The 70,141-nt window shown below is 44.1% G+C and overlaps 4 protein-coding genes and 1 non-coding gene across 7 annotated transcripts; 3 read left to right on the top strand and 2 right to left on the bottom strand.

Annotated features, from left to right (window-relative positions):
- Positions 1–26,463: 26,463 nt before the first annotated feature.
- creld2 (CRELD disulfide isomerase 2) lies at positions 26,464–31,632 on the bottom strand. Its single transcript, XM_030113086.1, has 10 exons — positions 31,304–31,632; positions 31,097–31,179; positions 30,221–30,331; positions 29,976–30,067; positions 29,676–29,852; positions 29,454–29,552; positions 29,083–29,166; positions 28,738–28,833; positions 27,294–27,434; positions 26,464–26,806 (listed from the first exon to the last, which is right to left on the bottom strand). Exons 1-10 carry the CDS (start codon positions 31,433–31,435, stop codon positions 26,769–26,771), a joined length of 1,053 nt encoding a protein of 350 aa, XP_029968946.1. The 5' UTR covers positions 31,436–31,632; the 3' UTR covers positions 26,464–26,768.
- On the bottom strand, positions 28,305–43,972 carry zbed4 (zinc finger, BED-type containing 4). Of its 2 annotated transcripts, XR_003933292.1 has the most exons (3): positions 43,836–43,972; positions 36,640–40,694; positions 28,305–28,315 (listed from the first exon to the last, which is right to left on the bottom strand). XR_003933292.1 is itself a non-coding variant. In XM_030113084.1 (2 exons), the coding sequence occupies exon 2, from the start codon at positions 40,499–40,501 to the stop codon at positions 36,719–36,721; it is 3,783 nt and encodes a 1,260-aa protein (XP_029968944.1). In that variant the 5' UTR covers positions 40,502–40,694; positions 43,836–43,972; the 3' UTR covers positions 35,866–36,718. The 2 variants fall into 2 exon arrangements, 1 of the variants encoding a protein (XP_029968944.1); XM_030113084.1 differs by lacking the exon at positions 28,305–28,315 and having other exon boundaries at positions 35,866–40,694.
- On the top strand, positions 31,949–36,400 carry alg12 (ALG12 alpha-1,6-mannosyltransferase). Its single transcript, XM_030113085.1, has 9 exons — positions 31,949–32,109; positions 33,462–33,594; positions 33,698–33,871; positions 33,952–34,146; positions 34,238–34,341; positions 34,437–34,660; positions 34,758–34,927; positions 35,088–35,163; positions 35,247–36,400. Exons 1-9 carry the CDS (start codon positions 31,951–31,953, stop codon positions 35,473–35,475), a joined length of 1,464 nt encoding a protein of 487 aa, XP_029968945.1. The 5' UTR covers positions 31,949–31,950; the 3' UTR covers positions 35,476–36,400.
- Positions 43,973–45,093: 1,121 nt separating the features above from the next.
- On the top strand, positions 45,094–58,762 carry brd1a (bromodomain containing 1a). 2 transcript variants are annotated; one of them, XM_030113304.1, is made up of 13 exons: positions 45,094–45,534; positions 47,482–48,907; positions 49,327–49,483; positions 49,729–49,860; positions 49,951–50,079; positions 51,375–51,687; positions 51,819–52,139; positions 53,755–54,366; positions 54,770–54,911; positions 55,077–55,210; positions 55,873–55,982; positions 56,226–56,380; positions 57,004–58,762. In XM_030113304.1, the coding sequence occupies exons 2-13, from the start codon at positions 47,499–47,501 to the stop codon at positions 57,185–57,187; spliced, it is 3,798 nt and encodes a 1,265-aa protein (XP_029969164.1). In that variant the 5' UTR covers positions 45,094–45,534; positions 47,482–47,498; the 3' UTR covers positions 57,188–58,762. The 2 variants fall into 2 exon arrangements, with proteins under 2 accessions (XP_029969164.1, XP_029969163.1); XM_030113303.1 differs by lacking the exon at positions 45,094–45,534 and having other exon boundaries at positions 45,762–48,907.
- On the top strand, positions 51,176–51,248 carry trnak-cuu (transfer RNA lysine (anticodon CUU)). Its single transcript has one exon. It is a non-coding gene; the product is annotated as a tRNA-Lys (tRNA).
- Positions 58,763–70,141: the final 11,379 nt, after the last annotated feature.

The raw sequence follows: 70,141 nt of genomic DNA, 5'->3' as shown, positions 1-70,141 counted from the left end.
TTCATCTGGAGCCATGTCATCAACCGGAGAGGAGGACCTGGCCGCCCAGCTGGTGGGAACCTGCTGCCGTCACCGCGCGCCGTGAAAGAACTCATTGTTCTTTGTCAGGGGTACACGGCGTAAACATCAGGGTAGAGAGTGTTACAGGAGACACAGAAAGAAACAGGGAGGCCGAGATTTTTTACACGCGCACACACACGGGCAGTCGGATCCTGACGTCGAGAAGTGATTTTCTGAGGTGAAGCAGAAACGAGGCTGCCGAGCTCCAATCAGCTGCCTGCTTCTGTTGCCAAGCTCCCAAAACAACAACAGCAACAAGCGCAGCTCTCAGCGGGTGACCTGAGGTAACTCCTCCAGCGTAATATTCCCAAGTCGGTACAATTTGTCCATCGCGTCTAATTATGTGCGCTCGCAAAGAGACGGGGAGCCGGCGAGGATAGCAAGAACCGAATCTTCATCATTACTGTCGTTTTACAAGCTCCTAATGTGATCAAAGGAACCATTGACCTGGTGCTCATTTCACCAGTGGTTATCTGTTTTTTTTTTCTACCACAATGAGGGGAGTCGACTGATGTAACAGGAAGCCAGCTCTGGAAATATTAGTCCGAAAACAGTTGATTCTGTTGTTTCAGGTTGAGCTGGAACAACAAGAGTCGGCCTGTTGTTGTCAGGATGAAGAGCGAACGATTAGCAGCGATAACATGACATGAAGCGAAGTGTTGTGCCAGAGTGATAAACGTTTTCTTGTAAAAGCGATAGTTTGCGGCGACGGAGCAACAACGTTTGCATTGTTTGGATGACAGTAAATCATTTTAAGAACTTATTGCGCATGATTTTCTAAAGATGAAAAAAAGAAAAAACCCTTCCCCCATGAAAAAGCTTGAAATTGCTTTGAAACAACTTCCTGTTTCATGTTTATGACTGATCTAAGTGCATTAAAAATATAGTATATAAGCCTCTGAATGCCATGCTTGATATTCTTTTTCGCCTCATAATTTGCCTTATCATTCTTTAATATTCTTATTTTCTTAGCGTGGAGCTGCTGCCATGACTCATTACAAGCCAAAGCTTCAAATAGCTTCCCTGGGATAATCCTTCCACACATTAAGTGCCATTCAGTGGTTTGCATTCGAGTGTCAAGTCTATTCTATGTGGAATTTGCATGTTCTCCCTGTGCACACAGACCCTGTTTACACAACAGTCCTCACAGCCACTGAAAATGCTCCATACAGCTTTGAAGAAATGCTCAATACATTGTCAACGTTTCTGCCATTTCTGTGTAATTGGATATCGCTTTCAAGATGCTGGTAAGTAAATGCAGAAATTTCCACTTTCACTTGAGAAGCTGTCCTGTAAACAGGACCTCAGGGTTCTGGAATTTCCCCTCACGGGGCCAGAAAGGGGTGAATGAGTGTGTGTGTGGCTGCGCGTCTTGTCCTCTGATGACCTGGCCATTCGCCCTTAATTTAAAATGTCGGATAAGCCTTTGTATAACGTGCATCTTCTGCAGTTCTGTAATCTCTACTTAAGTGATGCGGAAATTTGTGTTTTGGTAAATTAAGGAATGAAGAGATTACCCCTGCTTAATTCTTTCCATCATCTTCAAAAAAAAAAAAAAAATCATGCTAAGCTCTAAAGTGCCCCTCAGGAAGAATTACATAGAAATGCTGAAAGGTTGGCCTCCACACAAGTATTCACACGAGACCAACTTATTCAATTCTATATAAAAAAAACACAATCACTACATTCACACTTACAGGCTCCAAAGAGTCACTGATTACATCAGTATATCGGAGAAAGTCAATTCAGGTGCAGGGAGAACATGCAAACTCCACACAGAGGAACTGAATGTCTGTCTTCTAAACCGCTTTATCTTTTTCAGTGGCTCCGAACAGTTTTCATGTAAACACAAACAGAAAAACATGATGAAAGTTTCAAGTTTTCTGTTCTCACTTGAAAACGTTTAAACGCGACCGGCGGGCAGCAGGAGTCCAGAGCCACTCCTGCCTGATAGTTACTCACATAAACAACGCACAATGACGCATCCTCAGTCCCATGAGCAATTCCAGAGACAAAAATTACCTCAAATGCAAACAACAAAGTAATTAAACCTGTTTTTTTGTTTGATTTATTTCTTTGTTTTTTTTAAAATTAAGGCCCATAAGAAAAGCCTGCTGAGAACAGACTGTTCAGGAACAGACTGCATGCATCACTATTAAATATGATTATTAAACTAAACAGTTGTTGTGCTTTGCTGTGGTGATATCTGTCGTTTCATGAATATGTTCTCCTTCCATGACTTTCCCCTCGAGCCGCCACAAGGTTGAGGATATTAATGAATGTTGCTTTAGACAGGAGTGTTTCCTTTCGGACGGCGGGTCAGACTCCAGCAACCCCCGAACTCCTGATAAACAGGGGATGAGAGTGAAGGAGTGTTTTCATGGATCAGTGCTGCAGGACTCCTGTCAGTCAGGTTCTGTTACCCAATAATACTTCACAACGCCTGCAGCTATTACAAATATCTCTGCTGGAGAGAGTCATAGATTTTGTAGTATCGTGTCTCATTTCATTTACGGCTCTTTCACACAACCTCATTGTATTTCTATTTTTATTTTTTTGACTCAATGCGACTTTTAATCTTTTCAAGCAAATTATCCAAAAAAAGACAAATTCCTACAATTTGAAGCGTTAAAGGTTTTCACAATTCATTTCCACGGCCGTTCTCCATTCATTAAGGCTCCTTCAGTTCACATCCTGCCGCTCCCACCTGCCCCGAAGCAACCCCAGAGTTTCCCGCCAGTCCAGTCACCTGATTCCCAACACCTGCCAACTCACCTGTTCCCGCCTACGCCATTAGCTCCTGCACTATTTATTCTCTGCTCTCAACCTGCTTTTGCTTTTATTTATTTTTTTTTTGCTTCTGCAAGGTGTGCGTGAGGCCGAACTGCTTAAACCTCAGTTCACACCCAAGTCAATCAAGTATGAGCTGCACTCGGTGAAAAGACGCCCCACCGTTTTATCCGCCTCTTGTAATTTACATCTTTAAACATTTAAATACAAGAAAAAAGCTTAAATCGAAAGTGTTGAAACCATGTGTCAGAAACACCTGTGGAGGGGGGGGGGGGGGGGGGAAACCTCAAAAAGCTTTTGGTTTTAGAAAAAGAGGTCCTGAAGCCGCTGTAAGTTGAGACGACATCCAGAGCGGCTCGCCAAAGGGTTATATTGCAGAAGTGAAAACAAATCCACTTCCCTCTCATTTCCACTGAGTAAATATCACTGGATGGTAGATGGACGCCGTTTATACAAGCGGTAGCATCAATAACAAGCCGTGAGAATGGGGGAAGGCATTCATCCGCCCATTCGGAGCTGTCACAGAATCGGCAGCTTCTGCCTGATGGCTGTGATTAAAGGGCACGTGTTGACCGCAGGTATGCAACAACCACTTCAGGCCCAACTTAGCTCCCCGTCACGCTACCAGGAATGCATGGGAGCCGCTGGGAGAGGGGAGAAAACTACCACTGTGCTTGAGAAGCTACTCCTTTATTTCCTTTATTTCCGGCCCTCCTCCTCCTCCTGGGCTTCCCGCTCAACCGCACGCTGTAAGGTACACCGTCGGGCTGCACTTTCACCGCTCGCCCCGGCCTGGGAGGACCCTGGGAACTGGTGGGAAAAGGAAAGGAGAGAAACATGGGCGTTGTTTTGTTTTGAAACCAGTATCAGAAACCAAAGGCAGAGCGTCTCTGATGACGCTCATGATAACTAAGTGCAGATTGTTTTATTGATTTTGAAATGACTCACCACGCTGAGGAATTCCTGAGGTGACTTTGATGTGATGATTTGTCTCATATGATTTGAATTCTGGTGTCTTCATGCTTGATTTTCCTCCATGTGTTTTCCTCATGTTTCCCCACATCAGGGTTTCAGGGAGTTTTACGTCAATATTCCTGCAAAATGTTGCAAAGACTTCCACAAGTCTGTTTTGTCCTGACACTGTTTGTGCTTCAACATGCTGGACTGACCTTTAGTCCAAAAGGTGAAATGCTATTATTAACTGCGCCCATCGTAGCCAAGATAACAAGCATAATGTCACTTAACAGTCAAATATAGTCAGTGTATGTGTCTGACAGCGCGCCACAGGCAGCCACATCATTTTCATTGATGTCCTTTGCCTGCAGCAGCTTCTAAATCAGCTTGATCGTGTCGATGAAACCCGTCCTCATCCAATATGGCGGCGAGAGGTGAATGACGTGGAACTGTGGCCGAGTAAGATTTGACCCTTGACCTGAGAGAAAGACTTTCCCCTTACTCCCTTGAAATGCATGCAAAGCAAGGTCCACCACATTGTAGAGATTTGTCCGAATGAGTGCTGACTGGTCCACTGAACTGAGAAACAACTGAATCATGTTCAGATGAGCAGGCCAGCAGCAGAGGAAGACCTTTTGGGTTTCTCAGCTGACTCTGACACGCGGATACTTACGATAAGAGCGTGGAAAAAGATCTTTAGAAAAGAAGGGGACAGAGGGGGGGAAAGAGGGATGGAAACAGTGTGGCAGCAGTGTGTGGAGCTGACCTAGTTAGTGAAGGCTCGTGTTTCCAGATGGCTCTGTCAGAGGTGTACTACTTGTCTCTGTGCTCATCCGCAGGTACAGACTGGTCACTGATACAACGCAGAGGAATGCAGTGAATAACCTCAAAGTCTCTGTGTGGAGAAAGATCCATGTCCCTTAATACATTTTACACTGACAAATTATTTCTAAAGCTGTATAAAAAACTGTATTCTTGAATTTGGGTCATTTTTATTGTTGACTAGTTCTCCTTTTAATTTCAGGATTGTTTGGGCTGGCTTATAAAGAGATCAGTTCTGACAACACTTCCCACCCACTAAGATCTGCAGCTTAGTCAAGGATTTCAACCTTCAAAATATTGAAACCAAGCAAATTAGATTTGCAGAGACATTTAAACGGAGAGTTCAGCATTTCCACTTCCACCTGCTGTGACCATTTAATGCTTTTATCATTTTAAGAACTTTCAACGGGGATTTCAAGGATTTCTGAATGAATGCTGGTGAATGAGGCCAAACGGGTCGTCTTGCTCCAAAACATTCATCCTCTAATCCTCCTTGTAGCTGGAAGCATCCTCAGCTTAACGTTTAATTCTATTTGAATACAAATGTAAACATGTGTATCGTCGAGCGCGTCCTCTTGTTTCATGTGAACCGAGTCGTGACACTTTCCCAAAGATCACAGCGAAACAAAGACACTCATCCCGTTTGAGGAGATTACCATCAATACTGCCGATATCTCTGTTCCGATCGATGCGACGCCACAATAGGCCGTCCCTCCGTGCTGTTGCTCGGAACTGGCTGTGTACACCTGAGTATCGGAGCTGCAGGCGTGACTCAGCGCCGCTGCACGTCAGCGGTCCGTCATGGAAGAGCTCAGGGACGGTGTGACCCTGATGCAACGCTGTCTCACGGACCAGGTCCCCGAGGTGCCGGATCAGAGGGGAACGCTGCCTTTTGCCTTCGCTTGGTCCATTCAGCCACTGACATCTTTATTTTCCTCTACTTTTCCTGCAAGAGACGCTCCTCATTGTGTGATCTTAACTGTGGTATCAGTGCAGAAAAATACCTGAAACTACTCAAGACTTCTATTCACTGAACGTAATTCGAGCAGATTTGCCCTCTGGTGATTTCATGAATGTGATCAATTGTTTGTTTCTTTTTTTTTTTTTTCACCCCCTCTCTCTTTCAAGTTTCTCACCGATTCTGGCGTTGGTTTACATAAGAGGCGAGCGCCAACATGAGAAGACCTCCACCTCGAGCACGTGGATCGGGAGCCAGCCAACAGGTTTGGGAGGATGTCATTTAAAAACAAAGGCGTTTCTCTTCTTTCCCAGGGTTTCAACCAAAAAAAAACCTCATCACACTGTACTTTTCCAATCCCTCTCTTCCTTTCCCCACCTCGCTCTCATCAAGCCTTTAAACCCTCCCCCTCCTTGTTTACCTGTAACTCTGTAGCCACAGTGATGGCTGCGGTTGTCACAGTGATCATGTTACAAGTAGGACAGCAAGTTCCGAGAAAGGGGAAACAAGGGATTCCCAATAATAAGCCGCTATTGTTCCCAAATGGCTCTCTGCTCCCACAACACACACACTCACACACACACACACACACACATTACATGAGACCACACAAATACACCAGAAAAAAAAAAAAAAAAAAAAAAAGAACACCAGATACGCACTCACACATGAAGGCACAAATATGTTCACACACGAGCGAGTACACTGAGAAACGGGCACGTTGTGCAGACAGCATGTGTCACACCATCGCAGTTCACAATTCGGTCCATCGTGTGCCTTCGGATCTCGTTAAAAAAAATAATAAATAAAAAGTTTGGGACACTTTCAGTTTTCCAAGGTCCCCCTTGAAAGCGCCGCCGGCGTTGAGCCGTGTCCAGTTTCCCTCTGACATAATCATTCTGAGCAGGTTTTATCGTCTTGTGTTCGAAATGGAAGAAATTACAGCATGAAGTCTTTTCACGATGTGTCCTGAAATGTGCATGAATACGGCATTCAGAAGCCCTGAACTACTGTACCTAATGTTAATGTGCGCACATAATCAGCCTCGGTCTCAGGGACAAGCTTTTAAACAAACACATGTACATGGCCACTGGTGCTTTTATTCTGAAATCTCCTTTATGTTGTGGATCTTCAGTCTCGTCGCAGAGGCGGCAGATATGTTAAGCTACACGAAATAATTGCTTATCCATGTTAACATAAACATTGCAGCCACTCTGAGTGCATCGCTGGCATAATCTGCATTCATGCAGCTGGAACCTCAAAAAATCACCAGTTGGCAAAGTCCCACTCGGAGTCGGGAGCAGATGTGATATTCCCTGGTGGCGCAGACGAACGGGCACACATCCCCCGTTTATACTTGACCTGAGCGAGTTGGAAAATCATTATGTTCGTCATTTCATTTTTTAATCCATGTTTTTCTCAGCATATCATTATTATTTATATGTATTATCTATTTTTACAATATTCGATAATTGATGATACTAAAATGCCGTTTTAGTTAATTTTATAATACGTGAAAGTGATCAATAAAGATGGCTGGAAGAAGCAGATGGTAGTTTGATGGTCATTTAAATCCTCGGCTCATGGGACTATGGAGGACTGCGTGTCGCATCAGGAGGGGATGTTGGCTTTCTGCTCTCTCCTGTAGCAGTTTTATCCCCCAAACCACTGGGAATATGAGCTCCCCCCGGGGATAGAGTGTCCTCACTGAGGGGCAAACGCTCTGACTAAGGCGTCTGACGTCGTGAGTGATGCACTATTCATCGGATGGTTCACATAATCTCGTCTGTTGGATTTAATTATTTTCCATCCAAATGACGAGTGTTTTGGAGAAACCATATCCAGCTTCCACAGGACTCTGAGCTGCGCTGTGGAAGTGATTAGCTCTTCAAATTGTGGAGTGATTCATGTAAACATCTGGTGTATTTACAAAGTTGTCAGAGGTTCAAGCTACTTGCAGCACATCTATTCATTGTCTCATGCAGGGGTTGGATTTCTACATTTTAGCATTAGTAGTGGAGAAAAAAAAAAAAAAATAGAAAAAGAGCCAAAGGAGGCCGGTTTTGAGAAATGCATCACGTTGCAAGGAGCAATTTTTCTGTGTCACATGAGGCGAGGAGGAGGCAGCGGCGCCGAGGCCGGAGCTCTGCTGAGCAGTGGCTTTTCACTCACACTGCTGCGTACAAGACACAACTGCTGCTCATGCTCCGCTGCAAACAAGCACAAACTCCCACGGGCTTTTCTATTCTTTTCCTTTTTTTTTTTTTTTTTTTTTTTTTTTTTCTCCTGCAACCTGGCCTACCACAGGGAAACTGACTGGATGGCAAAAAAAAAAAGCTTTAGTTTTACAGGAGGTGTTTGAGTGCAATGCAGTATAACCTGCAGCAGGGAGCTCAGATGTTGGCCAAACAGAAGTAGGTCACATCCAGCGTCATAACAGCAAAGTGGAAATATGGTTGAGCAGTGAGGCGACTGATTACGGCCTAGTTTCTGCCTCTTTCAGCGGCAACCTTGCTGCTATCAAAAGTTATATGGCTCACGGAAGAGGTTAGGCACATAATACATGGCGATAATTGTTTATCCAGTTCGGCTTTCAACCAACACTTCACTGAGATACGTATGCTTCACGGCTATGCTGAAGTATTTCAGGCACAATTGCATTCATAAATTCATAAATCAGGAGGTACGCCATGAAAAAGACAGAGGGTCAGTGAATCGATGCAGCCCGCCTGAACACTAGTGTGTGTTTGTTTTTTTCATGTTAGCCTTGTGTTGTTGTTTTTTTTTTGCAGGTCAAACAAGCGCACATAAACTCAAAATACATTTCTGTAAAAAAAAAAAAAAAAATCACCTTGCGCTCCCATTCTTTGCCAAAACACAAGAGGGAGAGAGAAAACAAAGGCAGCGTAGAGGAACAGAAAGTGCCAGAGTAACCGAGGAAAAATCTGGAAGGCAACCAGAGAAAGATCCTAATGTGGGTGTTTCCGTGTTCAGGTGGATGGCAAAGGTCCCGGGAGACTTTGTTACCCAACATGTGAGGATGCTGCCAAGGCTTTGGACACTTGCAGCCTTTTTAAGGCGCAGGAGGAAGCAAACAAGCCATTACCTTAACAGCGAAAAGAGTGTTTTGAGCGAGCGTGGAGAAGCTCATAGCAGAGGATTTTATCTGCTTCACTGTCAGAGCAACATGAAGTCAATGTCTGCGGGGGCATTTTCAGTCACTATGAATCCATCTGTAACACCCTATCAGAATCCGCTCTGGAAGCGGATCTGATTTTCCGTATACGTGCGCAGGGGATGTTTGCACGCTGCTTCATTCATGCACGACGCCGCGTCACCGGAGCAACTCGTCCACTCGGCGCGGCGGCATAAAAGGTTACGAGGTATCAGGTATTCCATCTGTTTTTGTGTCTGATCTATTTCCAGAGCTTTCCATTGTGCGGGAACAATGCACTTAAACGGGACTTGCGCAAATGTGTGCTGACTGAGATACCTGATACGGGTCAAATTTACATAAAATCAAAGTGCATTTAGAAATCGGCGGCAGGCAACCAACAACCCCCTCTCCATGATGTCAATACGACTCCGATTGGTCAATAATGACCTTATGTCATCGGGTGTATGTATTTATTACTGTTTTATGACACTTGGCTGCAATAAACCTGCAAAAAGTATCAGGGCTCAAACAAACACACCTGTCTCCAGTAAACACACCACCTGAAGCCTCAAGTTTCCAAATCTATCAAGCCACAAGTTTCGTTAGGGATCAGGATCTCTGCTGAGCTTTCATCATCCTGCAAATACGCTGCGGCACCAGAACTGATAAACACTTATTAACAATATTTCAGGATTTGAAAACTGGCTCCAGGTCAGACTGCAGACCAGGGAGCAGTGATTTCACCTCGTCTTCGTCTGAGTAATAATGACAGGATTGCTTTTTGGTTACACACCAAACACATTGAAAGCGATGCTAACATTGTAATTGGTTACTTTTACACGGGACTATTGTAATTCCTTGTTATTATGTTGTCCCGGTAACTTCCAAAAAAAGTGTCCCACTGTTGGAAATTGCTGAAGCAAGAGTGTTTTATCATATCATCGGTACACTTTGTTCACAGTGTGCTGTTTATTGAAATTCCTTGGAATCTGTGAAAGTAAAATGGAGGGCAGAGCTCTGAGCTATCAGGCTCGTCTATTATTGAACCAGCAAATAGTTTGACTTGGACCCAATCTTTACTTATCAGATCAGGCTAAAACATTTTTGTTCAATAAAACCTACGGTTCAGGCTGGCTCAGATCTTATATTTGAGCTGCAGAGTGCTGGAAGACTTTCTGACCTTTCTCTTTTAAAAAAAAACCAGATAATAAATAATAATTATCCAGATGATGTGACGCTTAATCCCAAAGCTGCTTCATCACTTTTATTTGCTTTGAGATCCGGCTACGTCACTCCCAGTCAACCGTCGGTAGCTTTTGGTATGCAAAGGTCCACCTGTCAGACCCGGAGTCACCGGGCACGCTGGTGACGCCACGGACAGGCAAATGTTGCGTGCGTGCATTTCTACGCCGCCCGAGATGATCGACGTTTTCCCCGTTTGCTTCTACTCCCTCGTTGCTCGCCAGCATCTGCATACATACGTGCACTTTTCAACCCGCGTGCTCCAGCTGCACGCGGTCAACTGCGTGGAAGCACAGTCAGCACACACTCGCTTTTCCAGCCGCTCTCACCATTTGATATTCCACACGAACTCCAGATAACGCCTTCACAGCAGCCAGATGATAAGACGTGATATGACAGCACGGATTACGCCTGTTACCGAGGCCCGGAGGACATCGGTGAGACATGGACGAAAAAGAAGAAGAAAATAAAAGAACTACACTGGTCAGCAACTTTATTCCAGAGCTTCCTCATACATGAAGCCCATAGATGCAGCAGTTCTGCAAGGAACTCTTTGCCAGCAGGCTCTTGGAGGTTCAGAGATAGGCCAGCGTACAAATGCAGGTCACAGGAAGCTTGAGGGGGAAAAGATATCTACTTCTGACCATATATGCAAAGACCTACATATATGCATATTAGCTTCATGGCAGAGTCATTGGTTGGCGTTCATGGTTTAATGTACTGGATCTAATGCACTGGCATGAATTAAACTCAGCGATATGAAATCCTCTTTCTATACTGAGAGGAGATGATGAAGGTTTTCAGCTCAGGTCAGGTTCAAGTTGTTCTTTTTTTTTTCCATTGTGACCAGGCTAAAAGGGTACACGCAGTTCAGTGATAAATGAAGGCAAAAGTTGTCACAGAGTTAACTTAATTCATGCTTCTTACAATCTGGGTTTTATTTGCTAAAACCTCAGCAAATAGTCTGTGAGGGAAAAACTCTTTGTCTGGGTTGTGACAATTTTCACTTGAAATATAACAAATTCTGTTCTATTGCTGCCGCTCTTCTCTGTCGTCTTTGATAAAGAAATGAAATCAGATATATCAACATTAATGGTCATTAATAGGCAAACTATATGTAAATAGCTCCCAGACAGCGTGACTAAGTGGCACTAAAAGCTGCCTCGTGTCAGTGAGGCTGGTGGTGAGTTTGAGGCCTCGGGTCAGATTTAAAGGACATCGATTGTCTGGTTACTGTTTGTTTGGGGGGAGCAACACACGATTAATGGCAATTCTATCGGGATATGCTCAGTGCAATTGAATACCAACAGAATACCCAGTGAAACCCGCAACATGACAAAGATAGTTGGCTCCATAGTGGTCCACATGTTTTCTCTGACGATAAGAAGGAATTAACAAACTAAAACAAGCCACCTTGCACATCCCTTAAGAAAAAAGTAAGCTTTCCAAATAACCCTGGAATGAATCAGTGGATGTTTTCAAGAAGTCATCCAGGAAGAATTCTGACTTTGTTCTCGTTTGATGCTCGGCATGTTGTTTTGGCCAGAGGCGCGGAGCTGCCGTCATATGACTGTGTGTGTTTGTGTGTCTGTGGACGTGAAAATACAGCAGGAGGGGAAACTGGCTCAGAACGGAAAACAAGACGATGTTTCTGCGTGATTGTGCTCCAGCGCGAGCATCCCGAAACGTTCGTGCGTGCTCAGACAAGCCCCTCCTCTTGCATTTTAGGGAGTCATGACCGGCCGGCGTTGCTCATGCTGGCTAAAAATAGCATTTTCGTTATCTGCTCAGTGAACTGCTCAGCACTGCTTAATTATTCAAGACCTGGAAAAGGCTGAGGATGAGGATCGCCCCCCCCCCCCCCCGCCTCCACCTCTCCACCCTCCATCCAGCTCCCTCCCGCCTTCACGTTGTGTTTTGTTTCCAGGACATGGACGAATGAAAGCCCCCCTGCGTCACTGCGGAGTGCGTGTCACTGTGTCAGTCACTCGCCACTGGATGATAAGAATATCTTCCAGGCTTTTCCCCCTCGTCGCAGTCCGCGTTCATGAATAACATCCGACGTCAGAGGAGGAGGAGGCGGTGTTCAGTCACATGGTCACAGGAACACGCTCACACACACACACACACACACACACACACACATACACACTTCCTCCCATCAGCCTCCCTAATGCTTATAATTGACTGCGACATACACTGTTAAATGCTCAGCACTTCACAAAGAATTAATTTAATCATATTCCTTATCCCATCCGGCTTCTAATGGATCTCTTCTTAGTGTTGGCAGGGTTTCCCGTCTCACTTAGATTTTGGAAATGGACGCCGGTTTTTGGGCTCCCATTGAGGATGGTGGTTTAGTTTCTCGGCAAGGATTCAAATCAGCCACAAGCGACGTCCAAATGAAATAAAGGGCTGGCAGGATGTTGGATTTTATTTAGTATCAGCAAGTGGAAAGACAGGGATTCATAATGATTTGATCCAAGATGTGTTGCTTGTGTAGTCAAACGCCTATTGTTTCTTTGAGGCGCCAAGCCGTGCCAGTTAGACAGAAAGTCAAGCGTATGACTTTTAATTAACTAGACAGAGTACAGGAATTACTTATTTTGATCACATTTACCTTAGATCTACACATTTTTTTTTGAAAGTTCAAGAAAACTTTTGCATTTTTACAACAATATTTTGAAAAAAATATGTCACAGATTGGCCAGTCGGTTCATCGATCAGATTATCTCCCTTCGCCTGTTGACGAGCAGACGAGAAGAAAACACAACTCCACCGGTCTGCTGAAATTGTTGGCGGAAAAGGGAAAAGTATAAACTATTGGCAGCTCTCGTCCTTGAAGCCGCAAATAGCCTCAGCTGCCACTGTTTCAATGGCGCGGTTGTATAAGGAAACGGCGTCACTCCTCGCATGGAGTCGGACAAGAAAGAGTGAAGGACCCTTGAATAACGGCGCTTGATGTCACCCGCCCTCCGTGAATTAAGCAGCCTCTTTGTCTGTGCTAAACAACAAGGTGAGAGGTCATTGTGAGAGGTGGGAACTGTGCGTGTCCATGCTGTATACACACACACACACACACACACACACACACACACCTGTATGTGATCTCCACCCACGCCTTTTGTTCCCTCGCTGTCTCCTCCTGTAACTCAAAGACTTCCTTCATCGCTCAGCACTTTCATTTTCGCTTTCTCCCCCCCCCCCCCTTGTCTTTCCCCTTACCTTCTTCACACCCAGTTTGACATCAGTCTTGATCATTTCGCCGTGTCGGGAATCAGGAAGGACAAAAGAGATGAAGAAAACGATACTTCTTTCAGAAAAGAATAAGCGCAATAAAATGAAGAGCCTATGTCTTGATAGAATAGATTTATTCGTGACAATATATCTGGTTTATAGAGCTTAGAAAGAAGTTATAGATGATTAAATGAACAAATTTACTCATTATGACACCTAAAAATACAAATACAAACATCTTGTCTCTTGTGTCGCCAATATTTGAAAGCATCTGTCGGCCAGGTCTTCAAAAAAACGACTTCTTGCTCCGACGGTGTGGCACGCCATTTCTCACCGCTATCTTCACATGTTAGGTCTGTTTTTGCCGGACCAGCTCACGTCTGTCAAGCATGAAATGCATTCATGAGTGCGTCTGAGTGTTTGCATTGAGTAACACTCGACTTAAAGGTTCAGCGTGCCCGATCCAAAAGGGGCAACTACAAGATGAAAACTGCCGTTTAAAATGGAGAATGAATTAGAGCAACCACTTTGACAAACCTGTTTTCAAGTGTAAATAATTCCACCATGTTTTAGTAGTTGCATTTTATTTCTGGCTCAGATTTGGAGGAATCATCATATTTCAAGGCCACACAGTATTTAAACAGGGGCTGCATGTGGCTGTGTGCTGCCAGATGCCAATGTCTGTTTTCTATCCGGGGTAGATAAATGTCTATTGAAAGAATAATGGCCTTTCCTGGAGGCTTGGAATCCAAAGATCAAATGCTCTCGAATGCATGTGAGGTTCACTTTTGCAGTGTTGATGATCACCAAATTTGCATGTCAGGTCTGCCTCCAGTTTTATAGGACGTGTATTTAGTCGTCTTAAGAGTCGAGTCTTTTAAGGAAATAAGTTAAGCCACGCGTGGAGTGCATGCATAGTTTCAGTGCATCATCGCCATAAAAGTGAACGCTGTCCTGGAGATAGGAGGAGCGCTGCTGCAGTGTGATGAACTGTTCACGTGTGTGTTTGTGTGTGTGAGACGGGGCTGCACTCGGTGATCCTGCCGCCGTCTGATGCTGCAAGTAATTATCCCATTAACAGGATCCATGCCGGTGCACATGACTTAGAAATGGCTGAAGATGGTTTTAGAGAATCAGAAGCACAAATGCTTTCTGCTCAGGACCAAATTAAAAATAAAAATAAAGACAGCTGCATCAGTCTGAAGCTGGCAGACACTTGTGCTGTGCATGGTGCCACTTACTGCGAGGTGTGTGAATGGAACTGGTGTTAACGGCCTCCAACTCTTTGATACATATTAATATAGACGCAGGACGCATTCTTCGTCCAGCATCAAGCTTCCCGGCCGGTCACACGGCGCCGGACACGTGCGGAAGGCACCACAACAGGTCAAGAGAATGGGCAGAAAGTCAGTCATCGAGTTCACCGCGACCATTCGCTGGCAACGTCCATATACAGCACGTTTGCCCTCAGTGGCGCACACAAACGCATGAACCCCCTTGAACCCCTCTGCCATATAAACAGGCAGGCATGTCAGGAATGCCCACGTGCGTTTACAGACATGTTTTGTGCCACCGGTGGCATTTGTTTGGTTAATCAGTCGGGGCAGGCAGCGGGGCCTTTTGTTATTGGCTGGGGCTCGGGGTGGGGCCTGATGGGTGAAAGAACCTATGAGCATCAGCAACATCCTGCTCCTTTCATCGGGGAATATGGGATGCATTCTTGTTACATGGAAGCATTGTCATCTAATATAATGCAAGCGGGAGCGGGGAGGAGAAGGAGAAGATGGTCTTCATATTTCACTGTCACAGCCTCTCTCCTCTGCCCGGGACTCTGCGGACCATCTGAAAGGAAAATAACACGTTGGGGAGGTCCCGCTTCATGTTAGACTCTTTACAGCTAAAAAGCCAGCAGAAAAGACAATGGCTGTTGTGAATAAACACACAATCTACAGTCAGTCTTTGTGAATTAAACCTCAATCTGCAAAGAGGTCTGTGCTTTGTGCTTGAAGTAATAATAGATAAGTAATAAAATCCTTGAACTCCTTGCATATATTCTTTTGATTTTGAAGGTAATTACTTGGCGATGGGCCTGAATAATGGCATCTACAAACAGAATTGACTCAGTATTGATTGATTGCCTGTTTCAGAGCAAAGTTCGAGATATGATTGCGAGACAGAATGGAAAAAAAATACATGATAAAAACACTGGCAGACATTGAGATGCCATGATTTTATTCTTTTTTTTTTTTTTTTTTTTTTTGCAATATTTGTATTTTATTCATCTTTGCACAAATCGCCTAACAAAGCCTCTCTGATCTATGTTTTTTTCCATTGATGTTTTCTTTTATACTGGATTAGCATAAATGTAATGGAAGTCAATGGAGGATAATGGCATGTCAGGCTCCTCTGTTCCCGCAGGTTGGCTCTTGAGGCTCCCCTGCCTTGCTCAGAAGCTCCCTTTTGATGACTGCGAGCAGCGTCGAGGGCATTTTAACCTCAGCGGGTCATCCACACATCGATGTCACATGAGAGCCATTAAGGTCAGATGTGAATCATTAAAGGTCAGACAAACTCATGTGAGATTCATCAGAATCGTTAGTGGCAAAACATCTGCATGTCAAGGAGCCCTTTGGGTTCTCTCTTCTTCTTTTTATTTTTTTATTTATTTATTTTTTACAAAAAAAAAAAAAAAAAAAACTTATTTATCGCATGGAAGAAGACCTGAAGAAACCCTGCAGTTATTTACAAGCAGGACACATTGAATTACACCTTTGATGAGATCTGTCATGGCTTGCATTGCGTTGACTCTTCCATCTAAATCTGATCTGTGTAGAGTTTTAGAAAGGAGCGATTGTCTGAATTCCAGTTTGAATCCACCTTTAAAATGCTTAAAGTGAGAGCTGAGCAGACGAGACTGGGGGAAGAGGACAACAAAGACCTTGTATTTCCCTCCCGAGCAATACTACTACAGCAAGACTATTGTGTTGATGTGGCAAGGTGGGAGAGGAGGAGGGGGCAAATGACACCTTACAGTGTTATTATACCCTTTGACAGTATGTTCACAGTTTGACCTACAGACAGGTGTTTGAGTCAAGGTGCATTAAAAAAGAAAGCCCAACATAGCGTTTAAACCAGTGTGTCTTCCAGGTCACGGTGGAGCTGGGGGAGCGTCGAGTCAAGTCACCCTCCCACCCACCCACCCACCCACTCGCACCCAGACAGAGTGCCCTGTGTCCGGCGGAGGAGCAAGGTGACGCCAGTGGGCCACACTGCCTCTGTTGTTTCCAGGAGAGAGGAGGAGTGGGGGGGGGGGGGGGGGGGGGAGTGGGGGGGGGGGGGGGGGAAGGAGGTGAGAAGAGGAATGAGGTGAGGAGGTGAGACTTGGTGAAATGCAAGAATACTGAGAAAAAAAAAAGAGGGGAAAAGAGAGAAATGTTTACAACATGTTTCTGGGAAAGACTTGAGTCGGAGACAGCGGGATAAAGACACCATGGCGTATACGTGGATACGTGGCAGGACTTACATCTGTTCCCAGTTACCCCACTTTAACCTCCTTTCCTCCCCAGCTTGTAAATGGTAGCATTCTGAGCAGCTATGTGGGGCAGAGGGGGGATTCTCTCAATTAACATTCAAATCTTGTTCCCTGGCAGTCTCAGCTTGTGTAACCGCATCCCTGTAAGGTTGAAAGTTTCAAAGCGTTACGTCTCTCGCCGCATTTGAAATGAGGAACGACACAGAGAGTTACAGATGTTTACCAAAATCAGATGATGGATTTTTGGGATTAAATCCAGGATTTAGTTTTCTTGTCCTGATTGATTACATGGGCACTCTTAATTTATCTCCACCCCCCATTGATTGGCTGATCATCCCATGTCACCAGAGTTGTGTTGAATATCATATTCTCTCTAATCCACTTCTCTATCGAAGCCATAAGTCATACTATACATTTCTTATCATGATAGCAAAGACATTGGGACATACTGACAGGTTTAAGTGTGGGAAGTCACAATTATGAAAATATAGATCACCTTATATAATTTTATATCTGATTATGTAACCTGCTGGCTGTTATAAGCTGAGATTTCTGTCTCCTGCATCTCCAACAAGCACAGTTCTCATGTTGGCCATGAAAAAGTATGAAAGCATGGCTGATCCTTGATTAGACATCAAAATGATCTATTTCTATTAATAAGATTGTAGTTTGATCTAAAGCTTGCATTTAATTAGCTGATTTCCATTAATACAAGAACAATATGTAATTGAAGCTGCACTGGCTGTGTTTAAACTGAGAAACCATTCGGTTTGATTGGCGCAAACTGTAATTTGACTCAAAAACTACTGGTGGTGTCACAATATAAGGGACTAATTTTTGGTTTACATGGAACTTGGATGTCCTGAAGTTCCTTGTCCGTCACCAATCCGCCACAGACATGGACTTTCTCCTTCCTCTGCATTGCTGTTGTCATAATCACGTTGGCCACTAGAGGGAGCCACAAGTCCTATGGTCCGTCCACAGACTTTACAGTAACGTATTAGCTTTAAGAAACATCAGCAGGAATTTAACTGTATAAAAATATATATAATAATAATAATAGTGTGCCTTTATCTGTTGTCATGTTGAAGACAACTCAGCAGAGGACGTTGCACGTTCACGTGGCAGATACTCCCCCCCCCCCCCCCCAGCCCCTCGCCAGTTTAAGTTTGAAGTTTTCAGTTTGAAACAGGCTTCCGTTACATAATTCCTGCTCTGGTAGTAGTCCATCTGGGAGTACTGTATTGGCACGTACAAACATGTGTGAGAGTGTGTCGGTGTGTGGGCGAGAGCAAGATGGAAAGAGTCAAGTGAGTGAGTGAGTGAGTGACTGAGTGAATGAGTGAGTGTGCAAGTGTGTGTACTCAAGTGTTGTTGGAGTGTGTGTTTCTGGCTTTCTGATTTCAATTTGTTCAGTCAAATGTATTTTATAATTCAGTTTTTGTAATTTTTGTTATTTCCACCTGATGATTTGAATGACTGTGGATCAGAGTCCTCGCTGCAGCCAATAGGCAAATGTTTCTCTGTTGCGGGAGTGTATTTGTATATCCGTGTGTGTGTGTGTGTGTGTGTGAGACTGTATGCGGGGGCAGGAGCAGGCTGGTGAGTGGGCTGTTCACTGCCTTCCATTCTCTCCACGAGCAGAGACACTTGCTACCAGAGCCATTCACAGCCATCACTAAAGAGCCCCAGAAACAGGATGTAGGCCAAACCGGAGCTGCTATTGCTTGGCCACGGGAACCTGACTGGGTTCCAGCATTATGCAAACCTGCCAGATCAAGCTGTGTAGTCATTTGGTCACACGCTTAATTTACATTTTCAGCGACGGAATGAAACACCGGAAGCTGTGCAACGTTCCCGTCTTCTTCTCTCCCCTTAGCTTCTCACAGCAGCAGCAGTGGTTTGGAGAAAGGGGAAATACCTGAAGGAAAAAAAAAAAAAAAAAGGTCTGCAGATCAAAAGCAGAGAGTGTTATGTCACCATTATTTAACCTGCACACGAACAACTTTGCATGCACGCATCCATCATTGGCCAGATTTACCCACATGTTCACTGGACATGTCACTATCAACGCAGTGACTCATAATCATGACCCTGCACCGCAGGACAATGTAATCGGGAGGCACGGTGTGTGTTTGTGTAACGTCAGTGAGGATCGATGTCTTCTGCCTGCCTGTCATAAAGTGAAAGACGCCGGCCCCGAGGGGAAGAAGCCCACGCAGGCACCAAACTCCCAACAGTAAAACAAGAGAGGCCGCCCGAAAGGGAAGCGGCTCGGCTGGATGATTCCTGTCTACAGCTGTGTCCAGCCTTTGAATTGCACATGTGTCCAGATGTTTCTGGCTATGAACTCGGTATGTGTGGGCAAGAGTGGGACAGCTGATGGATCGCCTCTTGCACCTCGGCTGCCCCCAAGTGGCCGGTGCAGAAGGGACAGGAGGAGAGTTGGATAAGCTCACAACTGGCATTGAAGGGGCAGTGGAATGATTTTGGACGGTACAATCAATTCATCAGAGTGCTTGAACAAGGCCTAGGGCGTTACGAAAATACTCTTGCAACAGTGTTCAAAAAATTTTGAATAATAAATAAAAGAATACGAATCCTATGCCTTCTCACATGATGATAAATTGATCTTAATTTGATATTCTTGTGTATCATCAGAGTTTATTTCAGGTCAGTTTGGCATCTATTATAGCTCAAAATGACACTTTTTAAATTGCGGTAATTTGTGCTGCTTTGTCACAAGTTAACAGAGGGATGGAGGAAGTAAGAGGCTTTAGGCGAGCGGGCGTAAGCGGCCAGCGAGTGGCATGTCACCGGTCCAGCGGCTCCACATGGCAGATATATGTCTGAAAGTGCTGAGCTGACAGAGAGGTGACAGGCAAGGCTTAGCTGACCCAGCAGTGCTGCAGCTCTCTCTCTCCCTCTCGCTCTGTCTGACTGCAGACTCATCAGCACAGACTCCAATACAGAATCCGCTCTTTTTCCTGGAAACCCAACTGCCCCGAGCCCCTCTCTGTAGTAAAGATGAAAAAAAAAAAAAGAAAGAAAAAGGAGTTTTGATTGCAGTTCATTTCCACCGTACCTTCAGAGGAAAGGAAGGCATCATTTCAAAGTTTCCCTTCACGAGAGCTGCAGCAACAAAAAGAAGGGTTTTGTTCTCCCCCTGAGGTTGTCGAGTTGAACGTGAATCACCCCTCGCGCTGACCGGGAGTAGCCCTGTCCGTTGCGTAACTGCCATCGGTGGGGTGGTCGGCGTAGCTGAGCTCCCGAGCCCTCCTGTGATCGCTGCTCTCTCTTTTCCGAGGTTCCCGTCCAGAAAGAGACGACGCCATATGAACTGATAACAGCCAGGAAATGAGTTTCATACCAAATGACACGGGAGCCCAGGTCTGCTTCGTATCTAACTGATTGTAACAGGGAGAAAATGGAACCGAAGCCTGTTGTTGCTGCTTGCGATACGCCGCCCTTTTGCTTTCATGTGGCCGACCGGCTTTGAAGGTTCATAAGAGGCTCATGTCCTCTCTTATTAGGTTGCAGTGAAACACATCCACTAAACTACCCAATAAAACGCGGATCAGATAGAGTCACGTTTCGACGGCTGGACAGAGATGTGAGAGTGTTTCGGTGACCCAGCCTTTACAGGCTGACGGTGTAACTGACCGGCCTTAGGGCCACACAGCAAACCGAGTGCATTCAGGACAATAAATGCCACAAACTTGACTTGAAAAGTGGAGTTATATCTATATATATATATGTGCATGTGTAGCTTTTTAGCAGCCCATTCATCAGCCAAGAGCCAGCCTTCAACTGCTGCCTCCAGAGCAGCATGCGAGTCTGTCACAGTCTGCTACGAGGAGACTCGGAGTTGCTTCACAGCTATCCTGTCTTTTTTCACGCTTCAAACTACACGTGCTCGTCTCAACCTACTTCCCATTAGGTCTAACTTTATCTTAATCCTGCAGCTAAAGACCACACGGTGATAATGTCGCAATACAGAATTAAGAAGGAACCAATGTGGTTCAAGGCTTCTATTTGCAAAAGTTACAAAATACCATGTTAGGAAAGAAAAAAAAACATCAACATTTCTTTATTTTGGCAAATGTGTTCTTTAAAAAATGCACAGTAAAAAAAAAAAAAAATGCTGAGTTTTTAATCAGGTCATCCTTTTACCTGGATTGCATGATTGCTGCATCCGGCCAACCGGCTTGAGCTAAAAATAGCTTTGCTTGAACGTAATGTTGCCTGGTTGGGAATCAAACCTGCAACCTTCCAGGCCCGCTGATCTGCCTCACCGCCCAGACTGTGCGCTGTCTGTCTGAGGCGGCGTGTGACCTCCTCGGTCCCCGACACATCGCCACCTTGTTCCTTCTCCTCCTGTTTACACCCTGCAGTGTCAACACCGCCTGGTCGCCATGGCAACGTACACACAGCTACGAGGGGAATTGAACGCCGGCCTCTGGCTCTGCTGAGGTTTTACAGCTGGTTGTAGAGAAAAAGGTTCGGAAAGTTCTTTGAAGTTTGTTCCAACGTGGAGGGAGAAAAATGCCTTTGATGTGGGAAACCTGCTCATGCTTTATGCTTCTTTTTTTTTTTCTTGCAGGTGTCAAAATAGGTGAACAATGCAAAATGCTGCCTATTCATAGCCAAAGTTTTAACACCTCATTGTGTTAAGTAGGGAATAACATCACCTGCATGCTGATTTATGCTCCTATTTTAAGGTTTTCAGGGTTAAAGTTCTACAGTGAAAAACATTTGTGAGATATTATGGAACTTATTATCAGATTCCATCTCTGGTTTAGCTTTATTTGAGCTTTTCCATAACCAGGTGCTGAACATCTGCCTGAGACTGACTGAGTTATACAATGGGATTACTTTATGAGAGCTTTTCTTTGGAGATATCCTGAGACAAAGCCAGACCGTTCCAAATCCGAACGTTTATTGTTTTGTTTTGAGTTTCGGCTTGTGGATGGATGGTGATAAAGTGTCATTCAGAGACGGGTTCAATCCCCAGTCAGTCCTACGTTTGTGAATGGACAGGCTGCCAATCCATCACAGAGCAAACGCAGAGAAGCGGATGATCGGACACACTGGTTGCACATAGAAACTGAGCTACTGACTTAATTAAGTGAATGCAAGTTGTGCTTGAAGGAAGAGGTTCGTCCACGTGTTCCCTCTTCTTTCACATGACAAAAAAACAAAGATGTTCAGAAGGAAGACTGCAGCATCTCTTTGGGAAAAAAAAAAAAAAAAATTCCTGATAGATCAAAGTGGCCCGTCTGTCTCTTCTCATTCTTGATGGGTGTGAGAGATCAGAGGCCAGGCATCGCAGTCGCACCGTCGTGCTGCACACATGCACCCGGGCCGAATCTCATCATGGTGTTAGACGGGTCCACGTACACACAAATGCCTGAGCGTGCAGACGCATACGCACAGGCGCCGGCTTTAAGATCAAACAACGGTGAGTAATATCGCTCCATCCTACCTGTCTGGGAAATCTCTGAGCAGCAGGGCTGACGGCGTGCCACTCGCCGTGTCCCACCGCCCTGTGAAATACACCTCCGAAAAACAATCCAGAAATGCATAACAATACTGTAACATACGTGTCTAATTCGTGATATCTCAATCACTGTTTTGAATGAAAGAATGCAGGAAAACTGTAGTGACAGAATCACGGACATCTAATTTGTACAGAAACAAGTCAACTTCTATTTTCTCCTCTTTTTGATGCCAGTGTTGCATTAAGGAATGTTTTCTCTCGATCTTTTCATTCCCGAAACAACAAACCACATACCATGCTGAATAATTGAAAATGTTTGGATTGGTTGTACCCTCCTTATTGAAGAGAATAGTCCCAGGTAGAATATCACTTTTGCAAGTAAGGGGCCTTATTGAATGTTGTGCTGATCTATTATTCCTCCGTGTCCGCAGGCTCCAGCTCGTGATGCTGGGAGGAAACGGAAAAACATCAAGGCCTAAATAATTCAGATTTACATTATGTTTCACCGCTTGTTACAGTAAAAGCAACTGTGCCTATACTCTCAACATCTACGACCATCATGAGTTAAATGCAGATTCTTACAGTGATGCTCGATTCCTGCTTGAACGTATTGACTTAAAACAGCTTGGTTATATTCTTTCGAGAGAAAAAAAGGAGCCTTGTGGAAATATTACTTGAAGATATTAACTATGTGAAATTAATGCTGAACTCTGCAGTACCAGTCAGCTGGAATCAGCTTCATGTTTCACAATGTGAACATTTGGTTGTACTGGTGCAACTCTAAGTAAACTGTTTTAATCAGCAGCTTGGTGGTTAAAATGCAGAAGTATTTTCCTTTAAGGTGCAATATGCACAATTTTTAGGCCTCAGAATTGTAAAATCATTGACATGGTCAGGCTCGTAAAACCACTCAGTTCCACTAGGTGGTGCATTGAGTCACTCTGTCTTCTTCTATTCCTAAACTGAAAGCAGAACGAAAAGTAGATTGGTTCAATAAATCACCAACTTCAGAAGAGGAAATAGATTGTGACACAATGTAATTGATCCCGAAGTTCTCAACAATTACTAAGTGAAACTACAAATAACAGTGACTCAGTACTGCCACCCAGAGCACAGAAGCCAAAAAGTGTTACCCCTTATTTATTCCATACCCCATGCTGTGTGTTACACACACTCTCATGTCACACTCGCTGTGTTTTTCAAGGATATATTCATTTAAGGAATCTGTTTGGGGGGTGAATGAAGATGTGACACACAGGTCATATAAGTAAACTGTGCTGCAGCTCTTGCGGATGAACCGTCACTCCAACATAAAAAGTGTGTATTGCTGTTTGCAACCTCACACACAGACTGGATATTACAAGAAGCCGCCGCTGTGATGAAATTCAGCCTCTTGGGTCGTTTGAGTTTCAGAGGTCACGCAGGCTTCAAGTCACAGTGTTATATCTCTCCAGCACACGGCACAAATTTCCAATTTCCCCTTCTTAACCTCAGGCAAGCAGCTCGGGCTGCAGCTCCAGCTGCGCCCCTGCCTTCCATCTCATGATTCCACTTCCCGCCAAAGTCTGCATTGTGTAAAACGTCCTGGAGCGGGCGGCGGTGCCGGGCCTTTGTTCCTCCTGCTGCAGATCTGTGCGCATCTTCTGCGCCGCCCTCTCAACGGGAAGATTACCAAGAAGAGAAGATTTAAATGTGAGCTTTCAGTCGGGTCTGGACGGCAGAGTTTCCAATTTGTCTGCCCTAATTGTTGGCAGTTGAGTGTCCAGCTGGGCGAAAGGAAGGCGAGCCCAACCGCATCAGAGAGGGCAGCGAGTTTAGGGAGTGCCTGACATCAGAGGCGGTGCAGACCACTGACGGACAACAAAAGCACATGGTGCCACATCTGGCTTCGAGTTCAGCGTGCAGTTTCCCTCAGCGTACCTCCGCTCTATGATTATCTCTGTCCCACTGCCTTACAATGGAACAATGAAGATTGTTGTCTAAGGATAGCTTCGGGAACCAGCAGCTCTGAGATGCAACCTCTGCGACTGAGGTGGAGGAGATTCACGGCCATATTTCGATGCCAGCAGAGTATCCTAGCCAGCTAATTATATAAAAAAAAAAAATAATAAAAATCTGGATGGAGAATAAATCTTTCAAGTCACTGTCATTTTCTTGTTCTGCAAAACTCCAATCTGTCTTCTCAGTGTCCTCACAGTCACCCCACCACAGCTGGGCCATGTGCTTCACAGCTGAAGTTTACTGGCAGAGGAAAACCACCACAAAGCGGAGCGAAAAGAGCAGGGTGCCCCTGCAACCGCGGGGCTTTCATGCACACGCAAGAATGGGCCTTGATGCGTGTTTCGGGGAATCTGACCGAAGATCCATCAAGCTGCACGAAAAGGGAGGACAGCTTCCGGAACAAACAATACTTCAGTTTCAACAGCAGGCGAACCCAGTATTTAGAAGGTCACAAGTTCAAAACACTGAAAATCCTACATAAGGTCACGAAGACCTACGTGCTTGAATATAACTAAAACTTCATTTTGTAAGTTCAGGCAAATTTCAGAGAAACCCTTAAGTCTAACCACTCCATTAACAACTCCCCCCCAAGATATTGATTTTCAATATATTTCCCCTGATATACTGTGTAATCATTGAAGTGTGAGACCTGCAGTTACACAACCTCAGTAGGTTCAGCACTCGAAACGTTCAGGTGACCCATCTAGCCTCATTCCAAACCGAACAATAGTAACACAAGACTGTATCTGCACCTTTGGGCGTGTCGTCGTTGTTTACCGGATAAAGAAATGCCCGTCGGCTGTATATTTACAGTCAGATTCCGCCTCATCTCTTTACTTTAGAAGAGGATCGCAGTTCAGTAAAACTAAGCAGGTTGCCCATAAATACATCTCCCCTTTCAATTGTGCCTCTTCCGTGAACGAAGTAAAAACCTCTTTCGCTTTTTCAAGCCACACTTTGTGCATCAAGCTGATAATATGGATGCCTTAAGTGAGCGTAGCACCAACTGAAATCACAAGATCTCTGCTGCTGCACTGCCTGAATCTGAAGCAAATAAGAAAAGCCCAGTGAGCCAGAAAAATCCAGGTGAATCTGGAGCGATTACTCATGCTCAGCCAGTCACTGAGGGCTGATCTGCCGCGACATTATCTCCAAACTGTCCCGCTTTGAGCCGCGCTGTCATAAATACGGTGGAAGCTGAGCGTCTGCTTTCCAAGGGATGAAGCATCGTACCAGATATAGTTCAAGCAAAGGCTGTATCCACCTTGATAGGTATCGTGGCGTTGACAGCAGAGGTACGCTGACTCATACATTAGTCAGTGTGCTGACTCATGTCGATGTGGGATCTCGTCCTGCCTGATCCGGAAAAAACATTTTTCTACCTTGAGCTAATAAGTCATAATATGAGCAAACCCAAAAGGCTCATTTGTCTTTTCCCAGACTGTCTTCATGATACATGCTGATGGCCTCTTAATGAAGTTTTATTTTGAGATTACGTTACGATCTGTACCTATAACAGTTCATCAGAAAAAAAAAAAAAAGAAAGCCTTAAGCCACCCACTCTGATAAATACTTTCCACACGGTGGGTGGAAAGCAGTGGGGGTGGGGGATGTTGAATATGGAGACTCGTGTGATTGCATCTCGGCTGCCTCGCTACCAGCTCAGACAGGTCTGGACTGGCTGTTCCTGCCACCTTAGCAGGCCCGTCGAGTCAAAACAGCTGACGACATCCCGCAGGAAGCCGGGGAGCCTTATTGCAAGGTGAGACGGGGGTTAGAAAAATTCTCTTTGATCCACATTGAGGCCAGAGGGAGGTCTTTCCAGAAAAAGCATCCATGCTCTGGAGTGCTGCAGAGTTTTGAAATAAGATTTCAGTGAGGATTAGGCTGTGCAGGAAAACTGAATATCCAGAAAACATGGATGCATGTAGGAAAGAAAATCAAGAAAATACAAAATGCATAAAAAAATATATATATATATATATTGACCTAAAATATGGAGATGGTGTGAGATACATTAACAGACATCCATAAAAGAGTCGGACTGAATGAGCAGAAACATAAGGGCCATGCAGCTGTTTGCTGATCAAAAGCTTTTCTTCAATGTACATTTATCTCGAGGCAATGGCGCCATCTGGTGGCCGTTTGCAATCACCGCATCCACAAAATTCAAGAAAAATATCTACAATTAAATTTAAACGTTTCCAGACAATTTATCAGAATTCAACTTTATTGAAACACATTTGGATTTTTAAAATGATCCCACAAACAAAGACAACAAGTGGTTTGAGCAGACCAGAGAAAAACAGCGTCCAGCGTACCGAGGCATAAAATGTCTCTCTTTGTCCTTTAATCCACGATTCACTGCAGAAAAGCAGCGTTCTGGTGACTTGTGTTCTTTCTAGGAGCAGCTGGTTCATTAAGTGCATGTAGTCAACAGTATTAAAAACAACGACGGGCTTCAGATGTGCAGAAATTGTCGACGGTTCAAAATGCGACGGCCCAAGTTCTGACGTCAAAGCTCGACGCGCGGCTCTGAGTTCTCAGCTTCATCTGACGGAAAAGGAAGGAAAAGCAGAAGTGAATAAACATGTATGATGTTTTCGATTAATTGATTACAGTGTCTAAAATTTAGATTTTTCTGTGAAATAGTGAACTACATTCCACTTAACTTTTTATCAGACAAAAAGTCACATCTTCACGTTCAATGCAAATGAATAAATGCCCATGATAAAACAACCGACATTTTTTGGGATACGTTTTGTGGTTTTGGGTGAGGATTTAAAAATTGAAACAAACAGATTTGGTTGCGTATGCTTTTACAATCCCCACAAATCACATTAACACTGAAGTTTCTAACCTGTATATTGACTGACTTGGCTAGAAATGGCAAAAAAACAAAAAATTGAAATAAATGTGACTTTTTTTTTTTAATTTACCTATTTTAATATATATTAATTAACCTAAAATAGCAGTTTCATGATCTTTTCTATTGGGGAAAAGTGCAGAAAATTGACGACAGAAGTCGCCTCATCCTCACCCTTCTGAGGCGTTTCGACACACTCGCCGTCCAGTTCCTCATAGCCGATGGAGCAGATGCAGGAAAAGCTGCCTTTCGTGTTGACACACTCCTGGTGCTCCTTCGTGCACGCCAGCTCTGGCTGGGAGCATTCATCAATGTCTGGAAAACATAAGATATCATAGCCGTTCACATTTACCTGAAGCAAACAGCTGATTTAGCTCACAAACACACATGACAGACAGAAAATCCTATTCCTCTGGGCCACATAGCTACAATTCCTCTTGGAAATAATACATTTAAGCATTTTAGTCAAAGTTTTAACTAATTTGTATTTGAAAATCTTTCGAATGAAGCTTTTTTGACTTCAGATCTTTGCATCTTGTTGTCATTATGACTGCACAGAAATATATATAATGCAAAGGTAGGTGTTGGTTGCCTTTTATTTTTATTTAACCATCCCTCAAACAACCAATAAAAAAAAAAAGGGGCTGAACAAGCTTGAACACACAGCAACACAATATAAATGGGCTCCATAAACTATTATGTAATTCAATCTCACACGCTGAAGATAAACTATGCGTTTTCCACTCCGGCCACTAGATGGCAGTAATTAATCAGCAACCAGACAAGCAGTTGATGGCTGAATCAGAAACATTCAAAGTAGGGATGCACGATATTGGATTTTTGCCGATATCCGATATGCCGATACCGATATTGATACCAATAATCACAAGGTTGTTTTTGTTTTTCCCCCACTGTAAAGAAAGCCAAGTCTTTCCTGTTCTGGAATTTACATGTCACTCTTATTGTGACAGTCTTATTTGTTAAAGAAACACACATAAACAAGATAAAAAACATTTGATTTTACCATAAATAAGAAATGTATTATTTTTTTCAAACTCAAGACATTCAGTGTTGAAATACAGAAAAATAATTTCTTTAGATCACATGAACTTTAAATGTACAATGCGTATTTAAACATAACCAAGTTGCATTTGACCGTAGAGCAACTGTAACAACCTGGTGACTGACACACAGCCCTGCAGTGCAAATAAATGAAGTGCCACATTTTATTTAAGGAGCTTTTTCAGATGGAAAACAATAATAATCCTAACTGAGCAGCCGACTTGCAGGGTGATTCCCTGAAATAATACTAACAAAGTGCTTTAACAAAAAGCAAGCAGTGCAAAAATTTAAACTGGCTAGCTCAGACCTAAAATGCCAGTCCATTTCAGTACAAGGAATGAGGATAAAGAACAAAACCATTTAAATTAAATTCTTTTTTTTTTGGCGCACTATGGATGTCACCACGCGTGCCCAATTACTACGTCACCTTATCGGCTGTGCCGATATGAAATTTTCATATCTGCACATACCGATAAACGTGTTTTTAAGCTTTTATCAGCCTAAACCGATATTGTGCCGATAATATCGTGCATCCCTAATTCAAAGCCCAACGTACCTGTGCAGGTGCCCTCGGTGTCTTGGTAGCCACTGGCACAGGACTGGCACTTATCAGGACCGGCTCCAGTGCAGCCGGAGCAAACTTTGTCGCAGTCTGTCATCGACACAAACACACACACACACACACACACACACACACACACACACACACACACACACACACACAACTTGTTATTTTAATTATTCTACCATTTCAGAGCCCAATTATTTTATGTATATATCTCATGTTCCCTGTAGTTAAAAAAAAACCCCAGAATATTATAAAGAAATGTTATTCCACTGCTAAAAGCCATGCGATTACGCATTACGGATACCATCCAGAAGAGACAGTTTGCCCTCTTACCCTTGCAGGAGTACGACCCCTCTGTGTTAAGGCAATACTGATCTTCTTTACACGTAGATGAACCTTTGGCACACTCGTCCACATCTGCAACACATGAGACAAACTGAAGAACACCCACTGCCTGCTTCACACAGATCACACTCTTTACACAAACTACATGGAAGGAATAATATACATCTTCTTAGAAACAAAATGGTCTTTTTTTTTTTTGAATGAAAATTTAATCAATCCACATATGTGCACTTTGCATCGCAATGATGGACAACATAATGTCAAGAAAGACTCTTTTCCCTGTTGGCCTCAGCTATTTGCCAATGAAAAGAGTTCGCTACTAATTCCTCATCACACTCCTGCAGAAGTCGATTCTTTACCAATGCAAGACTCTTGGTCATCCTCCTCCCAGCCTTCCTTGCACTCATCACAGTCCTGATTGGTTGCTCCAGTGCAAGTCTTGCAAGAGGCGTCACACTCTGCAAGGGAAGGTGAAACTCAGATTCAGAATCACTCTACTGTTACAAAAACCGGAAAACGTCCTTCACATTAGTACTTGAAGCCTGGTGAGAAGTGCCAGTGGTGCCGGCGCATTCTCTTACCCGTGCACAGGGAGAAGGTGTCGTTCCTCACTGCGTTGAAGTAACCGTCGATGCAGTCGAGGCAGAACTCTCCTTTGTAACCTTTGTCGCAGCTGCATTTGCCGTTTCCTCCTCGAGTCCCGTCACCGTCGCACGCTCCGTTCCCGTGACACGGCCTCTCGGAGCCCCCGAGGCAGGCTGAAGCGAATGGACGAAGACATTAAACCCGTCCGAATACAGGCCCACAGCCTCTTGAGGACAACGGCTGAAAGTGCTCTCAGCCCGAGATCACTTGAGAAGCAGGACGAAAGGTTTCCTCACCGTTGCAGTCGGGTCCAAAGGTTCCCTTCGGACAGCACACGCTGATAGTTTCAATGCAGAACCATTTATGCAAATCGGGATGTTTTGTTTTCCTGAAATGCAACAGACGGCCAAACAGTAAAAGAGTACAGAGTCAATCATTAATTATTTATTTTTCATTTACGAGTTGTGGTTAGAAAAAAGAAAAAAAAAACTAAATCTAAGAGCTACAGTCTGATCACCATCTTACAGTTAGTGAAACTTACCGCTTGAACCACCAGGTTTCAAAGTGCTCTTCATGTTCTTCTAACATCTGGTTGCATTCGAAGCTGCTGCTGTCACACAGCCCTTCTATGATCTCCATCAACCGGATCTCACTACGAAACATTCAGAGATTAAACCCAAAAAGGTTCATCACATCACTACTTTTAAAGTAAATCAGAAGTCTTTCCTGCATCAAATCATCTGACTTTTGATAGAACAACGAAACAAACTGAATTGTTGAAAGTTTTATAAGGGTGAATTTACGCAACGTAATCTAACATTTGTTTTGTCCTGCAGATTCCAGAAATTTTACCAACGTGAACATGAGTGTAAAAAGCCCTACGGATACTTAGACATTCTGCAGGGGTGTGTGAGATTTAAAAAGCATTTGTAACGTATGCCAATGTAACATCACAGTTAATATACTTTAATATTATGATTCAAAGAAATGGGCTGAAAGCAGTTGTTTTAATGCCATAAACCAGGAAGAGGAGAACTAACAAAAGTCCAATCAAATAGTTTTATGCTGGTTTATTCTTCTTTTTACAGAAAAAAACAGGTTTTTCAGGGACACAATTAGGTGAAGCACTGATTTGCACATTGTCAGACAATGAAAGAACTGGAAATGTAGGTTGTGTCGTGCTTGTGTAATTTCATGTCACCACAGCCAGAAATACAAACAAGTACATAAAGTGTGTGATAAAGAAGAATGCACGGAGATTATTCAAAATCTTATGAGGTCGTGAAAGCTTTTGAGTTATCTGCACAATTGATTTATACAGGTTTTATACAGAAAAGGCAAGAGCCAAAGTAAACACAGCTCTGATGATCAGGCCTGTGGCAGGGTCACTGTGACCTGACAGGACACTTTGCCTCACCTCGTCTCATATTTAGACAGTTTCCTCTCCTCCCAGGCTGTGTTTCCTCCTCCAAAGTTCTGCTTTGCTGTTCTCTCAAAGCCCTGAAAAGAAAATCGGTGTCTTAATTTGTACAAACAGGCAACACAATGCATATTCATTACGAGACACTGTGGAGTGATGCTAATGAAACTAAACATTAGAGAGTTTTCATGAACGCTTCCTGACCTTGTCGAAGTTCTCTGTAATCCTCTTGCAGGTGGAGCAGGCGCTTTTTAAATCCCTTTTTGCATCGGAGACTTGACACAGTAGCAGAAGAGCGAAAGAAAAGAAGAGCAGGTCTGAAGCGGTGGGCAGCATCTCAGCCAGTTACATTACACTCACATCAAGACGCGCCTCAGGTCAGCTTCCCACTAATAAAGCTCTGCAGAGGACGGGCGCATCTAAACCAGCCGTTCCTAACATGAAACCAAACGCGGGGCTATCTACGCTAAGCGCAACAAATTAGTATTTACATGCCGGGTGTGGGAATTAAAAAAAAACACTGCGGTTCTAGTTTTCCGCGTCAGCCTCTTCATCGAATTGTGGCCTGTGCTGATTGGCTACACGCACCCGTCAATCATCTACGCAACCAATGAGGAGCCGCCACGTGCGGGACAAAAAAAACCCATCCCCACGTGGAACCTTCACGAAGCGTTGTAGTTTATTCAAATTAAATTTGTTTGTAAAATTTGGATTATTTATTTACTTTAATATTAAATACGATCCTCAAAGGCGTGTGTTGCGTTGAAATATGTGAACATTAGCGATTTGAAAACTTGTCCGTGATTCACTTCCGGTGTTGACCGGAAGTGAATGTCATGCCCTGATCTGTCATGGCTGAAAAGAAGAGTGTTTTGGGGCTTCCTCTGCTCTTTCTGCTTATTTCTGCGGCTCTCCTGCACTTGCTCATCTGTCCCTTCACCAAAGTCGAAGAAAGCTTCAATTTACAAGCGACTCATGACATTTTGTATCACAGATTCAACTTTGACGAGGTAAGTTTGCTCACATCAAGTTTCATGTTGTTGAATCAACGCATTTCCTGTCAGAAACACATCAAATAACACGATTTCTGCCTCAAACACTATTTATTTCATAGCTTGTCTAGCTTCATGATGAGTTTAATATTCATATTTGTCATTACAAATAACTGTTTATAGCTGTGGTGTGTTCTGTTCACCTAAAGTCTCATGTTCATATTTTCAGGGACTGCCAAATCATAAAGCCTCACAAACACATAAAAAAAAATCTTTTGAGTGTAAATATCCCATTAAAATGTAAATCAGTGTATTTGGGGAATTTACTGTTTGATACTTGGAGCATTAAATGCTATATTTTAGCTATGGAGGATATGTTTAAAAATACAACTACCCAGTTTAACTGAGAATATGTTACAGCTTTTAAGTAACAGGAAAGATGTCCCTTTCCACCAAGGTAAAAAAAAAGTTGGATCAAATGGTCTGAGTATGTAAACTCGATTAGATCTGACTTCAATTTACTGTACTTGTTCTCTGTGCTCTTTTGTGCTAATGTTCATAACCAATATAATTAACCCTCAAAAAAGAATAAAATCAAAAGAATCAAAAGAAAATACCAGAAAGGTAAAAATAATCAAACTCAGGTTGGGTTTTTCCAACAAAGCTGTCCCATGTACTTGAATGATTTTTTTTTTCAAAGTAGAAGAGAATTTCTAATACATAAATAAATATACATTCTCAAATAGCATAAATAAGTAAACAGAAGTGTTCAGTCTTAATTTTATTCAAACTATTGTGATTTGCCTTTTTCAGAAAAACCTGTATATCTACTGTTTGCCATTTATTTATTAATACATGTTGGCACCCAGTACAGAATTGTAAATTTGAAGTTAGTTTCTTTTATGGTTTCCATGTTTGCCAAGAAAGATTACAAGCACTGATTGCAAGTAACACCCTGTTTGTTTCATTTGCAGAGCAACTGAACCCACACCTTGTTAGTTGAATGTGACTATAAATATAGACAGACAATGCTGACAATGCAACAAAAGAAGCGTTATTGAAACTGCACAGAAGAAAAATACCACAACATTGTGAATTGTGAAATTACAATTCCAACTCAAATGAGATGACATTGTCAAATAATGTCATTCTGTCTTGAATTTAATTTCGTTTTTAAACATTTGAAAAGTGTTGAATAAATTAAACACAAATGACTCAACGCCCTCTTGTATGTAAACGTATTTCCAGTGAAACCAACTGAGAGATGTTGGTTTTAACTTATTCTTGACAGTCAGTGACAAAATGTGTAAAACATTTCTGAACTATTTTGGTTGTTGAAAATCATTCCCACTGTTTTCCTGTCTCTCCAGTATGACCATCATGAATTCCCCGGTGTGGTTCCACGCTCTTTTCTTGGCCCACTGTTTGTGTCTGCGCTCTCCTCACCCGTACTTCTTCTCTCTTCCTTGTTGGATGCACCAAAATTCTACTCCCAGCTTATAGGTAAGCAAAGTCAGACCTCACTTTGTGTTAAAGAATGTCTTTTTTTTTTTTTCTGAAGAGCCGATACTCACACAGATGTCTTTTCTTGATTTGTTGACTGCAGTCCGGGCGTCGCTGGGACTGTGTGTGATCGCTGCGCTATGGCACATGCAGCGAGAGGTGAGGAGGCAGTTCGGCTCAACTGTCGCCAGCCTCTTCTGTCTGACCTGTGCGTCTCAGTTTCACCTGATGTTCTACAGCACGAGGACCCTCCCGAACGTGTTTGCACTGCCAATTGGTAAGATCTGCTAAAGTTGGGATTAATATGATAACTTTTTTTTGACGGCTTTAGTAATGATTTCAGAATTCTTGTCCCAGTTCTTGTAGCATTCACATCTTGGATGGCTCAGAAATCTGGAAGGTTCATCAGCCTCTCCGCTTTGGCCATCATCGTGTTCCGGTCCGAGCTCTGCATCTTCTTGGGTCTCATGTTACTCATGTCTCTGCTGAGCCGGAGGCTGGGACTGCTTCAGCTGCTGTATTATGCTGTTCCTGCAGGGATCCTGTCACTGGGTTAGTATTAAACAAGCTTTATGGGAAGAAAAATACAAAACCTTCGATTTTGTGCCTGTTGAAAGTTGTGATATTCTTTATTCTGCTGCAGCTCTGACAGTGGCTGTGGACAGCTTCTTTTGGAGGAAGCTCCTGTGGCCTGAAGGGCAGGTTTTGTGGTACAACACTGTTCTAAACAAAAGTTCCAACTGGGGAATATCCTTTCAGGGAATTATCACTCTCTTTTGTTGAGCATCACTGAAACCCTCAGACTACCAGTCACAGGTCTCCTTGACTCCCCTCGCCAGTAAACCTTGCCGTTTCTCTGGTACTTTTACTCTGCTGTTCCTCGCGCCCTGGGCTGCACGCTGCTCTTCGTACCTCTCGGCCTCCTGGACAGGCGGATGAGGCTGCTGCTGCTGCCCGCAGTGGGCTTTATTCTCATCTACTCGCTGCTGCCGCACAAGGAGTTGCGTTTCATTATATACACATTCCCTGTGCTCAGTTTGGTGGCTGCACGCGGCTGCTCTTTCATGTAAGTTGCAACTGAAAGTTAGAACTTATTGCAAGGATACTAAGAAACTGTGGCAGACTTTTACAGCTGAATCTCTTATACATCTTGTTTGTTACAGTTTATGCAACTACCAGAAATCTTGGATGTATAAACTTGGCTCGGCGGTCGTGGTGGGCCAGCTGCTGACCAACGCAGCTTACACCAGCATTTGCCTCCACGTGTCTCACCATAACTACCCCGGAGGCAGAGCCATGCAGGAGCTGCACAGGATGCTGCCCCCCTCAGCAGGTTGGCATTCATTTCAGTTTGGTTGCATTTGCAGAGAAACACTCCACAGAATAAACTGCCTCATCAGGAAGATACTTAATGTTAAGAATATGCAATCACATTTCGTTTTAGTGTTATCACTATTAATGTTACATAATTAACTGTTTTTCTTTTACTTTAGATGTGTTTGTGCACATTGACACCTACACTGCCGAAACAGGAGTGTCTCGCTTCTTGGAACAAAACAAAAACTGGAGGTTTGTAACTTTTCCTTGCTTTTACCATTATTTTATCCTGTCCAAAATGATCATTCAGATTCTCAATTGAGTTATACTTCCAGGTACGACAAACGGGAGGACCTGAGCCCCACAAACCCTGAAATGAAGCTGTACTCTCACCTGTTGATGGAGGCGAACACCACCAGGATACAGCAGCTCCGGGACTCCCATCAGCCTCTGGCCTTCATCGAGGGTTACAGCAGCATTGCCTTTGACTTTTTTCACTTCCCACCAATCAGCGTGCGCTTGGATAGAAAAGCTGTGCTCATGGAAAAATCCAAGAAAGACTGAACCCTGGAATCCAAAGATCTGACTTTTAACGGGATGCTTTTTGGATGGATTTTGTGAGTGACCAGCAACTACACGGACGAGTATGTGTGACATTCAAGTATTTCTTGGTAGTAGGACATTCCAGTAAAACTCAGCTTTCATCTTATTTACATGAGGAAACAGGATTGTTGTACATATCTTCAAAAGCTCAAGTTTTAAATACATATCCAGCAAAACCTCAGAATGTGACTTGTATATTTTGTAGATATGTTTTCTTAGATAAATAAAGCTGATTCAGACCATTAATCGTATGGTTGCTAGATTTCAAAGCAATGACCATGTTTTGTACAACCATAAATTACTTTATCTAAATATTTAACTGCTTAAAAGAACAAAAAAACTACTGGGAGATATAAGGAAAACCCTTTATTTACAAATGACCACAAAAATTTGCATGTTTCCAGTCTCAATGCTAAAACATTTATCAAATTAGGTTCAGAAGTCATTCGATATAAAAATGTACAGTACATAGTTTTACTCAATAATAAACCCATAATTTAATCCCCTGGACATAAACTTAAATTGTGCTTAAAAGACAAATTGAGTATTCCAAACAAACCCCTTTTTCCAAAAAATACAGCAATATTATACATGATCTTATTAAAACATTTCAGCAAGTTAAAAAAAAAATGGATCTATTTCTAAATGACAGTACCATGAGCCACAAATTCACAATGACAATTAAATAACATAACTTAAAATGGTTTTCAGTCACAGCATTTATTTTTGGGCCATGTTTCCATTCTGAAAATTCATCTAGCTTTAATCCAAAAAATTATCAAACAAGAAAAACATCCTGACGTGATCTGCGCAATTTAACAATATGTACAGCGTTTTGACCTGAAGTAGTTTTGGATAAGGCACAAGGAGAGAGTAGACAGGAAACGGAACCAAAAAAAAAAAACCCAAAACACATCGATTTACAAGCAAACACATTATCACCAACCCCTACAGCTAGAAAAACCCTCCCTCCCTGATACACTTCTGACTGAGACTTTTCATCACAACAGCTTCAAAGTGTTTTAACAGTAGTACACAGAACACAATAAAAAGTCAATCTGGCCTTTGCATTGAGAATCGATCAGTGTATAAATTGATAATTTACATTTTGCCTGACAGACGCACACACTCCCCTCCCCTTTTCACAGCTATGCAACTTGGTCCTTTGTTAAGGGTTTTCAAGTTAATGCTCCACGACAACGAATCAGTACTGAAAATAAATCAAAGGGAGGTTGACCTTGAGGAACAGCAGACCCTCCATGTTGTCCAGCAAAGGCCTGGGCTGATTTAGGGCACAGTTAACGCTCGCTGTGCTGAACAGTGTCTCTGCTGGGATGATGCTGGGCGGGCAACCTACATAACGGGCGGCTACTTTGGCGAGATCGGGCCACAGGAACTTTTTCAGGTTCCAATAGTCGAGGGGATCACAGCTTTGATCGAGAATATCTTCCTCAAGGTACTCCAGCACTTCCAGCTCTGAGGACTTTGGCTTCTCCTCTTGTTGAACCTTCTGCCTGATGTCAGCCATCAAGGACCAGAGATTGTCCTTGCTCGAATGGGAAGTGTTGGGTGAATCGGAGTCCTCGCTGCAGCCGTTTGGCAGCAGGGGCTGTGCTGCGGCTGAGGTAGGCAATTCCAGCTCTTGGATCAGATTCAGTTTACATCGCTCCGCTTCTTCCTCCGTGAACAGTGACGTTTTGTAACGTGGGTCCAGCATGGTTGCCCAGGCGTATCGCTGGTCGTGGAGAGTCGCAGACATCCTGCTCACCATGGCTTCCTTCAGTGACTTGAGCATGGTGTCGATGCCCACGGTCTCATCGAAGAGCAGGTCTATCTTGCGATTGAGGATGTGAATGAGTGGAATCACTTGTCCCAGAGTGGCAGTGCGGTTGCTCATCTCCCTGCAGGCGACTTCGAAAGGTTTCAGTGCATTGCAGACGGACAGCATCACCTCCCACTGGTCGCAGCTGATCATTTCCCTGAAATTGCACTCTATCGACATCTCGTCAATGGCTTTCTGCTGCTCAACCAGCCGCTCCAGCATGAAGAAGGAGGTCCTCCACTTGGAGGGGATGTCCTGGATCAACTGGTTCTCTGGCAACTGATGGGCTCTCTGAAGCTCAACTAACTTCTCCTTGGCCTTTGCCGAGCGCTGCACACGTTCGCAGATTTTCCGTGCGATACTCAGAAGGTTCTGAACCATTCTCTGGCTTTTTATGGCTTCGCTAACAATGAGGTCTATTGTGTGTCCGAAACACTGCATGGTGACGTGGCCATGGTCTTCCAAAGTGTTTCGAATTGTGTTGTTATCTGTGACAGTGAACCCTTTTTTCAGCCCTGATGAGGTGATCCAAGAATCCCACAGATACTCAAGCTGCTTTGGGATATTTTGCATATCCTGATCACAGTCTATTTGTGAGACACTTAGGAGAGCGGAACAGTGAAAATCTTGACCTTGAGGTCTGACACTTGACTCGTACGTTGCCCAGTGGGCAGTGAGGGTCAGGTATTCTCTTGTCTGGCTACTGACCCAAATACTTGTTGTGAAGTGAACCACGCCACCTTCAGCCTCTTTCAGGTGTGTCAGCACGACCTCCTTAACCCTTTCGTACATATCGGGTATGGCAGTGCTGGTAAAGTAAGAAGAAGGTGGTAGAGAATACTGAGGCTGGAGGAACTCTAGCAGCCTGTTCAGCCCAGCATTCTCCACCATAGCTGATGGCTGAAGATCCAGTGCGAGCATTTCTGCGATAAGTTTGGTGATTTTTTTGGCAACCGGGTGGTTCTCATCAAATCTCTCGGGAGTCTGTACCGCCTCATAAACGGACGTATCCCTGTTCTCTTCTTTGACATGAATTTCAGCAGACGGCACATCACCTGAGATTGTATTGTTACTTTCAAGAACGTGTCCATGAAACCTCTGCATGTGCCTGAACAGGCAGCTCGTGCCGAGGTTCGTAGTCTTTTTGCCTCTGCTAATTGTGCGGCTACAGTGCAAACAAACCACCTTAGTAGGATCAGCGGGTGAAATGGAGAAATGGTTCCACAGTTTTGACGTCTTTTTACTGAAAACAGGCAGGGTTTGCGGTTTCTTCTCCATGATGGGGCTTTCAGTTTCTTTGGTTGAAACTGTGTCTGCTGTTGTCATCAGACTTGCGTAGGGAAGTGGGGAGGATTCCTTGTCGTCTGTGCTTTTTTGGTTCTTAAGAACATCTGGGTGACGCCTCATGAGATGCCTCATCAGGCAGCTTGTACCAAAGTCACCTCGCTTCCCCCGACTTATGACACATGGACAGTAGCGGCACAGTGCTTTTATCTGGTCGACCGGTGACACCATAAAGTGGTGCCACACTTCAGACTTCACCCGTTTCATGATCTTCTTGTTTTGCTGGAAAACTAAATGATCTTGACTAGGGCTGGGGCCTTCAGAGAGGTCACATGGTGAGGAATCCATATGGGCGTCCTCCCCCAGGGCTTTGAAGGACAGGCTGAGAGAGGACTCTGGCCCTGCGAGACTCAACAAGTCATCATGCTCCTCTTTAATATCCATGGTTTCCTCTAAGCTTTGGGGTAGTTCATCTGATATGGTTTCTGGCGAGGATGGAAGCAGAGGGGATTCCTTTTTGATTTCCAGTGGATCTTGTAGTTGTGTGCGTGACAACAATGACGGTGGGTTAGTGTAGGGAGGAGGGATGTGATTGCCCTGTCCATTCTCCTCAATCACCACCTCCTTGTGGGCCCTCCACATATGACGAATAAGACAGCTTGTCCCCAAATCCTTGCCATTTTTACCCCGACTGAACTCATTCATGCAATGGATACATACTGCTTTGGAATTGTCAGCAGGGGACAGATAGAAATGTTTCCATACAGCTGACCTGCGGCGGGAACTGGAGCTTTTTGGAGTCCCCGGAAGGCGCTCAGCCCCTCCGTCTGACATGTCTTCAATGCTATTTTCATTGGAATGTGAGGAAGAGAGTATGCCGGACAGGGATAGAGCGTCAGCGTTGGCGTACAGTTCCAGTTTTGGTTCGGCTTTGGGTAACACTTCTTTGGATGGTGGGTCTGAATTCTCAGCTGAGGAGGTGGACGGTGAAGTGTTCTTTGAGGCAGAAGTAATAATGCTATTTGACAAGTCTCCGTTTTTTGGTGAGCTTGGGGAGGGAGGTATCAAAGATGAGGCAAAGGAGCCAGTCAGATTTGTGGGAACGTCTGCTCCATCTTGTAAAAGCACAGTGGGGTGAGCCCTTCGTACATGCCTCATCAAACAACTTGTACTGAGGTCTTTTTCGTTCTTACCCCGACTGAACTCTTTCATGCAGTATAAACAGATTGCTTTGGTACTGTCTCGTGGCGATATGCAGAAATGGTTCCATGCAGGAGATTTTTTCCTTGGGTTGGTTTGACTCCTCATAGATGACAAAAGGCTCTGCGTGACGGCGTCCATGGCAACATCATAAAGGGTGCTTGTGTATCCACTTAGTAAATTACTATAGTCATCACCATCTCTCATCACAAAAGGGCCAATTGAGCTACCAAACGCTAGCCTTTCATCATCCTGTGTTTCCTCCTCCATTCCATTGGCATCCCCAGTGTCCTCTTCCATATGCTCATTAAGTTCACTGCCATTTTCATACCTCAAACTCTCCGCGTTTGTCTCTACATCCGTGTTGAGGCATCTGTCCGAAAGAGCAGGAGAGGCTGGATCAGTCTTACTTGCTCCGTCAGTTTCCAACTCTGTGTCACCCTGAGAAGATAAGTGGAAACAAGCTGGGAAGTCTTTATCCAGTGTTAGTGAAGAACAGCCAGGCGATTTTGCATCTGCAGTGTCATGAGGATTAATGCTGTAGGACTTGAACACGTAACCCTCCTGCCCCTCGATTTTAAGGCAGGTCCCTTTTGCCTCTCTTCTTTTACTTTCCATGGAGCTTTCAGCTCCACCGATGATATCCTCCATCATGTGGGGAATTTCCTCTTCTCCATCCATTGCAGCAGCCCAAAGGTTTCTGTAGAATAGTCAGGTCTGCGTTGTCAAGCGTGATCACTTTTGTCAGGTGTAGTCATCGATACAGCAGATCTCAAGCAGGCGTTGTGATGTTTGTGATGCTGTTGCCGACACAGAGCGACTGCTTGTCCCTCTCCATTTATAGCTGAAGCAGTTTCACTTCTTTGCACGTGATCTGGAAAAGAGAAAACAAAATATCAGATAAGCATAATCTGGAAAAGAAGATAATACTGGTGATCTGCTATAAGAGAATAAACCTTTTAGATTTTTAGTTGGATGATTTGCTATCTGAAAATGACTTTGTGTAAAGAAGACTTCATATCAGTTCCCACACACACTGCAAAGACTCATTAAACTGACATATCACCAACATCAGTTCACATATTTCTTTCCTAAAGCAAATTTTTGGTAAGAACCGTGGATATTTCATGAATGTATAAGCTACCTGTGAGGACAGCTTGAGTCAGAAGTTTTTCCACAGGCTTTTGTCTGACCTGCATTGACCGATTGCTCTGAAGATAATAATTGTGGATTGTGAGCTGAGCAACCTTTAACTTATTGAAATTAAAAACTATTCCGATTTTTAGTTATTTGTTTTAACTTTTAAAGCTTAAAGAACTCCATTAACATACCACTTATTCACACTCAGGGCACCTGTCAAAATATGAGAAAAACTGTAATAAAGTGACAAGATGATTTAAATATGTGCATAAATACAACGTAGTTGGCTGAAATGTTATTCACCACTAAACTGAACAAAATCAGACACATTTTTTAAATTCCTAGCTTCAAAGACACTCTGAAGAAGGGGGGGGGGGGGGGGGGGGGGGGGTGAAGAAGAAGAAAAAAAAACTTGTTTGCAGGCCATAACATACAATTCAGTATATGCGAACAAGATCCCTAATTTTAATTTACTACTGGAATGGTATATTGAAAATAACCTCTCTGTAACCTATCAATCAGCTGTTTCCTTGTCATCAAGATGCTTTACCAAAGCAAATGTCAAAACACAACAGTAGAACTTTGCTCATTGTTTAGCATTACTGTGCAGCCACATGTTCTGTAAATGTTATCTATTCACAAATAAAGTTTAGGGGGAAATAAAATCAATAGGATAACAACCTTTCTCAGTTTAATCATTTTTGACAATTACAACATTGCATTATGCTGATACAATACTCTAATCGCCCTCTGTCCCTATGTTTTGATTGCATTTTTCTTATTTCATCAATATTTCTGATAATATTGTAGACCTTTACAGATTACTTCGCCAATTTTGTGTCTATTCTTTTATTTCTATACTTCAGTATATTAACATTTCTATTCCTCAAATGGATTTGGCACAAGTTTTACAACTGTTGAGCCATTCCTGAAGCAGGCTTGGCAGTCAGAGGTTAAGGCCTTGTCCAGTCACCCAGAAGTTGACCTGAAGGCCGCAGGCAGGGAACGTCTGGTTACAAGCTCCAGTTACAAGCAACAAACTTCTCCAACACTGCCTCAAAAGAAACAAGATAAACGCAACTAAATCTATGCTGTCTGCAACTGTGTGGCTGGCTCTTCTCCTCACACTTATATTATTGGGATTAGAGACGCCTCTCAAATAAAAATCATTGCAACTCAACACTACAGAAAACTACAACCTCAAAACAGGAACATTAAAACATCCCTCAAACAGGACATTCCCTTGAATTTATTCTAGGGTCATTTAATTAATGTCATAAAAATGAAACTCTTGATCACTTTGAATAAAGTTCAAAACAGTAACTATTATCACCGATGATTATATAACCGGTGAGTAACATTGTTGAGCATATTCAATTCTGATTTGAGACTATAATAGGTATAATAATATAATTATATGTCAAGTTTAGCTGCTTGCTGACCTGTCACAATAAAGACCGAGCAGGTTTCTAAAATAACCTCATTCGTTTGGTTCAGTTGTGTTAGAGCAGAGGCACATTTGAAAGCATTCAGTGGATCTTGGGAATGAAAAAACTATTTCACCTAAAGGCCGTGTTTGGATCATTTACTTAAAGTGCAATGTTATCAGGCTCAAAATGTAAAGCTACCATGAAACAACACAATAACAACAACATTCGCAACCTCACTACAACTAGATATAACAATCCCAGCTCATGTTTACATGATATGATAGAATCAGCAGCAGGGACCATGTGGATTTTTTTTTTTTTTTTTTTTTTTAATGAGAAGACAGTGAAAATGGTTGTTCATTCTCACACACTGCACCTATAAAGTGTGTTAGCTTGGAACACACAATAATCCATCAACTAGTGAAAGGGGTGTGTGAAAATTAATCTGTGTATCCTGCCTGGCGGCAGATCCACTTCAGCCTGTGGGATCAGGTCTGATGTGACCTGCTGGGAACGTCCAGTGCCTTGTTTTGCACACAATGTTAGGTCTGCGTGTCATTATCTCCTGTCAGCAAACATCTTGCCACTATGGACACCAGTATGGACCACTGTGTACACACTATATAAATTAAAGACACCATGGTTCACCTTTTAAAATGTGTGATTAAGCCAAGCACGCCAGCTTTAAAGACATTACTCTGATGTGCACTCTTATGCAAACAAAGCTGTCAAAGCCACTGATGATGATTTAAAGAGATGCGTGTGGTTAAAGGTTTGACATGATTAAGATGTACTCCGTTTAAGAAATCCACAGCGAATCCACGATCTGTGTCCAAATGTATTCTCTAAGTCAGCAGCCGCAGCCTGTTTTCCGGGTTTGGCTTAAGTCAGGAAGATGCGAGAGGGCAGCAGAAAATAGCCAACGCTGACGAGCTTTCATTCTAATCCAACAACTTTTAAATGGAAACATTAATGCCGGCTTTCGGTTCGCCCGGAGTAAAAACAAAGCTAAAAGCAGATCACGGCACATGTGCGACTTACTTATTGATTACAAAAAGACAATACTCGGCACTTACGCTTCATTATCAGTAAACACCACGGTGGCTATCCTGGTTGCTAACTAGGTTAGCCACAAGGCTAATAAACACAAAAAAATAAACACGCGGATTTGCAGCACGCATATCCGCGTCGGCACAACTTCTACAACTCATCGATTACCGTTATAACAGACCTAATATCAGCGCTTTGGTCTAATTCGGACCGCACCGCGGTTGCTAGCTGGTTAGCTGCCAGCTAGGCCACACACGGGACAGAGCGGCTAACCTGGCGAGGCAGAACCAGCCGAGGAAACACGAACCACACGGATCCGAATCCGAGCTGCTCACCACGACGTCCCGACCGCATTCAGCCGTCTTCTCTCACACACACCGGCCCGGAGTACTTACTGTGGGGTATTACAGCCTGATGGCTCGGTTTCGGCTCCTAAACAGTTAAATCTGACACATTTGATTGATCCGGAGGGGGGTTCACTTTGTTGCTTTTGTCTGCTGGTTTGCTCGCAGTTCGGCCGGAGCAGCTCCACACAGCGTCGGACGGAAGGAACATGTTTTAATGATGTCACCGGGCTCAGGGGGGGCTCGGCATGGGGAGGGGGGGCCAAACGGTAACGGATTACGTTACACAACACCGGGATTTACTCTTTTTTTTTTTTTAAATTCTTCATTAATTAAAAATCATCACGATCATTTATCAGCATTGTGGTAGGTTCAATGACCCATTGCAATTTCGTACAAAAGTCAAAGCACCAATTTTAAAAGTAACTTACTTGTAATGAAACAATTGTTAAAAAGGTAAATTTGCCTCGTATGCAAACATCCTTATGAATACCGCTTTACGTACAAGACATGTGGGAAGTAAATTAACAATAATTAAAAAAAACCTGTTAGAGTATATGTTGCATTGAATTGCCAAAAACAGACTCACAGTTTGTGTTGCCTTCGCAGTATGGCAGCAGCAGTATGGATTAAAGAAAAATAAATCGCAAAATGTGATGCCTTTCACTGTATTCCAAAGCATGAACTCGTTCCTTAAAGTGCTATTCTGTTGAAACTCTGGTTCATATCAAGAACAGCATGAGTGGATTAGTAGGTTAAAAAAAAGATAAACAAATGACTCATAGTATGTTACATTCACGGTCCTTTAGTAACAGCCTGGATTTCTATTAAAAGCACCAAATGATGCGTTCACTGTGGAAAATAAAAACGGGAAGACTTTATTAGAATTTATTGCTTATTTTTCAAATAGTTTTGGAAGTAAATATTTGTGCTAGAACCAGTTTCACGATCTTTGAATACAAGCTGTGTTGCTTTATTGAACGTTAACAGTGTTTTTTTTCCCTCTGACCCTCGCTCGCAGTGTCTGGGGGCAAATCGGTCACTGGGGTGGGGCAAAATAAGCGGTTTGTCGCTATCTGTGTCCTGCCTGTCCTCTGTGACTGGGTGAGATCTGCTTAGTCAAATAATGACAGAGCCAGAGTGCACGCCAGTTTGAAACCAAGTCATTTTATGACTCAACAACACTCGAGTGCAAACAAACACCGTCTCGGCTTTTTTTTTTTTTTCTTCTTTTCACTCATCCATTCCCGCTTTGTTTCGAGAGCCGTGGTGTCTGCGTTATGGCTAGCAGGGATCGACTAGAGGCGATGCATTGATTGTGTGACAGATGGGCTTTTGTGTGAGATCTCCGACTCGCTCGCTCGCTCGCTCGCTCGCCACCGACATGACCTCCAGCGTCACACGCAGGGCCGTGCGTGCTGGTGGGAGTTGTCTGCTCAACGCATTGTTGTGTTGGGGGATGATCCGTCCGTGCCGCTGCTGCTGCTGCTGCTAGCCGCTCCTGCTCGACTCTTAAAGCCTATGAATGGCCCTCAACGCGAAAAGCTGCGCCCTCGCTGTTGAATCCAACATCGAAGCCACACGGGCACCGAGCGGGCCTCTTTGTCTCATATTAAGAAGTGAAACGAGCCCCGTGTCGCCCGTCGGATGAGAACACCGAACACGGATTTTAAAAGCCACTTAGCAGGCCGTTGCTTTGTAAGCCTAGCTAACATCTCTTTCCACTAGCAAAACTGTTGGCGAATCCGAGGTATGTGCTTTCGTTTGCCTTAAACGACGAGAAAACCCAACATTGTGCAAAATGCGTGTTTAGTTGTGCATTTTCGTGGGTGCAGTAACTAACATCGCTGTTTTGTTTGACGCCATTCGCTGCTGTTTTTAAGGGGCTTTAGTGGGTAGCAGTTTTTTTTTCGCTAGTTAGCCGTGCTAGCTACTGTTATTGTTAGCACCTTGGCCACTTTGGCTGCGAGTCCTTATTTAGTGTAAAAGGAATTTAGTATCCGTGCACCAAACGGCCAAGTGCTAACTCTGGCGCAGTCGTTGTGGGAATACCCCTCCCACCGCGTTTAAATGCCTCAGCTCATTGAGAAAAGCCGAACGTACTACAGCTACTTAAAGCTACTCACAACACAGCTACTCCACATCCTGCTGTTAAATATAAACTCCACATGTCAGCAACCTGCATCCGCATCCCCATCACCAACTGTAGCTCTCTGTAGCAACCAAATAGCCGATTGTTACTTTGTTTTTGACGTTTGTTTAAGTGAAATATAAACAGTATTCATTAGCCTAGCATTTTGCGAAAGGGGTGTTGACCTGAACACATTAAATTTCCTCTATATTTTGATAATCTTTTAAATATTTCATTCATTCGAAAAGTTAGATTTAATCATGCAGTGTATGTCACAATACATTTTTTTTTTATTATGAGGTATGTGGGAAATTAGTTCTCGGCACACGCAATTAAAAAGAAAACTTTGCATAAAACGTAACAATTTTTTAAACATAGACCTTTCAGTATCCATCCATCTTATATGCTGCTTTATCCTAGAGTGCTGCATCAGATCACAGCTAACTGTGGGTACTTGACAGGCCTTCAGTCCATCACAGGGCAAACGCATAGAGACAGGCAACCACACACACTCGCGTTCATACCTAAAGGCAAACCAGGGTCACTGATTTACATCACATGAAAGTTTGTGGACTGTGGGGAGGAACCTCATGAACATATAGGGAGAACATGCAAGTTGCACACAGAAAGGCCCGGTTGGTGTTAGAACTCAGTTCATCATAAGCGATGAGGATTATGAAATATATTAAAATAAGATGATGAAGAAAGGCACCATACAAAAGTAAAAAAAAAAGGAATAAATAAGAAAGTTCCTAAAAATAGTGTAATTTATTGTTTGTTGGAAAGCTTAAGCAAATATGAGCATTTTAATGTCTGATTTTAAAGAATCCGTGTGTCAGCAGGGAGTTTATTCCACAGGCGAGAAGCGCAGGAACTCAAAGCTGCTTCTGACTCTTGATACACTGTGTAAACCTTTTATCATACAGACTGAAATCCATTCAGTTTGCTCTGCTGAATGCTACAATGTTTACCTCATGGATGTCCAGACATTTTCCACTGAGCACCATGTACAGAAAAATATAGAAAGTGAATGGCAGCTTGCTGGAGATACATACGTGCTGCTCAGCTCCTGTCCTGTGAATTTAAATCAGCTGCTCCATTAAGTAAATGATGCTTTTGAGGGCTGTGGTCTGGACAAGTCAGGTCTCCCTAGTGCTAACATCTTACTCTCACAATCCAGAATACACCATGAATCACAAAAAAAAAAAAAAAAAAAAAAAATTCCTTTTGGTCAATACACACAGGTCATACTGCATGTTGTAATGAACCATCAGATCAAGGATTTTCCTTGCAGTCACAGATTCCAAAGCTATTTAGTCAGAAAATTGCATTATTTCCACAGTTTTGGTTCAAGCAAAATGAATTATGCTCTGCAGAAATCCATGCAGGAGAAGGTGAAATCATCACGTTGTCTAAAAGAGGAAACACACAAACTAATAAATAGGGACAAAAGTACCTCAAATTTTGCTAAATCTGTTCACTGTGTGTCATGCTCCAGCCCTTTATCCTTCGTTTGGTTGTGCAGATATCTAAAGTTTCCCTTCTGCTACCTTCTTGTCCACGCAGCAACACGGAGTGTCAAGATGAAGAAGAAAGCTCGGCAGCACCGGGTTTCGGTGCCGCAGAGGCCGCCCTCCCCCATCAAGCCCTCCCCCAACAAGCAGATCCTGACGTACGCCCAGGCGCAGCGCATGGTGGAGTTCGAGCTGGAAGGACGCATCCACCGGCTCAGCATATATGACAAGCTGGACGTGATCTCTGACGATGACCCCATGGTGCAGGAAATGATGGAGTGTACCAGCAATAAGGAGAATGCCGAGAAGCCTCAGCAGCAGGTCCTTCTCAGATCGGTCCGGCTGAAGAACAACCAGGAGAAGAGAAACGCTGCGCTGGGCATCACGAGCCAAGCAGAGGGAGGTGGGCAGCCTGCGAGTGGGAACGCCAGCCCAAAGCTTCCGGAGCCTAAATTCCGCACTGTGGAGTATAACCTTCCTGCAGTCCCTAAGCGCCAAGCTGCCTATTTTAAATACACGGAGAAGACGCAGGAGGAGCTCGACGAGGAAACCGAATACGACATGGACGAGGAAGATTACGCCTGGCTGGATTTAGTCAATGAAAAAAGGCGAAGCGAAGGCGTCAGTCAGGTTTCTCACAATGTGTTTGAGTTCCTTATTGACCGTTTTGAGAAGGAGCTGCACCTGGAAAGCTTGGACCAGGGGAGCGAGAAGACGACTCCCATCGACGAAGACGCCGTCTGCTGCATCTGCATGGACGGGGAGTGCCACAACAGCAACGCGATCCTCTTCTGCGACATGTGCAACGTGGCCGTGCACCAAGAATGTTACGGCGTGCCCTACATTCCAGAGGGCCAGTGGCACTGCAGGCACTGCCTCCAGTTGCCGATGGTGCCAGCGGACTGCATCCTGTGCCCCAACAAGGGCGGCGCGGTGAAGAAGACGGACGACGACCGCTGGGGCCACGTGGTGTGCGCCCTCTGGGTCCCGGAGGTCGGCTTCTCCAACACCACCTTCATCGAGCCCATCGACGGCATCAGCCACATCCCCCCGGCCCGCTGGAAGCTCACCTGCTACCTCTGCAAGGAGAAGGGCGTCGGGGCGTGCATACAGTGCCACAAAGCCAACTGCTACACTGCCTTTCACGTCAGCTGCGCCCAGAAGGCTGGCCTCTTCATGAAGATGGAGCCAATCAAAGAGGTGACCGACACCGGCGAGCCCACCTTCTCTGTGAAAAAGACAGCCTACTGTGGAGTTCACACACCCAACGGGTGCGTGAAGAGGCCTCTCACCATTTACGATGACGCCAAACCCAAAAACGGACTGTGTAAGAAAGTGGAAAAAGGCAAGGTGGACGGTAAAGGACACTCGAAAGGAAAGCAGAAAAAGAAGAGTAAGAGCAAGAGTAAGCAGCCTGAGCTTGAGGTCGAAAGCGAAGCTCCAGCTCCTGTTCCTGTGCCTACCTTCCCTGCACACAGGTACATTTATCTGTTGTGATATGTGGTACTTTTACACCAACATGTTGAGAGCCAAACCCGGTATGCTGAAACCTGGCCGGAGTTTCCAGTCATGATACCAATCTTTTGTCATTTTTGCTTCACATCATCTCACACAAGCTTCTCTAATTTCCAAGCAACACAGTAATTGGAAACTATTAGTATCTAGAGGCGTATATCTCTGTTTTCACAAGGGATGTGTATTTAGTGCAGTAATTTAATTTCACTGTTCTGGTGAAATTCTACTTTTGGTTGTTAAGTTTGATATTTCTCTGGAAACTACAACTGCCATTATCAGAATCAGCTTTCCAAAATCTACTCAACCGATCTGTGGCATTTCTTCTTAATTTGTTAGCGTGTCAGTGACTGTTATCGGCCTCTAACGTCTGCCTCTCTTCTAGACTGCAAACAATCCTGAACCAGGTGTCGGTTCAAAAGAAGAAAGCGTTCGTGGAGCTGGTCCTAAATTACTGGACACTGAAGAGGCAGTCCAGGAATGGGTTGCCCCTCATCAGACGCCTTCAGACAAGCCTGCAGTCACAGAAGAATGCACAACCGGTTTGTTCATGTGTCATTCAACCTCTGCAGACTCATTTTTCTCCTCCCTTTGTTCCTGAAATATTTGCAGAAACATGAAAATATGTGAGAATCGTTCAACACACGTGTTTGAACGACTTGCATAGTTGTCTCTGCTGGTGAGAGCTGAAAAGTAACAATGATAGCACACATTTACATTTGAGAAAAGTTTCTGTTCTATTTATATATATTTTTTTGACAAGCATGTGTTGGAATGTGCTCAACAGAGGCAGAACGAGGAAGAAAGCAGGGCCTTGAAAGAACAGCTGAAAGAATGGCACCGCCTCCGGCACGACCTGGAGAGAGCCCGGCTGCTGCTGGAGCTAATCCGCAAGAGGGAAAAGCTGAAGAGGGAAGAGGTCGGAGTCGGACAATTCCTGAATTCTAACCAGAAGAAGTGTGCCAAATCAATGCAAAATGTTGATCCCCAGTTTTCGTTTGTGCTGTAGATCAAACTCCAGGAGACGCTCCTGGAGATGCAGTTGACGCCCTTTAGCATTTTACTCAGAAGCCTCTTGGACCAGCTCCAGGCTAAAGACCAGGCCAGGATCTTCACCCAGCCTGTGGATGTCAGTGAGGTGAGCTGCAGCAGATGCTCCAACACTCTCTCATTCTGCTGTCGCCACTTCCCACGCTGGGTTTTGTGCTACTTTTGGATCTTTCACATTCTGTGCAGTCAGGCTGCAATGAGGTCCTGTGTTTTTGAAGTGCTCGTATGTCTCCAACTCACTGTGTGTTCAGTCTCTTCTGTTGATATATAGTCTTTTATGACTTTAACAGTGTAGAACATTATCGGATCACAGCTAAAATATTGAATGAAGCTTGTGGGATTACTGCCTCACTGGATCTCCTTTACATGATTTTCTGCCTGCTTTTCCTGTCAGATGTATCAGCGGTGAAATGACAACCTCAACATGAAACCTAGACGTAGAAATAGATTAAGTGAAAGTTTTTTTTGATATTTCACCAAAAGCAGATTATACAGATATGCCAGGACAGAGGGGCAAGTTGCTGATAGGGAATGGAAAAGGTGATAATTTATTAACATACACATGCACACATCTTTACAACTTGTTTGCATTCTTTCCGGTGATAATACAGAGATTTCCATTTATTTACTTGCTCCAAAGTGAGCTTTATTATAAGAAATGCATCCAGTTTAGAAGCTTTTATGCTTAAATGACTCGGTATGTATCCTTCATCATGTTTTAAGCATTGAAATATCCTATCAAGGATGTGTATTTCAAGAGAATGAAGGGTTAATATAACCATAAAATAAGCCTCACCATTCTCCAAATGTAATGATTAAGTTTTCGGATTTTCCATTTCGTGGTTGCAAAAATATCCCCCGGAAAAATGATGATGAGCAAACATTTGTCCCAACAACTGCAATGAAACGAAACACACGTGTTAAGTGTTTTCCCTGTACCCATGTACATCTGTTAACAGGTGCTCTTGAACTCGCCACAAGAAAAAAAAAAAAAAAAAAAAAAAGCAGCTGGCAGCCAGTCCCACTCACACGTCCTGTTCTGATCCCAGCAGGTCCGGTTATAAATCACAGCCCCTCCTTCCTGTAGACGGTGTTGAGCAATGCAGCTTGCTGATGAGTGTGAATGTGTAACCTGAGATTAAAGTCTGCCGACACATGGCGAACCTTTGAACTCTAGCTGACAGGCCCGGCTAGCTCAGTCGGTAGAGCATGAGACTCTTAATCTCAGGGTCGTGGGTTCGAGCCCCACGTTGGGCGTTGCTTTTGATTTCTGGAGTTCAGTGTATCATGTTTCACGGCGTCGAAACTTTGTTGAACTGCTGATGCATTGTAATAGTTGGTGGACCTTTATTCAAACGACTGACAGTGTTTTATTTCCCGCAGGTGCCTGACTACCTGGATCACATCAAGCACCCGATGGACTTCTCCACCATGCGGCAGCGCATCGACGCTCAAAACTACAACAACTTCGACGAATTTGAGGGCGACTTCAACCTCATCGTTGACAACTGCATGAAGTATAACTCGAAGGACACGTATTTCTACCGAGCGGCCGTTCGACTCCGAGACCAGGGCGGAGCCTTGCTCCGGAAAGCCCGGCGAGACGTGGAGAAGATTGGCTTCGACAGGGAAAGCGGCATGCATCTGGACGAAGCGCCTGAGATGAAAGCAGCGCCGTCGTTTTCTTGGGAGGATGGTAAGTGGGGGGGAAAAAAAAAAAAAAAAAGACAAGTCAGGCCGATTGAGAAGGAAAACTCCGTGAAATAGTTTGAGCAGAACTAGTTTTCCACCTCCCTCATTCCTCTATTCCTCCAATTCTCTTCCCAGTGGACCGTCTGCTCGTGCCGGCTAACCGGGAGCACCTGTCCCTGGACAAGCAGCTGCAGCAGCTCCTGGAAAAGTTTGACCTGACCTGTGCCATGAAGTCCAGCCCTTCGCGCAGCAAGCGCATGAAGCTGCTCAAAAAGACCATCAACGACGTGCGCAGCGAGATGAGCCTCAAGAGAGTCCTGCCCTCCCACCACCTGTGCTTGTTGTCCCCTTCTACATCGACGTCGTCGTCTTCGGCCTCAGCCCCCCTCCTCCCAGAGCCGGCGAAAATCAAAGAAGAGGGACCAAAGCCCAATGGGCACTTCGCAGACGATGAGGGTATGTATGGGTCCGAGCACTGTAATCACATGTCCCGGATATCCCGGAGCACAGATCAGAGGTCAGAGGCCCAACCTCTTAAGACATCACATGATGGCCCCCTTCCCAGTGTGTCCCAAACCAAAAGTATTTTTAGCCCCTCAAAGAGGAACACATGGCGCTGAAATCTCACGATGAGGCTGCTTTAGCATACAAGTCACACAGCCTCTGGGTTGTTGGTTGGAACCAGCCTTAAAAGGCAGTAGAAATTGTGGCATTTGAAAGTGTAGAGTTGTTCATATTACCTGTGTCAGTCGTTTGGGAAAATTCCTGCCATGCACAGAAGGTGTGCCGCAGAAATCCTTTCTCCAACAAAGAGAACTAGAAAGGATGAGCAAACAAAGCTTGCCCAAATTTAGTGGAAATGTATTTTTCATAAAATTCTTAACGTGCTTATAGGATGCGACATGCTCACTATCATAGAAGATTCACATGAAAATATGTAATTACAGCACTTCTTTTTTTCAAAAACATGACAGCAGAGTAGTCATTTTTGATTAAAAAAGTTTTGCATGAAACTTGACTTTGATAGACATTATCTGATCTCAAAAAGTTCAGCAAGTTCCTGCTCTAATTTACTTTTGTCTAACTGCGGGAATTGAAGACTGTTAAATGTGAGCACAGAAAAACCCATTGTTTCCACTGTGTACAAATGCTTTTATTTTTATTCAGGATAACGCTTCACACAGGACAAAATAAGAAAAAAGAGACAACTCCCTGGCAGTGATCTATATGCTGTAATCCCGAACACTTAAATGGTTTGAAAGGCTTACTGATGTACTTTCGTGAAGTCTTTATTCCAAACCACTGAGCCAGATACAAACAACTCGAGGTGTAAATGGCAGCGACGCCTGTTGCAGCAGCAGCAGCAGAAGAAAGGCACTGCCAGCCAAAACCATTGTGGCGTTCCCCTCTTGGAACTGATCTCTAAATGGCTCCGCGAGCTCGCCGTGATCCGCTTCCGCGACAGAACAAATCATAACCCGGCAGCATCGCATCCGGTGTTTGTAAACGCGGCCGTAGCGCAGCGTGACTGCAGCATCACACGGTGACACTGCAGAGGCTTCCTCCGGCTCAGGCTCGCTCAGCACTTCTGCTGAGTCACAGCAAATCCAGGGGAAACAATGCCATAATGAGCCGGTGCGGAGAAAAAGCCGTTTTTACCCTCATTTTTTATTTATAAAAGAACCCCAGTGTATGCTAAATGGTGTTTTGTTTTTGCATATATGATAGAAAGCCAAAGTCAGAGGACAAAGTGCAGTGTCAGCATTTCTGCCAACAGGAGGGGAAATGCACTGCAGGTTGTTGTTTACAGTCTTCAACACGAGTGAGACGTGTTACATTTGTTCATAATTACATTTATAGAACATTAAAGATGCAGAATGTTGAATAGTTTGTGCTATTTTTGTGCAGGAGGTGGCAGTAGTGCATCAGTTTGCGATCAGTCCAGTATTTTTTTTTTTTTTTTAATTTCTGTCAGTGTTTTGGCGCTTTTGTTTTGACAGTCTTCAATTGATTTTAGCTCTATATTTAAAAGAAAAAAAAAAATCTTGTCTTGTCATCTTTGATCTGATAGGCGATAAGTCTCTTCCTCCGACTCTGGAGCCGTCGGACTCCATACCCCCCCTCATCCACTCCGACGCAGATCCCGAGCCCCCCACCCTCAAACCCATCGACGCCGCGCCGGACTGCGAGGACAAGTCTCAGGCCAAGCGGCTCAAGTTGGACGAGGACATACCGGACCTGTTCCCGTCCGCCCCGCCGCGCCTCAACGGCCACTCCCACGACGGCCTGCAGAGCGCCCTGCTGGACGGCGACATGAGCGTGGTGGCCACGTCCACCCTGGCCGAGCCCACGGGCACGGTCAGCCGCCGGACCGCCGTCCTCTTCCGCAAATCCAAGGCGGCCAGCCCGCTCAAGCCGGTCAGGGGCGGGGACGAGGGGCCGGACCGGGCGGACGGGGAGGAGGGCGAGGAGGGGTTGGAGGAGGTGGAGGAAGACGAGGACGGCGGCCAGATGGGCTCCAAGTCCTTCCTGTCGGTGGTCATACCGAGGCTGGAGACGCTGCTTCACGGGAAGAAGAGGAAACACAGCGGCGGCAGAGACAGCGAGGAGGAGGAGGAGGAGGAGGGTGGGGAGGGAGAGCACGAGGAAGAGGGCGGCTCGCCTGTGAAAAGACTCGACACAGGTAAGAACTGTGTGAAGGAAAAAAATGCTGTCTGAAGCTGCCTGATCGCCTGGAACTTAAATGCCATCTTTCCAAATCTGATAAAAAAAAAAAAAAACTACCTGTGGTGTGTCGGTCTGGCGCCAACTGCTGAAGCTGGCAGGGCACACGTTGCAATTAGCTGTTAGACTACTTACAAGTCGTCACAGTCCGATTTCAAAGAGCACAGTCATAAGAAACTACAGAGACTTGTTTACTCTTCCGCATCTGTTTGCTTAAATTAGATTAGAGATTGGCTGAACAAGCTGCGGCTTCATCATCACCCGTCGCTTGACAGGGGTGGCTCGGATTCAGACTGCAGCTTTTGGATCGCGGCGGGATATTTTTGTACTTGGCTGTGAATCTCTGCTCTGGCTCCTCTCAGGCCTGTCGAGTGGTTTTCTGGAGGTGGAGGAAGAGAAGGAGCTGGAGGCGGCCGAAAGAAGCAGCCGACCCGTGGAGCCGCGGAGACGCTGCGCCTCCGAGTCCTCCATCTCCTCCTGCAGCAGCCTGCCGGGAAGCACCAGGTGAGGCACGGCAGCAAGCAGGAAACGCAGCGTTTATTCGCCGTGTTGGTTCATTGCAGGATATCCTGTTCCAACCGTCACGATGCCAAATATTTAGTTTTTAAAGTTGACTTTGTGGCGTGTGTGTTTGTGTTTCTGTGTGTGTGTCTGCTGTTTTTCTCTCAGCACAATTCTCAGTCTTCCAAAATGCGGGAAGGGGAAGCCCGCTCTGGTCCGGAGAAACACTGTGGATGACAAAAGTGAACTGATCGCCTGCATCGAAACGGGGAACTTTGCAAAAGCCGCTCGGATTGCTGCCGGTAACTTTCCCACATTGTTGAAGTAAATTAGATGCATGTGTAGGTTTGGGTCTGTGTTTCATACTCCATCTTTAGAAATGAGATTTATTCCATACTTGAATAATTTATTCAATTTATTCAATTTTCTTTTCTTTTTTTCGATTAAATGCAAAGTTTGTTCTTCTTCATGTCATTCGCATCATGTGCGTATTCCCAGATGTCTGCAGGTGCTTTCATTGTTAGGTTTCAAGGATTACAGTGTGATTTGTGACAGCAGTGTTTCACTTGGCTGTAAAAGATCAAGTTGAATCGACTTGCAGACACCTGGTATTCGTACATACATTAAAAAAGCAGGGTGGGAAATTACCGGCCGCCATCGGCCAATTCCTTGTGACTCCTGGCATCGACCAGCCAGTTTATGTACTCTGCCTGCCACCATGGCACTTGACCAGTCAGCATCTGCGCTCTTCCAGCCTCCTCCGAAACTCCTATTTGGCTGATTAAAAGCTAAAAGCGGAGGATAAATTCAAATATCCGTCGTTCACTGGTTCTTAAAGTGAATTTCCCACCCTGATTCCAGCGTGCGCCGCCGCACTCACAGCATGGCTTTCTTGAAATGTGTTTTCCGTGTTTTGCGTTGAAGCCCACACGTAACTTGTTTGGTGTTGTTCCCGCTTCCATAGAGGTTGGCAACAGCAATATTTGGATGCCCGCTAGTGCTGCAACAGTTGCATTGGAACCCCTAAAGCTAGTTTGGGCCAAATGTAGTGGATACCCTTCCTACCCTGCCTTGGTGAGTGTTTATGTGAGCGAGCATGACAGTCGCTGACTGAAGTCTGAAGTTTTGTTGCTGCCTTATCAATTTGGAAAAAACTGAAACTTGATTATGACATTTTCAGTCCGGCAGTCGTTCACTCTAAAACCTGTGATTTTTGCATGTGCGCTTGTGTGTGTGTGTGTGTGTGTGTGTGTGTGTGTGTGTGTGTGTGATTTCCCTGCACGTCGGCGTGCGTTTAACTCCTCCCGTCTCGCGCAGATCATCGACCCTCACATGCCGCGGGTGGGCTGCCAGCACAACGGGGTGTCCATCCCCATGCCCCCCATGGACGTGCTCCGGATCGGAGAGCAGATGCAGTACAAAGCCGAAGAGAAACTCTACCTCGTCCTCTTCTTCGACAACAAGCGCAGCTGGTGAGTGGTTCAGACCTGCCGACCTGCCCGTCAGCGCGTCGTCATTCTCCCCGTCACCGCATGGCGTCCGTCATCAAGAGACAGCAAATGGCTCTCGTCCCAAAAAGCATTAAAAGCTTTCACCATAATACAGAAAAAAAAAATATTTAAAAAAAATATTTATTGAGATGTCAACAAATAAAATGGGTAGTCAAGTCATTATTTTAGAATTAGAATTGTCTGCAGTCTTCTGTTTCCCGTCAACAAACTAGAAATTTTCAGTTCCGTGTTTGTGTGTCTGCTCAAAAACTGCTGAGTGGAATTGTTGAAACAATTAGTCGATTCGTTAAATGCACAAATAACACTTCACACTGGATCGTTTTGGTAATTCTCCATGATAATTAAAGCACTTCAGAGAGTTGTGATTTTGGTTCTGATCATAGCTTTTTGAAAGGTGCTGCTCTGATTTTCTTACAATGAATGTGAACCAAGAACTTAGATATTATGATTTTTCATCTTAAGCAAAACAATAAATGAGACTTGACGACAAAAGTGTGATTTTCCTGGAGAGAATCAAGGGAAAACTTTTCACCTTGGCTGATATTATGATGATGTAACACCACTGTGTTGTTTTTCTCCTGCAGGCAATGGCTTCCTAGGTCCAAGATGGTTCCTCTGGGGATGGACAAGACCATCGACAAGATCAAAATGATGGAGGGACGCACGTCCAGCATCCGAAAGGCTGTCCAGATCGCCTTCAGCCGCGCCATGAACCACCTGAGCATAGTGCAGGACGAGCCAGTCAGCGACCTCAGTGATGTGGACTGATGATGCTGCGGCCGCTCTGCCAACACACACACACACACACAAACACACACACACACACACGCACACGCGCGTACCTCTCCTGTACCAAATAAGTTCTCACCAACCCCACACCAAAACTCGTGATCCCCCTCCGTCTCCGCGGGAGACTAAAATGTTTACTGAGCACCAGCCGTTGGCGGCGGCGTCTCATCCTCCTCCATTCCTGCTCCTCCACTTCTCACCATGTGCCGATGGGAAACGGCTGCTGCTGAAATGAATGTGTTCCATATGTAAACCCCACCACCCCACCTCCAGACCCGTAGCTGTGCTTAGAGAACGCCGTTTCATCGCCCTCCTCTTCCCCCTCGCCATTTCCATTTATCATTTCAAGGCTAAACTGTTAGTGATTGATTTTCTTCCGTTTTTGGTAGCCTTGCCAGATCTGTCGGCGCTGTCAGGGCTTTAAGTCGGTCGAGCACTGAAACATCAACCGTTAAAATTTGGCTGTAGCTATAAAGTGTTGAACTTAAATCTGTTATTCTGGCTGTTCGCCAGTCGTTCCTGTATTTCTTTGCTTAACGAGGTGCTACTAAAACGGCTGAAGTGGTTAAAAAACAATACATTTCCTTCCTTCAAAAAGGCTTTTGAAGTGAACCCTGGCTCGGTAGAATGGCGGGCTTTATAAAACTCCTCTCCCCCTTTAAAATGCATATTAATGAATTCTTAATTTAATGATTTTGTGCCTCTGGAAGATCTTTTAGTTTAGAAACGAATTGCTGTCCAAAGCCAGAATTGTGTAATCTAACAATGAGAATGTTGCCTGTCCCTTCGTAGCTTTACTTGCAGTCTACGGTGAAGAAAATATGAATTGCTCTGAGCTTTTCTGGAGACGTGGTGGAGAATGGAGCTCGTCACCATTGAACCACCACTCCGTATCGTCTGCTTTGCGTCGTCAGGGACGCTGTTGCTCTTCACTCGGCCATTGAGCATTGGCGCGTAGCTCCACTCTGCTTTTCAGATGCACATGCTCATTCACTTGACGACAGGAGCTCCTCGCCTCTTACGCCACTCGCATCTCCAGAAAAGCTGAATACACTCCAACCTGGTTGAAAATTGCAGCCTCTTGATATTCTCCTCTCCTTTCACCATGACTTATGCAGCCAGAGATCACTCCAATTGAAGTTAATGGCAGCACCGCAAACTTTTTCTTTTTTTTCTTTTTTTTTTCTTAGAGCAGATACTTTCCACCTATCAATCAACCTGAACAGCCGGGTTCCCTTTGAAAATGTATTGAATCTGTAGCTGAAGCCTGTCAAGGTCACATTTTTCATCTTCAAGTCGGTTTCTTTTACAAATACCTTCCTTTGTATTTATACTGTAAATAGACTGTACAGCTGCCTGACATTAACTTATTTTGTAGTTTTGACATAAATGGTTACTGTACAGGTGTTTTCTTAGTATTTATACTTGATACATTCTTGGTTCTAAAGTCTGAGTGCTGTTTTGCCAGTGCTGTATGATCCGTGAGAATAAAAAAAATGTGCAAAAGCCTTAGTGTTAAGGAAATTAGGGCTAAAATGTAATGTTCCTCAAAAATGTAAGAACATATTTCCTTTTTGCATTTCCTAAGTTATTGAAGTTTATCTGGTAAGCTTCCCTTTGGCATTAATCCTTTTTGTATTAAAAAAAAAAAAAGTTTTAGTATATTTTTGTTCATATATATTTATATGATTTGAATACACGGTATGTAAGTCTCTAATGCTCATACACACACACACACACACACACACACACACACACACACACACAGTCTGTTGTTGTGGACACAGAACCTGTTTTGTTCTCAAGAAACCAAAAACGTTGCTACCCAGAACTTTTTTCTTTCGCTGATTGATTTTTCATGTGTGACGTGTGGAATTGTTGCCAAACGGAAAAGAAAAAAAAGAAAAAAAAAGTGAAGTGTATTTTTTAACGTGACACATTTGACTGTTAACTTGGTTTTGCGGTAGTCGTAGGGAAACGTGCCTGCGTTAAGTTATTGTAAAGAATCTGCATTATACTTTATATCAAAAGGAAAGACGTGAAAATGGATCGTGGTAAAGTGGCACATGTCGTGGTGGATACATGCCTTTTTCTTTTTAAGTAACATTTCTAACTTTTGTTTGTAGTTGTAGAATTCAAAAGCATTTCATTTTATACTATTGCCTTTTTGTTTTTCTGGGTAGCATTGGGTAGTTTTGGTATATTTCATTTTGTATTCAACTGTAGTATTTTCTTTTTTATTGGGTCATAAAAAAAATTGCTGGGATTTTTTTTTTTTGTAGCAAAACAAAAATAAAAAAAATTCAAATACTAACTTCTGTGTGTATTTGTTAAGACATTGTCCCACGCTTCAACAGGGAAAATGTGAGAAAAGCAGCAAATACAAATCTTAATCAAAAACATAAGTTCACAAATCTAAAGTACAAGAAAATAAATTTAAAAAAAAAGTGATAAGACTAGATACAACTGTCCTAATCTGTGAAATTTTGAACAAGGACGCACTGATTTATGAGTACACCCTGTCAGGTTCTCAGTCAGTTGAAGGATCCTTCAGTTTATTTGCTGCTCTTTTCAGTTTTAAACAACCTCTAATCTTCTGCTTTTGATGGGAAAGCCCATATTATGTACTGATCTGCAGCTATTTTTCATTTCCACATGTCTACTCTGATACTTTATTCTATCCTTCAGATAAGCTGCTTTCATGGTGTTCCTTCTAATTAAGATTTATCCAATTTGTCATTATTTTTTTCCTGCCTCTTCATCAATTTTTGATTGTGTTTTTCCCCTATTTTGAATTCAAGGTTTGTTTTATATCAAGTCATTCATTTTTCCATTTTTTAATCACTAGTGCTAACAAACCTGCCTTTCCTTGGAATTGTATTCAGTATTGTGTGGTTTTTGTGCCTTTTTTCTTGTTTTTGCTCTTTGAGCTGTATCAATCTGCAGTAAAAGGGCTACACAAAATAAAGCTTAGCAGTTTTTTCAGTGACTGGTTTTAATTTTGAACAGTTTTTTTTTTTTTGTACACCGTTGAAATAGAAATGTTAAATCGTGAGCTTTCCTCATTTACATAGCGCACCTGTTGCAGTTCAGCTCATTGGACGCTGGGAGGCGCTGTGGCTCCATATAAAAGCCCGGCCATCATGGAGGCTGGCCGTCTCTCCCACTCCGGAGCCCAGCAGCAGGTGAGAGTCCACCTGCTCCCTGCAGCCGCGGTCACTCGGCCTCGCGGCATCAATATTCACCGCGCGAGCGGCTTTTTTTTTCCTTTTATCACCGTGTTCAAATGGCGAATGCACCGATTAGAGAGAATGTCAATGAAAGCTAAATTAGCCTGAAGACATTACTGGCGCCGGGCTTCGGTTTAAAGTCTGCTTTTGCCATTGACAGGCTATCTTCTTTCTTCTTCTTCTTCACGGAGAGTGGGCAGACAATTCTTTCCTCTTAAGCCTTTTTATTTGTTTGTATGCTAATGTGGAGTTGAAAGTTTGCTCGGACTGGGACTCGAACCAGCGCCTGCACGCTGAGGGGGTTCGTTGGTAAAGTGCATCTTTAAAGGCCACAGCCGGGCACGTCTTGGATGCAAATGTGGCCCCCTCAAAAAATAAATAAAATAACAGTCGCAATATGCATTCTGTTTTAGCCAATAGAGCTTTTTGTTATTTCAGGCCCACTGACATTCAGAGAGGTAAAGCACTTTTATGGGGGATTAAATGAGCTGGTAATGGCCCTCTGATATAGAAAGCCACCTTCAAACCACGTTGAAAGACATCTCCCATCTTTATAAACAATTGGAGCTAATGTAGTCTCACGCAAACACACAACAGAGTCTGCCTGCACCCCTCTCTCTCACTCTCTCTCTCTCTCTCTCTCTCTCTCTCTCTCTCTCTCTCTCTCTCTCTCTCTCTCTCTCTCTCTCTCTCTCTCTCTCTCTCTCTGTCCTCTTTTGTCTGTCTGTCTTCTCCAGATACTAATTGTGCGGGGAGGTAAACACAGCAGTCAAGTGGAGAGGACGACGAGTCAAGCGTGAATATCAATCTCCCCACATCAGTGTCATCAGATGACTTTGACTGAGTTGAGGCTGGCTCATTAGAGTGGTGGAGCAGGGTGCCGTGGGCGGCAATAACATCCAGGTGGAGGCCTCTGAAGTTATGGAGGCCTGTGGAGCTCACCAGGAAACAGTTGAGTATGTATGTATGTATGTATGAGTGTGTGTGACAGGGCTGAGGGTGTATAATGCTGGCTGAGGTGTCACCAGGGTTGGGTCGGGTGGGAGGGGAGGTGGGGGGAGGTATCCTCTGATGCACGGAGAACCGCACCGGGCTGCAGGAAATGTGTGCGCACATGTGTGTGCTCCATATTCATGCATGTGATTATTAGGAACTGGTGTCACCAGCGGTTTTTGGGCCACATGTCAGCAGGTGACAGCAAGGGTTGTCTGTGTTGCACACCGGTGTCAGACCTGGAAAAAAAAATCCTGATAACTTTTCCCCTCTCCCTGTCCCCCTCATTGGAGATCTTTTATTCTTGGTATAAAAAGAGCTGTGTGAAATACGGCTGTAACTTAAAAAAGCAATGAAGTTGAATATTGTGATCAGTTAGCAAGAAAGAAAATGATCAGAAACTAGTTCATAACTTAATTTGTGATGTATTTTCACCGATTAATCCATTAACATGCCATTTTTGGCCTGATGAATCCTTTAGTTGGATACACTCGGCTCGCTCCAGCTCTTTATTCTGGATCTCTCCGAGTAAACACAGAATCGCACCGAATCACTGGGCCTGAAGAAGTTTTTGAAGAAATGTTTTCACCTTGAATATAAAACAAAAGAAATAGTTTCCAACAAGCACAAAAACTCTTAAATATGCCACAGAGACTCTTCTTGAGAGTGAATGAGAGTTCGGAGGTGTGTGAGGTGACTCGTAAAGGAAACACACTCTGAACCGTGCCCCCGATCCTCCTGCATTAAACATCTGGCACAAACCATCCACACACGCTAAAATATTACCCTGCGCTGCTCACTCCTTTTTCTTTCCCTCCTCTCCTCCCCCTCTTATCTTCTCTCTCTCTCTGTCTCTCCTCTCTCTCTGTCTTAGGTTCGGGTCCCTGATAGGCCCAATCTCTGGTGGCCATGTTCAAAACACTGGGCCAGAATAGCACGGGCCCTAGGTAGATAAATATTTATGGGGTGCGTTTACTTCTTACCACAGAGGAGAAGTAGAAATAGTGTGTTTCCAAGGTGAGCAAAACAAACAACTTCAAAGGAATTTAAATGCAGTTCATGTAAATTTTTCTCCTACAGTCACATGTTTCTGCAGAGATTATCGTTATATTGTTAATGAAGGATTCGCGGCTGATGCCAGATGACCTGATTATTGTGCGTTTGCAGAGGAGCGGCAGCTCTGAGGCGCTGCTTGCAAACGACGGTGAAAAGAGTAAAAGCTTATTCACACAAATAAGAGCTGCACATATTCCCCAGGGGTGAAGCTTTACCATTAAGTCGTGGCTTTCGGGCAGCAATCAAACCGGCAGCTACATTATTCATTGATCAGAGTGGACTGTGATCAGAAACAGCACCGCTAATGGACGAGATGAAAGGGCTGCTGCGCATGGATGAAGGCAATGAAAGGCAAAGGAAAAAAAAAAATCATCAATGATCCTTTGGGATGTCATGTATTTACTGCTAATCTGTAAAATGTTATGCAGGCTTTCAGCGAAGCTGCGGCTTAACACCTGAGATCTAACAGCGACTGTTGAATGTGGATCCTCATCGGCAGCTCAACACGGAGACGCCCGTGCCCCCATCAAACGCAGTCAGGCGACGGTCTAATTATCCGCTAATGTCATGATTCAGCTGGCTCCGGAAACGCAGCGATGATGGTGTATGTGCGTGCGTGTGTGTGTGTGTGTATGTTGAGAGGCTGGCTGGATGACTGGCGGGCTGGTTGGATGGTCGGTCGGTCGGTCGGTTGGTTGGGATCAGCGGGGCTCGGAGCGTGGCCCTTTGATGTGAAAGATAATTACTTGTGTAGCTCGGATAATTAGCACGAGTCCAGAATAAAAGTAAATAGGCTAACTGTCGCTTCCACTGTAGCCTGAATGAAGTCAAGCTGAGAGCCAAACAGTGTGTGGTTTGTTTTTTTCCTCTCGGCAGAAAAGGGAAATGAGATTTAGGATGTGCGTTTGGGCTTTGTTTGGTGTGTGTACTGTGTTTGAGTGTGTTTGCTGTAGATACTTGGTCGGATACTGTTAAGATGTTGCTAAAAGTGATGCGCTTTGAGTCAACTGGGGTTAAAATTAAAATACACAGCATCTGTGGGTTGAAGCTATTGCCGCTCGACTATAACCGAGAGGACTAAAAATAGCATTTCTCTCCTGTACTGTATATTCAAGTTAAGGCCACAGTTCCTGGTGCCGATTTCTGAAAGGCAGAATCCATCCTGGAGCGGTTGTCAGGGGGTCATAGGTCTAATACACGCGGTTTCACTGGTAATACTCAGAGAAAACCCACAAAGATCATGCAAACTCCGCAAAGGGTTGTGCCTGGGTGCCTTCTATCAGGGAGGTGAGAAACCAAAATGTCACTCTATCATGCCTGTTCATTACGCGGTACATGGACTTACTCCACCCACGAAGGTGTAAGATGATGAAAACCAGAGGGAGCATGTCTTGTATCAAAAAAGAAAAAAATTAAGCTATCTCAGTGAATGCCCATGTGTACTGACATGTTATTAGGGTCAAATTGATCCATGAAACCAAAATAAGTGGAGACATTTTTTGCATCAGAAGCAGATGCCGAGGTAACACAGCCCACTGCGTCCCCTCCCTCCACACTTTGGGACTGCACGAAGAACTGAAGGCAATTTCATTCAGGCGAATACATTCTCATTAAAGTTAGGACAGTTCTATGCTTTCACCTTTCACTCGTTGCTTTTGCGTTTTTATTTCAGATGTTTTTTTTTTTTGTAATGAAAAGCACACACATGCACACAGAGAACGGTGTGTTAGAAACTTTAACAATATACGAACATTCGAAAGGACGGACGACAAAGTTGGATTGTTATTCCGGGCGACTCTCAGAGATAAAACGATCAAGTCACACACATGCGCCGTAGCGGCAACATTTATTAAAAGTTGCATTTTTCCCACTTCCAGACGGAACGTTTCACCTGCTTCCGGAACTCCGAGGGAGGACGTGCCGTAAATGATGCGGACGAAACCTGACGAGCGGTGCTGAGGTAACTCTAGTAAGCAGCTGTTCACTTAGCCTAGTCTTCTGTGTAAGCTGTGGCTATTTTCTATAACGTAAGTACTGTGGTAAGCAAATCTTAAGTGGCCAGTACTGAAGCCATGCGCGTTAGATTGTTTTGACACATTTTCACTAAAAAAAGGTCCATGTAACACAGAACGTATTTGTGATTTCAGCCGCTGAATCATTTCCTAGTTAATTCAAGTGTTTAAAATCTACCTCCGCACAGCCTGTCGCTGTGCTGCAGTTACATATGTAAACGCGGATGCCTGGGTGGAGCGGAATATGGGGACCTCACACAAAGACGTGTTATGCCTTCGCACATGCCTTTCACAGATTTAAGTGGGTTTACCCCAGCCATCGTGGAGAAGAGACTCCCCTGCTGCTCTCATCACCATTCCGCTGCATTCCAAGGACACTGTTGTGATTGACGGGGCTTAATGTGTATCTTTCCAGAATTGGATTTGATCCTGGGGGCTCTGCCACAGGGCCCCTATGTTAGATTTACACCCCCCCCCCACTTCCCTCTCTACTTATATCCAGCCGCCTCCCTTTTCTCTGTCGAACAAACAGAAACAGAATTACCTCTCCCGGAGCAGCTCTGTGCTGCATTGTGGCGAGATCATGTGCGGATCTGTGTCACTGAGTGATTGTGCCGCTTGTGTCTCTTCAAGGATGGCGGTCGGGGGAGGATTTTTTTTTTTTTGCACGCCGTGAGAGACGAGCTGGAAAAAGAGCAGGTGTAACCGTGCGAGCTTGTTCTGACGCATGCCTATGTATTTTATGTAAAAGTGTGGCATATGTGCCCCCGTGTCCACGTTTGCGTGCGCGTTTTATGCCCGAGAACCGGCGGAGGGGCTGGAGGAGGTGGGGGGGGTAATTACGGATGCACCTGCTGCCACAGATCTGTAATTTCCCTCGCAGAATTTAGCTGAATAATCCAACTTCCCCCGCTGGCACCGCACGCTTCAAAGCCCTGATGAGATGAAACGCGGCGATTTGTGGCGGGATTGTCAGAAACGCCACACCCCGCGTCGTCCGGGGTGAGGCGAGCTGCATCGATCTGGATGACTTGCACAGGTAAAGATGCCTCCAGCCTGTCGAAACTGTTATGCCCAACTCCTCTACAGTCGCGGCGTCGGTTCACCAATCCCCATGTTGTGAAGTTGTGAGGGTCCCAGCTGGGAGCCATTCTCCCCGGCTTTCAGATAGTCCCCCACAGATCTGTGGCGGTAACATCCTTATCGCCGGCAAAAAGCCTGCCATCCAGGTTTATCCATTTGGCTGAGGAGTGACATTACTGCAATAGCGTCCCGCCTTATCTCGATCTGTTTCTGAGGCTGAGGAAGCCAATGCAGCCCAAGACAGATTACTATTTCAGCTGAGAAGGAAACAATGGCTTTCTATCTCGGTCCCATGTGGAGGCAGTGCTGAAGTGGCCTCTTTTATTCATTCATAAGTCTGAATGTGTGCACAACAAATTCAGTGGATATGCTGCTTTTATTCTGTGTGAAAGCCCGTAGGCTCCTCTTTCTGCATCGCAGTTTACATTGGTTAACCTGTTTGTCACAATCTGGCAAACCTAGTTATTGTAATTCAAAACGGCTTTTTTTTTTGTCAGATTTGCAAATGAACTTTTTCTACAAGTGATGTTTTCACAAGTTATTACTGTGATAACACCATATTCCTCATTTCCTAATTTCAGTAGCACACAATTGTGAGAAAATAAACCAATTACATCAAGCATTGTAACAGCGACGGATGTTGCCGAGGAGTAATTTCTCCGGTCGACTCGTGAGGATTAAACGCCGTGCGTTCAGACTCGACTCGTGCCACTGGCTTCCTGGAGTCTTTACCTTCAACAAAGGCAGGTGGAAGCAGATCTCGCTAGGCCCTTGTCGTGATGAGGTGTGATTACATCTCTGTGTGAAAGATAGAAAACCGATATGCTGCTTGCAGGTTAATATTGAAAGGTTAACTTGAAGATGGTTGCGTATAACTCCAATCGGAAGCCTATTTTCAAAGGTTTTTCGTAAATCCTTGTTTTCGTTTCCTCACAGAAAGCACTACAAAGTCACGAGGACGTTTCTTCCACTTAATTGTCTAGCGGACTAATTGCACACATCTCTGTAAACATAAGTCATGCCATCGACGTCGCCATGAGAGGTGATGTTGCAGAGTGCTTTGTCACAACATGTTGTGCTCCATAACATTTCAGTCTGATATACATTATGCTTCCCGACGGGCGGCGCAGTCTAATTTATGTGGCAGCGTAAAACGGTGTGAGACCATCCAGATTGTTCAGTCCCGCAGTTCATTGTCACTATCTCGGCTCGGTTGAACGTTTCCATTGTTCTGATGCAATCTCTTTTCTGTGTTAACCAGAAGCAACATATTGATGTTATCCTGAATGCTCTGTGGTGGCACACCTGTATTTTTCTCCACAAGCCTCAAACTGATATCCATATTTGACCTGCGCTTACCTCAAGTATTTTCATTCCAGCTTTATCTTGTGGCATCTGACCTGCATAACTGAAAGAAACCCAAAGAAACTTTCCCTCCAGATCACATTTAAAATAATGTAATATAACCTTAAGTTATAAACACCCACAGACTTGACCCTGAAGTTTGTGTTTTCTAGCGACCCATAGGATTCTGGGCAGGCAGGTTCTCGGCAGGTAAAGTTAAAACCTTGAAAAGCAGAGGTCAAATAAAGAAAATGCAGCGAACTCTACAAAGAAATCTTTCATTTAGAAACAATGGATGCCATTTGGTTTCAGGCAGAGCTTGGCCTTGGGCTATGTGCAGCTTCCAAACAGCTTGTGGGGTTTTAAAGCTAAGAAAAAAGTACCGTGTCTGATCTTGTAAAAACACCCACAGACGATGCAATTAGCTGATTAGTTTAGACTTAATGGGGTGCAGTTTTGAAAATATATACCATTTCATCCATGGTGCATGTGAAATAGTTGTATACAGAATGGGGGGAACATTTTGAGGGTTAAAAAGAGTTACAGGTGACTCAGCAGTACAAGATAATAAGGTTCCAACAGTTTCACCAACAAAGACTCGAACATGTTGCCACGGTTTGTCAGAAAGTTACATAACATCCTTTTTCCACAAAAGATTCAGTCACCTGGGCCTTGATAATCAGAAAATGAGTTGGCGAGATGCTGGAAGGATTGATGCATGCTGCTCGGCTTCGATCTGGAGAGCGCCACATCGTGAGCTCCTTATTTTGCGGATGCGGTAAGTCCATGTAACCTCCACTGGAGGATGATCCTCTGGATGCAGCTGCTGGGGAGACACGATTGTTGAAATACAATGGATGATCTGTCTAACAGGTTAGAAAAGGAGCAGTGATCTTTTTTTCTCCTGCTCGAGCAGTACTTTTTTTTTTAGTTTTTTATTACTGGATTCGGCACCATTCTCCTGTCAAATAAACTCACTAAGTTATCTTGCTAGATGGCAACAATAAACTCGGCGCAGCCTCTTTCCCCACAGATTGCCGGATTAAGTCAAAGTGAGTCTTTCTCTCTTTCCGGGCCTCTTCAGCTCTGTTATTGTATCCCCACCTCCAACCAATCCATTTGCAGTGTAGTTCCTGTTCCTCCTGCAGGGACCTGTTAATGCTAGCAGATATTTCCCTGTTGCACCCGACTACTTAAGTGTTTGTGTTATACTGTGTTTTTTTTTTCCCTTCCTTTTTTCTTCCCGCGTTCCCACCTGCCCACACTCGCACTGTTAAATGATTAATGCCGAATATAAGAACCCACCAACTTCCTTACTGCTTCTCTCCCCTCCCGGCTCTCGCCTCCTCCTTTGACGCTATTGATTGTAGAACAAAGGGGAGGGACTCCGTCTGACCCCCAGATTACAAGTGTGTAAAGTATAATTACCTGCAGTGCTGTCGCTCCTCTCTCTCTCTCTGCAGCTCCTCACCCGACCACCCGCCCTCACCGCCAGCTCGGCTCACTAAAAGCACCAGCCAGCCGGTCGTTGCGAGGAAAAACAAAAAGAAAACTCGGCTAAATGAAACATGTCAGTTTTTTAATAGACTTTATTTACTTCGGTGTGTTCACCTATTAATGTCAACCAGGATTTCATCTGCATACTGGTGCTCTTTCTGTGTGTGTGTGTGTGTGTGTATGGGTGTGTAGTCGGCTCGCCTGGAGGCTTAACCTGGCTCTGTATAATGCATTAGAAGATGAGAGTGAGGCTCTTGTCACTATAACCCAGAGGAAACAGGTACAGCTCCATCCAGCGAGGAAATTCATGTTTGGACATAAGATCAGCTTCAACAAGAATATTCATCATTATGTAGTTTTTCTTCTTTTGAATAAAAAACAACCTAAAGCTTTAGAGGCTTTAGAGGAAGTATTGATTCCCAGGAAGAAAAAGGCAGTGGCTTTGCATGTTATAGCTCATTAAGTAGCATTAAGGCTGATTAAACTAATGTAAGTGCTTTGCTCAAAAAAGAGGAAAAAAACGCACTTGGCTTTGAGGAGTCTTTGCTTAAGGATTGACGGTATTTTGTGTGTTTGTATGAAAGGCTTCGGCCGGTTCCTATGGTGGCGTACAGGAGAGTGGCTTTTGGATTTTTTTTCATTAGTGTCCAGTCGCTCAGCAATAAAGAAAAGCTGCCTCGCTGTGTTAAAACGAGAAAGTCCCGATCACAGCCTGCAGTTTGTCTTTGATTCGCCAAAGCATCAAAATCAAGTCTGTGTGGCTTCGAAATATCAGAATTGCATGACGGTTTCCGTTTGATTCCGGAGATATTTGCACTGCGAGATTTTTTTCATGAAGCTCATAATCACAACTTGTCAATGCTAATGTGCGTTTTTGATGCACAAAAAGGAGAAGCCTCTGATTCTCCAATGTGATCATTAACAGCTGATACCGAATGAGGGGAACCTCAGTTTTTGCCAGAGGGTACGAACAAAGAATGTGGAGTTTCCCAGCTGAGATGAAAAGAAACGGCAACGATGATGTGATTTAATGACCAGATTCACACATTAGAGGAAAAATGTGTGAAAGTCACAGATTGGGTTGCTGGATTTTCTCGCGGGACGACTGTTGCATGTCGGTGTTTAGGTGTGGTGATATGTCCAGGGGTGTGCCAAGCATTTTGTCCGATCTACAGATCAATAAACATGCTTCTTGAGATAATTTCTTACTTATTGTTTGCTGTTTGATTTTTTTTTTTGTTGATCTTGTTTTGGAAAGTTGGTGCTGGTGGAGGTCAGGACAAAAAGTCACCTTGAGTGCGGGTTTTCCTGGCATTGAAGTTGCGTGTTATTAATGTGTTGTTGCTTGTCTCCTGCTTTCCCAGTGGCTTTGTGTGCAGACGATCTCACTTCAGTCTGAATTTGAGTGTTTCAGGGTCAGACAGAGGAAGGCCTATTCAATAAATACTTTCAAGAAGTTGTACAAAAATCCCACAAATATCTAAACTTGTCATTGAATACCTTTTTCTTTTGTTTCTTATAATTTGGTTACAGAATAAATACATCTCCCGGTTAAATGGTGAATGTGAAACAAACACACCACATCTTCATTGCATCAATTGTCTTCTGTTTAATACACATCAGCGCCTTCATCTGATTTATACTTTAGCGTCATTTTGGTTGAGTGGAGTTGAAGTAGCGATGGGTTGTCTGCCTTTTACGGAGATTTTTCAGATCTA

The sequence above is a fragment of the Salarias fasciatus genome, chromosome 17 (genome assembly GCF_902148845.1).
Source record: "Salarias fasciatus chromosome 17, fSalaFa1.1, whole genome shotgun sequence".
Taxonomy (NCBI): Eukaryota; Metazoa; Chordata; class Actinopteri; order Blenniiformes; family Blenniidae; genus Salarias; species Salarias fasciatus.
The sequence above is the reverse complement of the archived record's forward strand: the minus strand, read 5'-3'. Positions and strand labels throughout refer to the sequence as shown.

What these genes read in the sequence shown, in the direction of transcription:
- creld2 (XM_030113086.1), bottom strand. Translation starts at nt 31,435, where the DNA reads ATGCTGCCCACCGCTTCAGACCTGCTCTTCTTTTCTTTCGCTCTTCTG. An exon ending in TGACCAAGAGTCTTGCATTG is followed by an intron (nt 29,167 to 29,453) that starts GTAAAGAATCGA and finishes CATGTGTTGCAG; the next exon opens with ATGTGGACGAGTGTGCCAAA. An exon ending in CACCGAGGGCACCTGCACAG is followed by an intron (nt 27,435 to 28,737) that starts GTACGTTGGGCT and finishes TATGTTTTCCAG; the next exon opens with ACATTGATGAATGCTCCCAG.
- alg12 (XM_030113085.1), top strand. Translation starts at nt 31,951, where the DNA reads ATGGCTGAAAAGAAGAGTGTTTTGGGGCTTCCTCTGCTCTTTCTGCTT. An exon ending in ACAGATTCAACTTTGACGAG is followed by an intron (nt 32,110 to 33,461) that starts GTAAGTTTGCTC and finishes CTGTCTCTCCAG; the next exon opens with TATGACCATCATGAATTCCC. An exon ending in ACAAAAGTTCCAACTGGGGA is followed by an intron (nt 34,342 to 34,436) that starts ATATCCTTTCAG and finishes CCTCGCCAGTAA; the next exon opens with ACCTTGCCGTTTCTCTGGTA.
- zbed4 (XM_030113084.1), bottom strand. Translation starts at nt 40,501, where the DNA reads ATGGATGGAGAAGAGGAAATTCCCCACATGATGGAGGATATCATCGGT.
- brd1a (XM_030113303.1), top strand. Translation starts at nt 47,178, where the DNA reads ATGAACCATCAGATCAAGGATTTTCCTTGCAGTCACAGATTCCAAAGC. An exon ending in AGCCGCTCGGATTGCTGCCG is followed by an intron (nt 55,211 to 55,872) that starts GTAACTTTCCCA and finishes CCGCTTCCATAG; the next exon opens with AGGTTGGCAACAGCAATATT. An exon ending in ACCCTTCCTACCCTGCCTTG is followed by an intron (nt 55,983 to 56,225) that starts GTGAGTGTTTAT and finishes CGTCTCGCGCAG; the next exon opens with ATCATCGACCCTCACATGCC.